Source organism: Rosa rugosa, chromosome 2, assembly GCF_958449725.1.
Source record: "Rosa rugosa chromosome 2, drRosRugo1.1, whole genome shotgun sequence".
NCBI lineage: Eukaryota > Viridiplantae > Streptophyta > Magnoliopsida > Rosales > Rosaceae > Rosa > Rosa rugosa.
The window spans coordinates 44,221,928-44,293,406 of NC_084821.1; the positions used below are offsets into that span (position 1 = coordinate 44,221,928).

Sequence of the window (71,479 nt, forward strand, 5' to 3'; positions counted from 1 at the left end):
ACCAACAGCTCCCACCCGGTGAGTAGGCGTAGATCGAGCAGGTTACCGTTCTGCCAACAGCCCTTTATCCTAGTTACGTGGCACTGCTCCTCGCGCGTCAAATTGAAACGCAGGCCCGCTACAAAGAGAAAGAAGCAATGATTAGAAAAAAAAACACGAGGGCATCACACAAAAAACAAAAAAAATCCGCCAGATTTTGTCAGCGGAGATTGGCAACAACCTCGGATTGGTTGAAACTCCGACTTAATCCTACATGTCGGCACCCCCTCATTCGCCCCCGCGTCATATTCCCACCCCAAGGTCGCAACACAGAAGGTCGCTCACCAAGGAGACATCGAATCCTTCAAATTCTCTATCAACTTGAATGCCCCCTAGCGGCGAGTGAGATTTACCTGTCCGCTACAGCCCTGTCGCTTCACGTATACCAATTCATAGAAGTGTAACACCTCCGCCACGGTTGGATCCTCGCAACCGGCCAAGCACCATAGCGAGTTGAGCGCCATCAGCAACTGCCACATATTAGGGCAAATTTTCCCAAAAGCGAGGTTAAATTCGCACACCAGGATCTGAAGATTGGGCAGTAGCGGAAAGGTGACCCCTTGGTGAAAGATGGCCTCGTGCACCGCATCATGCCCCACTGGCAGAATGGAAGCCTTTTCATCAGTGGTCGGCGGGCGCAACTTCACCACGCCAGGAAGGCGAAACACTCGCTTGATACGATTAACGGCGGCCGCTGTCACCGGCCCTCCCGCCTCATCAACTGCAGTACCGTCGTGGAGGACCCACGCTAACTCTATCTTTTCCCCGCCAGCCCCGTCAGCAGAACCACTAGTGGCGCTATTACTCGCTAGCCTTTCCTCACGACTATTACTGGCAGCAACATCCTCCTTGCCTTAGAACTCTCTGGACGTCCAACACGGCCCATCGCTACCTCTCAGGGTATGGTTTGCAGGGGTTCGACGTCTAGCGGTTCTGGCGGTGAGGTTCCTGCAGGGGTAGACGGACGCAACGAATCAATAAACACCCTATCTGAACCGCTGAGCGACACATCAGACCCGGAATCCTCACCGCTCGAGATCTCTACGACATTAGCGCCAAATGTTTCAGTGGTCTCAAGAGCTGTCTGGCCCAACTGAACACGGGTTGTATCGGTCTGCTACTATCGTTATCGATCTCTATTATCTGCAAAACAGACGAAGGTCAGAGGGAAGACCGGGTGTGTCGGCCTTCAACGCTCCGATGCCTAAGTCAGTATCGAGTAAGATAATGATAATGGAAAGCAATAATAAACAGTTACCTCTTTAGGTTGTTGGAGAGGTCCTTAATGTAGCAGGTTTGTGGAAGCTTGGTCCCATTTCTTTCGATGTGGGACACTTGGGATCCCGATATCACCGCAAGGGGTATCAGAACCCCCACGTTGGGAGTTGGTCTCGCTGGTGTATAGGCGATACGAGTCTTGTGCTTCCGACACTTGTGCCTAGGAGGTATGTGTATACCAACAAGTCCCCCAAGTCCCCGGTCAAGAGTTCTCTTGGGTGGAGAGTTTGTTGCTGGTAAAAGTATCGGAAGTTCAAGGCGAGTTTATGCCATGTGGCTTCCGTACAACCATTACCCCCCCCCCAGTCCCCCAAGTCCCCAATTAAGAGGAGTCTTGTTGGCGTTCGACGTGGTGTCGCTATCGCGAATCGGTGGTGGGGTTGCATGCGTCTTTTAGCGCATGGGCTATGCCCTGGTGACACGTGTGGTGAGCTTATTTGCTTTCGTGTGTGGGAAGACCGGTGTACAGGGATCCGTAACGTGTAATAATGGCAGAGTGGTGAGTAGCCGAGGCGACGACTCACGACCTCTGCAACACTCAGGGATGTCGGACACGTGGTGAGATCTGGGGTTGTTGTCCTTGCACGTCCAACGGTCCTGGTGTTCTCAAGGTCTTTATATAAGGACAGAGGAGAGAGATGGAGATGGTTACTGTTTCGGCGTTCGTATTGGAGCTTGAGAGAAGGACTGGGTGAGATTGGAGTCGTAGTTGTGTGGAGGGCTTTTATCTGGACGTGGAGTGGTCATCGCTGTTTTTTGTATTTCGACCGGAGGAGTGAACAGGTACGCCTTCTCTTGACCTTCTTGGTTTATCTGGGGGTATTGGTGTGCGTATATCTTGTGAAGGGTCGTGCTCCGGGAAAGTGATTTGCCGGCGGGTTTTAGGTTGCGTTAGGTTTGGTGAGATTTTGGGGGTTTTTAGCCTGGGGTCGAGCTGAGTCTCATTTGGTTGCTCCGGATAGGGCTCAGGGATTTGAATTTTGCGGGGAAGTTTTGAGGAAGGCGATATTGAGAGGAGACGACTGGTCAAGGATCTGAATCGCTCGGAGTATGGCGCGTGAGAATTGCGGACATGGTGGGCGAGAAGGTTCCTCTCGTGGAGGCGAAGGGACTTCCCGTGGTGGTGCCGGCCCTTCTCGTGGAGAGGGGGGGTGCCTCTCGTAGTCGCGGTGGAGGTGGCCCCCGAGGCGGGGGTGATTCTCCAGGAGGTGGTGGCGGGGCTTCTCACGGGTTCCTCTCGCGGGGCTCCGGCTAGGGTTGAGCAACCCGTGGAGCCTGATCTTCCCGATGCGGAAGAGGTCGAGATATTGGAGATCCCACATACGCCCCGTGGGCGATTGCTCCTTGGCGAGACACCCATTGATCAGCCGGGTCCGAGTATGACGGAGGAGCAGATCGCCGAATTGAGGGCCACTTGGGCGATTCCGGACAACATCTTGTTGCGCCCGCTGAGGGAAGGGGAAACCTTTAGTCACCCCCAGTTGGGGTGGGCGTGCTTTTACGAGTATCAACTCAGGTGTGGGTTAACGTTCCCGTTGGCCGAGGAATTACAGTATATGCTGTCCTCTCTGAATATAGCAGTAGGGCAGCTATCGCCCAATGCGTTGAGGCAAATAATGGGCATATTGCTGCTATGGAAGTTGAGCAAGCTGCTGTGTCCTAGTATCGGCGAGTTCAATTCCCTGTTCAAAATGTTGTACTCGACCAAAGGTGGCGATAGTGGGTGCGTGAATTTCAGGGCGCGCGGCCGCGCCGTAATTGAGGACTTGCCGTCGAACATTTATTCACTCTGGCGAGGAAGGCCGTTCTTAGTAGGCGGCCGGTGGCAGAATCCCGATATGGTGCACCGGGCTCCGAGCCAGTTCCACCCCATCTGTGAGTATCGCGATTGTCTTTTTGGTGGGTTTTCTTGCCTTTGGTGTGTACTAATATCGTTTTTGTGCATCGTAGTGAGGCAGGAGGTGAATTTGACCACGCTGGAGCGGAAGCGGGTGGCGAGGGTGATGGGTGCGTTTCCGAGGGGGTCGAGCGGGTTCTATCGTTTGTGTAGGCTTCCGATATATGAGAGATTTGAGTTGGAGACGTTTCCGGGTGAGGGGTTCTCGTTTTGCTTGTTGTGTTGTTCATGTTGTATGGTATCCCTACTGACATTGTTTGTTTATTCCTCAGCCGATATGCTGACCGAAGCTCCAAGCAAGAGCGACGCGCCATATGCCGATGTTGATCCTAACACCATTATTCAAGGGTTATTGAGAGAATCGCAGACGGCGAGGCGAATTGATGTGGACCTCCCCGATAAGGTGCGTGTGACCGATCATCGGGTAAGTATGTCGCTGCCCGATGAGATGTATCTGAGGTTTCCCGATGCCGTTCTGGAGTATCTCAATCAGCGGGCCGAGGAGGAGGCTGAAGCCGAGGGGCATGAGGTTCCTGCTGCTCGGGAGCCGGCTCGAGATGGTCAGGAGGAGCCTGTGCAGGTCGGCGAGGTGGGTGGGCTTCCCCAAGTGTGCGCTGGCGATCATCAGTCCCCCGAGACTCGGGAAGTAATAAGGCAGTCCCCCCGGGTCTCAGCAGGAGGGGAGGATCTTGGTGATGGGGTTCGAGCCTCGGAGCCCACGGTGGAGGTGGAGATCTCCGTGGAGGAGCTGCTGGAAGAGGTGGAGCGGCGTCAGAGCCACACTAGTGCTCGTGCTCGCCTGGTGCAGGATGCGGTTCTGGAGCAGCTGGAAACCGTTTTTGGTGATGAGGTGGGTGATCCTGTCTCGCGGGAAGTTATCACTGTGGATAGTGGAGAGGCGGAGGTGACCAGCCAAGTCGTTGGCGAGATAGGTCCGACAGTCGAGGTACCGGAGGTGCAACCTGACGCTGGAGAAGGTATAGTCGGGGTTGCTCGAGTTACCGAGGTGGGGACCCAAGATGGCGAAGGGGATGGGGCCCGAGTGTCGGACACCTGTGCTCGTACGGACGGGGTCTTATCGAGGAAAAGGACGGCTTCGCAACTTCGTCTCGGGAGTCCTCCGGTTGGTGTCGCTGTCTACGCTCGTGGCAGTAAGAGGTCTCAGGTTGATAATGTATCGCGCTCGAGATCTACAAGTGGGGGTTCGCGGGGTTCACGCGATGAGGTTGTCAGGGGTCTCGCGCGCACACTGGGCGAGATTAGAATTACCGATGGCGCCATCCTTCATATGGTTACTGACCTGCGGAACTGTTATCGCGACCGCAGTCGCGTGAGTGCCGAAGACCCGCGCCTTGGGTATCGGGAGGCTCAGGAGATGTTGATGAGGGTATGTATCATTGTGAGTTTATTTATTATTTTTTATTGCGTTCGTGCAGATATGTTGACAATGGTGTGATGTAGGCTGTGAACTTGAATTATCACGCCTCGGGCGAGTTGGTGGCTCATTTTGATCGGGAGATAGCTCGGCTGCAAGGGGAGCTGGAGGCCGAGAGGAATCGGGCGCGCGAGCTTCAGAATGTGGTGGACCAAGGGCGGGTGGAGCATGGGGATATGAGGCGAGTCATTGATGAAGGGATCGCGTGGTGGATTTGGAGGGGCAGGTTGGGAATCTGCAGAGGGGGGTGGACCGTTTAAGGGATGTGGAGCTGGAGGCAGGCGAAAGGGAGGCAGAGCTGGAGCGGCTCAGGAAGGAGTTAGCCGAACAACAGACTCGATCAAGTAGCTTTGCCGAGGAGTGTATTCGCCTGCGTGCTGCTGCCGAGAAGCATCGGGACAAGCTTTCCAAGGCTAGGCGAGATGGTGCGGATAAGGCGGTGGATCTCTATCTCCGGACGAATCACTTTCAAGAGAAAATGAACAAAGCCTTCTCGGATGGGGTCTTGCACTCGATTCGAGATGGTATCGCTGCTGGCTGGATTGATCAGGAGAAAATGGTGAGAGATATGCAGGCCAAGAAGGCCGCGAGATCACAAGCTAGCGCGGCAAGTGGCGGTCGAGGTCCAGGGGTTGTGATCCGGGGGCAGGTTGTGTCGGAGCCTGCATCGGGCCAAGCTGGCGATCGCGATGCGGGTGGTGCAACTGGCGAGCAAGGGGCCGATGGTCAGGAGGTCGAGGTGCGAGGCGAGAATGTTGAGGGGTGAGACGTGGCGGATGATCGAGATCGAGTAGAGCAGACACGTAGTGCCAAGGGCGAACCTTAACTTTGTATCATATCGCTTTGTGATAGTGATAGGTTTTCCCTCTTGTAAATGTTTTGGATTTTGTTGAGACAGTTGACCGAGTGGTCTGACTTTTGAGATGTCCACTTGGTATTGGGACATGTGAAGTTTATGGGGAATTGACATTGTTGGGCGATAGTCTCCCGTGCGTTGAATATATTTAGGATAAAATTTAGTTTAGTACCCTGTGGTTTGGGGGTAACATCATGTCAGTCCCTGCTCTTTCAATTTGATCAGCAACACCCCTGTGCTTTCAATTTCAATCAGCCGTACCCAAATTTTACTGGTCCGTCCAATTTGAACGTTAACTTTGATTGGATTGACAAAGTAAAATTTGGACGGAACAGTAAAATTTGGACACTGCTGATTGAAATTGAAAGCACAAGGGTGTTGCTGATCAAATTGAAAGAGTAGGGACTGACATGATGTTACCCCCAAACCACAGGGTACTATACTGAAATTAATCCATATATTTATTACTTTGTAGATTGGTCATTAAATGCAGGTCATTAAGGCGACGCGTCGATTGGTCGTCTGGAGTCGGTTGTTGGCGGTGGTATTTTCCTATAAATAGGCAGGGGTAAGGAGATGTGTTGATCATACTTTCAACATGGCGTTTTCTTTGTTTTTCATTGTGCTCTTGCTTCTGAAATCTTCTCTTCTCTTGAGGCAAAATGCGTATCCAGATTTCTGGGCTTTATAGCTTAATCTCACCTTGGGTTAGGGGCTTTATAGCCTAATCTCACAAGGACTCGGCTTCATCACCCGCTTGGGGATTGGGCAATCTGTGCCCCTGCGAAACTGAAAAGTCGTCCGAGTGAGAAACCCAAGGACCAAGATCATTGGAGGTGCGGCGGGCTACAATGATGGAGATTGGGTGGTGATACTGCGGAGAGTGGTGATACGATACTGCCCCCAGTCTTTCCCACCGTTGCGCGGCCAGCCTATCAATCCTCCAATTAAGTGATCTTCCGGAGCTCCTCATGTACTTACATAGGCATTTGCAAGCATAATTAGCTATAATGAGCCACGCTCATGCTACCGGCAACGGTATCAACTCCCGCCAAAGGAGTGGCCTACGGATACACAGCCAAGCAGGCTACCGCCTGAGCCCCGGCTCACCCCCAGATCACCGCTGACGCGCTGCACCAAAACAACATCAGAAGCTCCAGAAGCTGGGGACTGAAGCATGTCAGTCTCACATCGAAAACATGAAGAAGGTCAGCTCATTCTTCACCTATAAAAGGTTCTCTCTTCTCTCCTCATTAATTACGCATTCAATACTTACCTACTGTTACCTTGTCAACATAAATACATTGACTAACTTAGGCATCGGAGAAGAGAAGACCACCCAACGCGGTCTCCCTCTGACGCCCTTTGTATTTTACTTGACAGGTAGCGGAAGCTTTGAGAACACCACAAGTATCGGTCCGCCCCTCGGACCAGTGTTAGCAAAGGTTTAGCTACCGCTAAACTTTAAACGTTAACACCTCATATTCCAAAGAATCAGACTTGATCGGAGCCAGCCTGTATCGGACTCAGGAGGACAGGCGAGGAAAGTTATATGTCTCGCGTTTGTAGTAATCATGTAATGATGTTATTGTGTATCGCACTTGTGCGAAGTAGTAAAATTGATGTATCGCTATTAGCCGCAAAGCCCTTTGTAATGAATTCTCTTTTGGAGTATGTATCGCGATTCAGTGTGCTAGTGCTTTTATTTCTGTGAACTTTGCATTATATATCGCGTATGGTCGCGGTGGGGTGCGGATGTAGGCGCCAAATGGCGAGACAGTATGATGTCGGTGCTGGGGGCAAGGGCGAATGGCGAGGCGGTACAGAATGTAGTCTCGTTTGGCGTGGTGTCGCGCTGGCCTTGGCCACTGTTGCCTCCTATCGTGTGTCCTTGCCATGTTAAGGGGGCTTGTGAATCGCGATGTGTCATGTAGTAGTAACCGTTCGTGGCGATGTATCACCCCTTATTTAATCAATTGATTCATTGCGAAGTATAACGTGGCATTTATTCCTTCGTTCGTTGGCGTATCGTGTAGCATTCATTCATTCATTGGCGTATCACGCAACATTCGTTTTGTGGATCGCCACTGGCATCGAAAGGGTTCGCGAGAGGCAGCGTTTCGCTGTGTCAGCGAGACCGGTCGTAGGTGATGTCTCATTCAAGTTCATTCGTTGGCGTATGGCGTGACGTTCATTCATTTATTCGTTGGATAGCACCTGGTGACGCAAGGGTTCGCGAGGGACATCACTTTGGTGTGTCGGCGATATCGCATTAACATCCGTGCATTCGTTAGCGTATCGCGTATCGTTCGTTCATTGTATCGCGCTCGGCAACGCAAGGGTTCGCGAGGGACAGCATTATGCTATTTCAGCGCAACCGGCCGTGGGCGATATCGCGTTAAAATTCATTCGTTGGCGTATCGCGTGACGTTCATTCATTCATTCGTTGGATCGCACCTAGCGACGTAAGGGTTCACGAGGGACAGCACTTCGCTGTGTCGGCGAGACCGGTCGTTGGCGATATCGCATTAACATCCGTGCATTCGTTGGCGTGTCGTGTATCGTTTGTTCATTGTATCGCGCTCGGCAACGCAAGGGTTCGCGAGGGACATCATTATACTGTTTCAGCGTCACCGGCCGTGGGCGATATCGCGTTAAAATTCATTCATTCGTTCAGACGTTAGCGTATCGCGTAACATTGATATTCGTTCAGACGTTGGCGTATCGCATAACATTGATATTCATTCAGACGTTGGATCGCATCTGGCAACGCAAGGGTTCGCAAGGGACTGCATTTTGCTGTGTCAGCGAGACCGGCCGTGAGCAATATCGCATTAATATTCATTCATTCATTGGATCGCATCTGGCAACGCAAGGGTTCGTAAGGGACAACATTTTGCTGTGTCAGCGAGACCGGCCGTTAGCGATATCGCATTAACATTCATTCATTCATTGGTGGCGTATCGCGTAGGCAGTGAGTTGGGATTGCTGTACAGCGTGCCCTTGCCTGGTGTTATGGTGGCCAACGTAAGGTCTATGGCGATAATAGTGAGAGAAAGGACCAATCATAGGTCGAAAGGCGATAAGTGCTAACATTCGATTAATACGTCAAGTGGGTGTGGCGATGGGGAGCGTTGTGTTCATTGTGAGAGCATTCGAGATATATGAAATGTCATAGCATAGAATACTGCGCGGAGGCAGCTGCAAAATACATGACAAGGAAAGGTAAAAGGAGATAATATAGACGCTTACAAGCATGGGCCGGGGGGGGGGGGAGGGGGGTGGTGGTTTGCGATAGTGCTGCGGAGGCGAGCCTGGAACCCTGGCCCTACTTGGGATAGTATTGGAGATGCTGGGCGTTCCATAGGTGTGGGAGGATGATGTCATCTGCCCCCCGCAGGTAGAAGGTGGCGGGTCCGGCGGCCTCGACGATTTCATACGGTCCTTCCCTCCGCTCGGAGTGGTGGCAGCGAGAATTCTTCTCGCGGCGGTGGCGAGGGTTCGGAGGTCGTGAGTTCTTAGGTTCCAGGGGAGGAATTTGTTATTTTGTCTTTTGTTTTGCTGGCGATAGGCCTGCTGACGTGTATATGCCTTGGATTTTGTTGGAACATTGGTCGGTTGGCTTATTTCTGGAATTTTCTTTTGTTTTGGGAATATGAGAAATTTATTGGAAAGAGGCGTTTCTTTGGGCAATAGTCCCCCATGCGTTGAACGTATTTACTGTCTTTCGATAGTGCTGCGGAGGCGAGCCTGGAACCCTGGCCCTACTTGGGGTAGTATCAGAGATGCTGGGCGTTCCATAGGTGTGGGAGGATGATGTCATCTGCCCCCCGCAGGTAGAAGGTGGCGGGTTCTGTGGCCTCGAAGATTTCATACGGTCCTTCCCTCCGCTCGGAGTGGTGGCGGCGAGAATTCTTCTCGCGGCAGTGGCGAGGGTTCGGAGGTCGTGAGTTCCGAGGTTCCAGGGGAGGAATTTGTTATTTTGTCTTTTGTTTTGCTGGCGATAGGCCTGCTGACGTGTATATGCCTTGGATTTTGTTGGAACATTGATCGGTTGGCTTATTTCTGGAATTTTCTTTTGTTTTGGGAATATGAGAAATTTATTGGAAAGAGGCGTTTCTTTGGGCAATAGTCCCCCATGCGTTGAACGTATTTACTGTCTTTTCGATTTTCGATGTTGTCATTATTGCAGGTTGTTAAAGCGGTGTGACCGTTGGTCGCCTGGGGACAGTTTTGGCGGTGGTTTTCCCTATAAATAGGAAGGGTGAGTGCGGGGTGGAGCACATTCACAACATGGCATTTTCTCTGTTTTTCATTTGGCTTCTGCTCATGAAATCCTTTCTTCCCTTTGTCAGTTTTCCTTTCTAGACTTCTGGGCTTTATAGCTTAATATCATGCTTGAGTTATAGGCTTTATAGCCTAATCTCAGGCGAGCTCGGTCCCTTCACCACTTGAGGGGTTGAGCAATCGGTGTTCCTGCGGAACTGAGTCTCCGTTCAAGTGAAAAGCATAAAGGCACCGATTGCTGGCGGTGAGGCTGGGCTACAACGGTGGAGATCGGTTGGCGATGGGGCAGAGAGTGACTCCGCCCCCCAATCTTTCCCACCAGAATTTGACTGGCCGTCAGTACCAGTGGCAGTGATCTTCTTCTGGAGCTCCTCATATTCCAAAGAATCAGGCTTGGTGGGAGGGGTGATGAGGATAGATATATGTATCGCATTCGTGTGCTAAGGGTAGATATATGTATCACATTCGTGTGCTGAGGGTAGATGTATGTATCGCATTTGTATGATGAGTAAAATTTGTTGTATCGCTGTTGGCCGCAAAGCCTTTGTAATAAATTTCCCTTTTGTGTATCGTTCATTTGTTGTCGATGGATGTATCGTCTTTGAACATGTCGCTTGCTATCGTTGGGGTTTTTATCGTTGGGCGTTACTTTGGATTGTTGACCTTTGGGCCTTTATCGATGGCTATTCTATTCTATTGCAATAATGTGTCGTTAACATTAGGTATCATATCGTTTGACTCTTCATTTGAATTGTGGGTGAGAGCGTATCGCTGGCCTTTGGTATTCTATCGTTCGGCTTTACTGTTGAACGTAGTCATTACGTTATTACTGTTGGTATCGCGATTTGCTTTTAGTCGTTGTCTTCTGCGATGTATCGCATATCGTTGACCTTTACTTTATTATCGTTAGTGATCGCAATCAACAACGCAAGGGTTTGCGAATGATAGCATTTTGCTATGTCAGCAGAACCGGCTGTAAGCGATATTTCATTTGCATTAGTGGTAACGCGGAGGCAATAAGTTGGGATTGCTATACAGCGTGCCCGTGCCTTTTGCGTGTTGAAATGTTTAGTGGCCAGTTTGGGGCCTGATCGCGATAGGCGATATTGGGGATGCGATATTGACCACTTTGGGGCCTGATTGCGATAGTCGTTTAGAGTTCGTTAAATATGAAAAGAAATGTGATAGTGATAAAGGCATTTCATTAATTGCTGCGCTAGGGCAGTTGCAGGATACATTTGACAAAACAACAAAATGGAGCTTAGATGGTGAGGTTTACATTGCCATGAGGTTCGGCTATAACGGGGTGGCGTGCCCGGGGCCCTGGTGCCTTTGCCCTTACTTGGGGTAGGATCGGAGGTGTTGGGCGTTCCACGGTTGTGGGAGGATTGTACCATCTATTCCTCTTAGGTAGAAGGTAGCGGGTCCAACGGCCTCAACGATCTCGTATGGCCCTTCCCTCGTGGCCTTTAGCCCCGTTAGAGTTGGCATCTTCTCCTTCATTACCCAGTCGCCGAGAGACAGTAGGCAAGCCATTACCCTTGCGTTGTAGTATCGGGCGATACGTTGTTTGTTGTTGATGTTGCGAAGGTGTGCTCGCTCTCGGCGCTCTTCTAGGAGGTCAAAGTTGAGGTTCAGTCCTTTCGAGTTGGTGAGTGCATCAAAACATGCCACCCTATCGCTTTGGACCTCCTATTCAACAGGGATCATTACCTTAGTGCCAAACGACATGCAGAAGGGGGACTCGCCATTGGCCTCCGTTGGAGTTGTTCTGATCTCCCAGAGGACCTCGGGTAGCTTTTCTGCCCATAGGCCCTTGGCGTCGTCCAGCCGCTTCTTCAGGTTTTGCTTGATGATTTTGTTTACTACCTCGACCTGGCCGTTTTTCTATGGGTGGGCGGGGGAAGGGTATCGGATCTTTGTGTCGTACTAGCCGAGAAATTCCCTCAGTGTATCGTTATCGAACTGCGCTCCATTATCGGTGATGATCGTTTTAGGGATTCCGAACCGGCAGTAGATGTTTTTCCATAGGAAGTTGATGACCTTGGCGACTGTGATGGTGGCTAGAGCCTCGGCTTCTACCCATTTTGTGTTGTAATCTACGGCAACGATAGCCAAATTTAGCTGCCCTGGCACTGTGGGAAACTTACCGATGAAATCGAGTCCTTACTGACAATACGCCCAAGGGGAGATGATGATGGAGAGTCTGCGAGAGGGGAGTTGGCGAATTGATGGCACTTGAGGCAAGCGTCAGCGATACGTTTTGCATCTTCTTCGATCGTGGGCCAGTAATACCTTGTACGTTGTGCCTTGAATGCTAAGTTGCTGGCCCCTGCATGGTTGTCACAGACCCCAATGTGTAATGACAGTAGAACTCGATGTCCTTCCTCGAGGGAGATGCATTTTAATAGGGGGAATGACCTTCCTTTTCTGTATAATTTTCCCTCTCGGACGGTGTATAGTGTCGCCCTTCTGCCGAGTCTGGTGGTGATGGCCCTGTCTGTTGGCTCGATACCCTTTGAGAGGTAGTCGATGAATGGATCGATCCATGAGGGTGGCCGTTGGCTCTCTGTGGTGAATATCTCTGAGAACGGTCTGTCGATACTTTGTTTTTTCCAGGACTTCCATTTTGAGGCTCCCAATATCAGTGTCCGGTAAAGATGTCACTAACCTGGCGACGGCGTCCGCTTTTGTGTTATCTACCTGTGGGATCAGGGCGATGGTGTGGCTGGGAAGGCATTGCGGGAGTAGAGCTTTTGTGAGGGATTGCCACTATCACCACCGCAAAAAGCTACAATCATCACCATCAAAAGTTACTCTCACCAACAACAAAAGATACTATCATCAACATCAAAAACTCTTCTCACCAACAATAAAAACCAACTCCGAAAGCTACAAAAGAACGAGGAGCATGGTGTGGCCTTTAGGCACTCAAACACGTAGAAATACAAGTGTTATCCATGAAGGTGATCACTTATTTTCTAAAGATATTAATCAATACACTCAACTCATAATCAAATAAACGGAAAAAATACAAATTCAAACCAACAATGTAAGCATTAGTATTTAATCCAAACATTCCAATTATAGTTCATCAAAACAGATACAATGGCCGAAAGAAAGAAGAAGCACTACAACAACAGAAAAGCATCGGGAAGTGTGCAAAATATGTAACGTTTTGTAAGCAGCTCTGGTGAAAGGTGACCTTTGGCGAGGTACATGTATAATGAACTTGGCCATATATAATCGCTGCCAATTTGGACTGTAAATTTTGCAGATTCATGACTTTGATTTCACAGTAAAAACCAAACAATTGCAGTAAATTCAGAGAGTGAGTGATTAGGGATGAATTGCAGAACCTCGTTGTACCCGGAAGAAATCGCAGCGTCGTGCACCACGTCTTTGAAATCTTCCATCCTATCTCTGACTTTGGCGGCTTGGCCATTGTTCATAATTGAGATCACACAAAAATCCTAATTTCGACTATCCCCAATTTCAAAAAATTTGCAAATCTGGTTTTGTTTTGTGAGCACTGAGTGAAAGTGACAATGAGAATTCAAGTGAACTGTGATCTGATGACCCTACTCCCTAATAGATCTCTTCCGTTGAAGCTTCGTCTTCAGCCTCCTTGCTTCGCGTGGCAGGAGCGTGAGGTCACCGGAGTTGGAGATGCAGTGATGAGCTCATCGTCGAGATTCGAAGATCCGGGGCTAAACTACTCCCACTCATCTCCGTTCGGGTCGGCTCTAGCTGAGAATGGTAATGGAGAACGGAATCGGCGACGGCGTTGTTGCATCCGACGGTCCTATGCTGCCGGAACCGAACGAGATGGTGAGGAAGTGTGCTGCCAAAGCCGAGCAAGATGGCGTGGAAGGATTTTCTGGCCGGCGTGAGAGAGAGAAGAGAGAGAGAGAGAGAGAGAGAGAGAGAGAGAGAGAGAGAGAGAGAGAGAGAGAGAGAGAGAGAGAGAGAGAGAGAGAGAGAGAGAGAGAGAGAGAATTTCTTTTTGGCAATGCAGATAGAATGAATGGTACAGTTGGTTTTCTTCATGAAGGGTAAAATGGTCAGAGAAAAAATAATTTGAATATGTAGGTGGCCTTATGTATACAAGAAAAATTAGGTGGCCTTATGGCTAATTAAAGTTTCAAAATGACACTTATGAGTAATTTTCTATAAATATTAAAGAAGAAAAAAAATTAACGTACCAAAAACATCATAAGGACTTGTAAAATCTAAACAAATACTAGTAAATCAATCCATTAGAATCAATCAGAGTTCATATAGAATTTAAACAATTTGTAGATTATGTAAATCCGAGAATTATAAAAACTCAAACAAGATCTTTTAAAATCTAAATTGAATACACTCGTACATGTGTTGTCCTCCTGGATCATTTGGAAGAGTTAGATTGAATTCTCTTCAACTTTTCACGATTCAAAAGGTATGTACATGATTGTCTACTTTCTTTCATTTTACGGTCTGTATCGATGGGCATATAATCCTTCACTATTCTGAAAATTTCTTCCCAACTACATGGTAGTTGGAAGATAGGAAGTGCCAACTACAGGGTTATAAATAAAGAATAGTACTTGATTGATTATCTCCCCCAAATTGAATTTACAATTCCCTCTCCTAATCTATTCTTTATCTCTCTGTTCTATGTAGACTTCTATCTTTATTTACTGATTTGAGTTTCTTTTTTTTATTTTTTGATTTCGTAGTTACAATGGATAAAACCTGGGTAAAGCTGAGTAGGTGTAGCACTGAATATCTTGTTGGTGTGCATAATTTTATTCAACACTCATTGCGCGTTGCTGGACTAGATGGGCTGATCAAGTGTCCATGTCGAATTTGTTGCAACCGGGATTCATTTAGTCCTGCTACGGTGAAGGAGCACATGAAGGTGGATGGCATGGATCCTGTTTATGAGGACATGTTGTGGGTTGATCATGGTGAGGCTCTACCAGATCCTGTATTCATTTCTGAGATGGAATAAGAATATGAGATCCAAGATGAACCTTTAGACATGCTTCATATATATGTTGACTGATGTATTTGCCACTAACAGTCCTTGTCATTCACCCTATGTTGGTGAGGACGGTTCACACACTAATGTGAGACCATCAGATGTAGAGAGATTTTACAATTTGATTGAAGAGGCTAACATCAGTTTGTACCCAGGTTATACTAAAATGGGCAAACTGGAGTTCCTTGTCCGCTTGTACCAGATCAAGTGCATTACAGGGTCGTCCGATAAGTCTTTGTCCCTCAACTTAAAGTTGATTAAAAGCAAACTTCCAGATGGTGAGACATTACCTTGCAGTTTGTATCAAACAAAGAAGTTAATCACTGGTCTTGGTTTAACTTATCAGAAGATTGATGCGTGTCCAAATGACTGCATTCTCTACTGGAAAGATACAGCGAATCTTGAGTGTTGTCCCTCATGTGGAGAAAGTAGGTATCTAGTAGATACATGTATAAGCGATTGTGATTGATTTCATTCTACCCGACGCTTTGTGAGGTGCAGATTCATTCTGCCCAAAGCTTACAGGCTTTGCCGAAGGTTCCATGTCCATACCCGCACTTCGATAGAGGTTGGGCGTTTGAACCCAAACCATGGGCGACTGAAGGGTGCACATGAAGGCGGGAGAGCGACGTGGGTTTGTATGGCAGTCTGTACAACAACATCGATGGGTCTACGACAATTGCTTGGTGTCAGTGGGACACCGGTGACGACCTTGGCCTGCTGTTCTTGATCGTATGAGGATTGGTGGTGGCGTTGTTCTTGATAGAGCTTGTTTTTGGCCGCGATAGAGTGATAACAGTGGCAGTGCTATCAGAGAAGGCGGCATAGGTGCATGGGGACAATGGATTTGGGCATGGTTTGGTCTGGGTCTGGGCCTTCCTCATGCTAGGCGGGTTACGGTTTCATCTTGGATTCGAATTTGGGATTCAGGGCAATTTAAACATGATGGTGAGATGGGCTTGGGCCTGGAGTCTGAGCTTGAGTTGGTGTTTTTGTTTTTGTTTTTTTGTTTTTTTGTTTTTTTTTTTTTTTTTGTCACTTTAGGTTCCTGCTATTTAGTTATTTGGTTGCAAATGTGGAAGACTCTTTTTGACATATATCTTATGTAGAATATGTGTGGTTGGCCATATCACCGATTACATTGTGAAAATACAAGGACAGAATGTGTTTTCTGGAAAACGGGGATTGATAGACACGTTGCAATCCTTACTGGGCAGAAATTAAAAAATTCACACAGAAAGCACAATTTTGGTTACGTACTGAAAACCTCAGTTTAGAGATTAAAAACACTGCGGGGTTCTTACTCTTGAGAACCCAAATAAAATCAATCAACTTATTGATGAAGGATATGGTTCTTTACAAACACATATAGCTCTCTACGGGGCTACAATCTCTAGACTCACTAGAGAGGTGCTTGTGGTGACCCTAGAGGGGGGTCCCACAGCGCCGCAACCTCGAGCCAATGAGAAACCGACATGTCACGAATAACATCCCGATAACTCATCAACCCGAAATCGCAAGGCCTTTTGGGTTTAGATTGTTGGTTTACAAAACACTTTCTTGGATAAATCATTCTAGCAACCGAACAACATATTTTTCAAAAGCGGAATTTGAAATGGGCTATGAGTTTTGGGCTTACAATCGGAGCCCAATTTGGAAAACAAATCACTAAGTAACTACAAGTGCGAGAGACGCGCCCCAGGGTTACGGGCCTCTCGAAGTTTTGGTAAACGAGTAGGAAATAAATAAAAAGTAAATAAACAAGCTACTTCAAAATTCGATAAAGGACCAAAACCTTCTTTTGATAAAATTAAAGAAGAAAGCGCCAAGCCGGGCCATGTGCCTCCTCTCACTACTAGAATTTTGGCCTTAGACATCACGTCATTTAAATCGGTTCAGAAAACACGTGATGTGAAAAATATATTCTAACATCGATTTCTGAAAAACCGATTTCTATATATATAATTAACATCGTTTATTACTGTTGACCGATGTCTATATTTTGATTCCAAATTTTTCAAAAACGCGGAAAGACTAGGTGGCAAACAAAATTTTCCTACTTTACCTCACTCACTTTATCTCCAACATTCACACGCATACTCTCACTCTTCCCCGATACCCTATCCCTCTCGTCCTTCACCTCACCCCTCTCTCTCTCTCTATCTCTCTCTCCCCGTCCTAATCGAGCCAAAACCACAAAACCCTAGAACGAATTCGCAGAGATTTCGTTGTAGCTCCTCTTGGAGGTGGACTGGACGGAGATGTGTGGCCGTGCTTATAGTCATCGCAAGAGGACGTGCAACCTGGCCTTGACTCGTCGAAGGAAGGCGAAGACGATGGTGGCTGCGGTGAGTCCACACTGGTGGTCGGAGATCGGTGACGGGGGAGAGAGAGTCCTTTAGATCCATTTTCTCTCTCCTCCATCTCTCTCTTGTCTGTGCTTTTCTCTGGTCTAGTCCTATGGTCCTCTCCGGAAACCTAACTTTGATTGAGGTAAAAATTTCAGCTAATCTATCCAGTTAAATCTCTGGGCCTTTATCAATTTTCAGCTTTGTTGTTTGATTGGTTAGTTCGGAACTGGGAGGAAGCTCAATCAGTTCGCTCAACATCATAATTAAAGCCCTTGCAGAGTATCTTCACATATCCACCCTAAATTGGATTTCTTTGTTGTTTGAGTGTAAATGTTGGTTGGGTTTTGGTAATCTTGATATTGAACTGGTTGGTTGTGTGTGCAATATGCAATATGTAGTGAAGTGAGCCTGCGCAATCAAAGACTGCATTTGGTTTACAATGGAGTTGAGGTATATACTATCATTTGTTAGTTTCTTCTCCAGCAGTTTCAAGTTTAATGCATTTGGTAGTATACACACCTAGATAATAAAATTGATATGCTATGCTGTTTCCTATGGTACCATTAGATTGGTGGCGGAAGTCTGAGAATTTATAAACGTGAGGTGCAGCAAAAGGTTTTGGAAATTGTTGGCATCTCCAAATGAGAATTTATAAATGGAAGTTGTTGTCGAGTAAGCTAGTCAGGCAGAGTACTTGGCTTATTATTTAGTGTTTGTCCATGTCAATAAATTGTTTGCATTCACGATGTTAATGCTTGTATCCAACTTTGTTTGATTTCTCTTAGATAAACTAGACAGTTCATGTCTATGTATTTGGTAATTCGAATAAGTGGATTTTGATTCTTTCTTTTACAGCTTTAATGTCCCAAGCTGTACAGTACTTCTACTAGATTAAAGCTTCACATACTTTGGTGAGTTGTGCTTGGCAAGTTTGTGTCTTTATTGGTCTCTTGCTCAGTTATACTATATGGGTTTTGATTTCTAGGCTTAGTTTTGGCTGATTGCTCCCAGTTTGGAACTGGGTTTCTTTTATTCAAATTGCAAGTGTATGATATAGTTGCATATCTCTTTAGGTTTGATGAATGGGGTCTTTGGTTTTGTGGGGTTGACACGGAGAGTGGCTTTTGGGGCTTGTCTGTATATTATGGCTGTAGATACCTCCACTAGCAAGGCCAGTTCTCTACATCACCAAGCATAAGTAACACCCACTTTGGGACATCCACAAGACATGGCAAGGCCCAACCGAGACATGCATCGTGTAGCCTTATGTTCAGGCTACGCGGCGGTATCCGGAAGTCGCAAATCCGCCACCGGGAAGCCACCTTCCCGCCCTTGCCAAGTTGCCTCCACAATATGCATTTCTATACTAGAATAGTTGTTTGCTTGTCCCACATCGAAAACCATGTAAAGGAGATGGCTTCCTTCACTTATAAAAGGAACTCTCCTCCCACTTAAACACCATTCATTCCACAACACCCCATTACATCTCTTGTAATCTTGTTAGGCCGCAAGGCTCGGCACACTAGTATAAACATTCAAGTGGACGTAGTCTCCCGCTCATGCGGAGGCGAACCACTATACATCTCGTGTCAACTCTCTCTATCTCTCTTTACTTATCGTTAATTAGATCCCCACAGATCCAAACGTTAACATTTGGCATCGTCTGTGGGAAGCCGTCACACAAAGGCTTCGTCACACTTACCATTGAGTTAAGACATCTCAACATATCCTTAGCGGCCAAGTCAACGCCGACCATGGCTGGTCAGCGCCCGGCGGAGTCGGTCAACGCCCATCATGGCTTAATCAACTTTTGATCTCCGCTGACCATGGCGGGTCAACGCCCAACTCAAAAGTCAACGCCCAACAGGGTATGAAGATAACGATCTGCTCCGCTGCACAGGTCTGATCAACATCACCGCCGCTCCACAGCTCCTCTTCGGAGTCCTCCACCAACCTCCAGGTCACCGCCGAGCTCTTCCGCCGAGCATCTCCGCTGAACTCGAGCTCGGAGCCTCAGCTCTACTTTGCAGCTCCGCCGGACCTAACTGCTGCTCCCTCCGCTAGCCAGCTCTGCTCTACCAGGCACCACCGCTAGCTGGCGCTTCAACCGCCGAGCACCACGCTCCGCTCCGCTAGGCAAGCCTCGACCGGCAACGCTCCGGCAACCGCTAAGGCAACGCTCCGCCAGGAGCACCATTCTCCAACAAGCATCGCAGCCGCTCCGCTTAACCGCCGGCGAAGACCACTGCTGACTAAGAGCTCTGCTAACCAGCATCCTCCGCCGGCGAGTCTTCCGCCGGCCAACCAGTGGCCATCATCGCTGGTTTCTCCGCTGCCCTCTCCTCCGATGGCTACTCTACTGGCATCCTCCGCCAGACAGCTAGCTTCACCGCTAGGGGGCACCGCTAGCCAAAAGCTTCCGCTGAGCTCAAGGCTCCGCTAAACTCCAATTCCATCGACTCTCCGCTGAGCTCGATCTCCTCCAACTGCCAGGCTCCTCCGCTGAGCTCTCTCTCCACCTAGCTCCTTTACCGCCAGCGCGCCATCCGCTAGCAACCCTACCTCCAGCGACCCCTCCGCCAGCGAGAGCTACCGCCAGCGAGCCATCCGCCAAAGTGCCAATCACCAACAGACCTGCAAAACGCAGCAGCTAGCATCGACCGCCAGCACAAGCTCCGCCAGCCACCATGTTGCTAGGAGCAACCACCAGCGCTCGTCAAGCAATCAACTTCCGGCTAGCTCCCGGCCAAGCCAACACCGCTAGCAGCAAAACAACGCCAGATACCAACCATCAGCGGCAACCTAGCACCGCCGGATTCCCCCGCTAAACTCCTTAGCGGCAAGCACAAGGGCAGTCCGCCCAGCAGGCACCGCCAAACAGGCTTCCTCTCTCCCATCAAGCGCCTGCAACTTCACCACCATCGCCAGCGGATTGAGACACCGCCAGGTGGCAGCACCGCCAATCTCCAGCGGAAACTCATCCAGACCCCGCTAGCCAGCTCCGCTCCGCTGGACTGTTCACCGCCGAACTCCATCTCCGCTGAGCATCCCCCACCTGGTCTGGGCACCCATGGAGATCATCTGTTCACCATGGCCACCACCATTCCATCTTCGATCATCCTCTCCGCAGGTGCTCCGCTCCACCGAGCTTCAACGCTGGCCAAACCTCCGCTCCGCCAGACAAAGCTTCCGCCAGCCAATCCTTCCGACGGCGAGTCCTCCTCCAGAGGGATCACAACCGCCACCAGCCTCTTCTGGAACGTTACCGCTAGCACCAGCACCGGCCGTCACCTCAGCACCGCCAACTGTAGCCTCGCTGAGCTCTGAGACACTGCCGGCCAACTTCAACGGCAAGGCACAGTTCTGCCTACCCCAGGCCTCCGCCCACTGCAGGCCTCCGCCCAACTTCGACATCGAAACACCGCATCCGCCAGATAAGTGCCTTCCTCTTATCTCTTGCGCTCTTGCAATTTGAGCTACCGCTGATGCCATGACTATACATGTCTCTATAACCCTTAAGCATGCCTGCAACATGTTATTAGTTAGCAACTTTCCTACAAGTACATGCTACACACATACATGCTTAAATTCACTTTCATGTGACATTCATTGTGAACCTTGTGACACTTATAGCTCAATTAAACATGCTCGGATAAACGCTTGCGAAACGGTTACGACTCGCTTGGGTATCAAAGCATGGCCGCGACTCGCTTGGGCAACGCCCCGCACGCTCATACAGCGCCTACACCCAACTCGCTCGAACACCTAACTCGCTCCGCTTATCCAACATGCTTTAGTTACGCTCTCGGCTCACAATGCTTCATACATATGGTCTAGCCTCCGGGCACCACACTTTTTCACGTTTTCCTACATATGGTCTAGCCTCCGGGCTCCACGAGTCTATAGTCTACGACCTACCGCCGTGAGGCAGGGCGACGCCCCATTATCTCATGCACTTCATACATTAGTGCACCGCCGATGTAACTACATATACGAACTTTTTTGTCTTTTGTGATGCAGGACGGCGAGTCCCTTCTTGCTTGCGGAGCTCAGGGACTTGTAGGGGCCGTGCGCCTCTCGGATGTTACTTATGCTTGATGACTTCATGATTTGAACTCCCCAACCAAGAAGCTACTCTTACTCGGGGACTTCGGGGACTTGTAGATACCTCCACTAGCAAGGCTAGTTCTCTACATCACCAAGCATAAGTAACACCCACTTTGGGACATCCACAAGACATGGCAAGGCCCAACCGAGACATGCATCGTGTAGCCCTATGTTCAGGCTACGCGGCGGTATCCGGAAGTCGCAAATCCGCCACCGGGAAGCCACATTCCCGCCCTTGCCAAGTTGCCTCCACAATATGCATTTCTATACTAGAATAGTTGTTTGCTTGTCCCACATCGAAAACCGTGTAAAGGAGATGGCTTCCTTCACTTATAAAAGGAACTCTCCTCCCACTTAAACACCATTCATTCCACAACACCCCATTACATCTCTTGTAATCTTGTTAGGCCGCAAGGCTCGGCACACTAGTATAAACATTCAAGTGGACGTAGTCTCCCGCTCATGCGGAGGCGAACCACTATACATCTCGTGTCAACTCTCTCTATCTCTCTTTACTTATCGTTAATTAGATCCCCACGGATCCAAACGTTAACACGGGCATATTTTCTTCATGTGGGGTCTTAGAAATTTTCATTTATGCAGCACAACATGTGTGATTCTCTTAAGGGGAATAGCACAATATGATCTTTGCTTCAGTATTTTATTAGATTTTCTGCAATATATTCTGGTAGATTCCTCAGATTTCAGTTCAATTTTGTAATAATTTTTTTGTTGGTAGTTGATGTTTGGTTGTCCATAACTATAATAAACTTAAATTTGGGATCTTTCTCTCATTTATTCCCATACTTTGCCCAAATAAAAAGAGATGCTTGTTGTCTACCGTTTTGGTGGTTTCTTCAACTGATACCGAGATGCTGTTTTTAGTTGCAGGTTTTCAAACTTCAACAGTATAAAAGAAGTCTATACAATAAATTTGGTTGATGTGTACATGTTGGGTTTGGAACTTGAAGCTTTATAGATGTTAAGAGGGTCTTTGAAGTCTATATCATACACATATTGTTAGGCTAATGCTGTGAAAATTATCTTTGCCTAGAGAGAAGGATGTCTGCCCATGATAGTAGCTTTGGGTTAAAAGAGTAAATAGCTCATGAGAGTTATTATTGGTTATCCCAAATGAGTTATTAGGAATTCATGCTGTTTATCAGTTCATTATTCTTGAATATATATATATATATATATATATATATATATATATATATATATATATATATATATATATATATATATATATATAAAAAAAATTAATACTTCTCTGCTTTCCTTTTCAGGTAGAAGCTTTAAAAATGGCCCAGAGTCTTCACTTTACAGAAGAGGCTCGATCTACAAAATGTCATCTAGGTGATTTTAAGGTTAAGATAGAGTTTGACGACCTAAAGAATAAGGCCCTTCATACGTACAGTTGCTTGAGTTCCCTTGTTAGTCAAATTGAGAGGTAAAGCATCTGTTCCTCCTCAATATGATGCAATGTGACAAAAAGCACCATGATATGTACTGCCTTGTGTTATATGAATAGCTTAAGTTTCCTTCTCAAGCTATTCTATATGGATGTTGGGTTGTTAAGAGGTAGAGAAACAGCAAGTGCAGTATAACGACTTGTTGTAGAATAATCATAAGGAGTTATCTAGGAAAATGATAATCCAATTAGTTTTTCACTTTGTTATTTCTTAGGCTGATATTGCTGATAAGGTGTATCATCGGGGTTGCATTTTGTTTGTAGGATCAACTTGCAAAAGAACAGAGCAAAGCAGAGGCATTATTAGCTGTTGTATATGGAGAAGTTTAGAAGACTTCAATCTTGTTCTTTTCTTTTGTTGTTGTATATGGAGAAGTTTAGGCCATACGTCCCTTCTCCCTACTCTTTGTACTCTTTTTATCAATAGTATTAATGAGAATTTTCTTTTGCTTACCACTGGTATTCTCATTGTGAAACTTATTCTCTAGCAAAGAAACTGATTTAGTAATCACTTCTAAAATAGAAATTGAAGCAAAAAGAACGAAAACATACAACAATTTGAAATAACAAACTGATGTTATAAATGACAAAGGACATCAGTTCTATCTATAAAACATATGTCTAATACTGATAAATAAATCAATTTCTTATGTAAAACGATGTCATAGTAGGAAACAAAATCAGTTTTGTATAAATCAAATGATGTCTAGAGTCATTTTATACATCGGGAGCTTATAAGAAACTGATGTCTACAGTCATTTTTAACATCGGCTACATACCGATGTCTAGGATTTCCTGATCTTTAACATCACCCACTAAGACATCGGATGGTTTTTTTTTTAACATCGGTTTCTGGCCGATGTCTAAGGCAAAAATCCTAGTAGTGGATCTGTACGCTCCCCGACCACATGCTCGAAACCTGCACACTGTTGTAGGGGTGAGCTTTCGTCCTCGTATGCCCAGTATGGGCCGACCCAACCATGCTAGGTTTGAAAAATAATATACTTGAAAATATTTACTACATAATATTGTGCACGTTTATCGAAAATACTTTAAAAAGAGGCAACCACAAACATTTATTTCTTTTATAAAGCATATACAGTATGCTTCACACAATTTGGAGCTCCGAGATACTTACCTGCCGGCAAAACACAAACAAATCGGTGATCGACCCGGTTCGTCATCCTTCGAGAACCGGCCAACTACTCTGTAGTCCTTGTAACTACAAGTAGCGAAAGTGTCCATTTCCTGGCCCTGGGTCTCCTATGACTGGTTCACTATCTGTACTCACCCTTCCTCGACAAACATAGGAGCACGGCCCCCTCCGGAGGTTCACGGTTATCGACACCGTGGGATCCCTAGGAATCTACGCGTCTATGTCCCATTCACTTTCAGGTCACAAGTACAAACATACAATGGGGTACAGTAGCTCAACATACAAGTCTAGCCTTGGTTTTCGTAATCAGTAAATATCAGTTATGGAAACACAGATATCACGAGGCATCGACTAATGAACAACCAAAAACGTATTTACAGGCAACATACTATTTTACTAGTGCATTCCACACACAGAAAAGCCTCTAACAAGGAAGGGACAGCTCACCCTACCAGGATATGGAGTGCTCGTCCACATTCGGGTTCGTTCCCGACTTTCGATCATTTGTCCAAATCTAAGTGCATAAGCTCGAGTCCTTTAACAAAAACTAAATCCGATAAGTACTCAATTCATAACTCATTTGCTTAATTTCTATATGAGTTACCAATTTAACTTGAATCGATATTTAATGGTAACCATTCCCGAACAATTCACTTAACGTAGTAAACTTATTCGGGAGATGGTGATCACACTTCTTTCCAGGTTAAAATTTCGGTCAACCAGTTTGACCTCAATTTATTTAGCTTCTAAACCTTAAGCAATTAAATAATAATTACCATTCCCGAATGATTTCGCCTTTCAAACTCCTTTCGGGATATGGTGATTATACTTATTTTCTTAATGTATTCCAAGTCAACCGGTTTGACCCTTTTTACTCGATCGTTGAATAATAGCAAATAAATAGTAATTACCATTCCCGAATGATCACATTCTTACGATAACTTCGGGATATGGCGACACTAGAGTACTCCGATTTTTAACCTTATTTCATGAACATTAATCCAATATCCTAATCTAGCTCAATCAAATAAAATCCACCATTTCCATTATCAACACCCTTCCAACATCGATAATTGCTCACTTCCTTTCACATCACACACAATTTTAGTTAACTTGTCAAAAACCAAAAAATTGGTCTCTCTTTGTCCATTCTTGCAGAACAACATTTTTCCCAAAATTAATAACAGACAAACCAATTTTATTGACAACCCAATTCTCTCCATACATTCAAGCATTCAACCATTTTCATCTTTGTTCACTACCATGGCAAGTTTCCAACACATATCAATATCTTTTCCAATTATCCCGAATTTTGAACGATCTGGAAATATCGCTCCACTTGCACCACCAATCTTCTCTACTGATCTCGAGAGAATCAATGCATGTATATGAATGAACAATGAAACACTTAGACACGAAACAAGTGTTTCATGGACTCCTATGGAACTCTTTCTAAGCAAGCAAGACACACAATAATTCTTGCATCAAAATCCCTACACAATCAACGCTACTTTTCTGAATATATTGAGGAGAAAATAAATTCTCAACAATTAAGACTTAACCCTAATTGGACTCCTACTAGGAAAGATCTTTTAATAAAAGATATCCAATTAAAATAAACAAATCCTAAATCACCTAGGACTTCAAAAGCACGATTTTATCAGTTGAAAAATATCTTTGTAAAATAAAATCTAAAAACCAAAAGATACTTTCCAAAATTGGACTCCCAAAAATGTAGGGTTGACTAGGACTGACTCGGGGATTGCAACACATGGTGCAATCCCGTGCTTATGCATGAGATGTAATTACCTGAAATTCTCCGAGATCAGTTTTGATGAACTTTGTAGGCTTCTTCAGTGCTTTGTATAGGGATGCCAACACATCAAGTATAAACCTTATACCTACAATCTCCCCATTTGGCATTCCTATACAAAACATCCTATTTTAGGCACACTCCCCCTCAACAAGTACTTGAAGATCATCACATTCCATCAGCAATGTGCCTTTCCTAAAACACTTATCAACACACCTTGTAGAAAGCAAGTTAAAGATAAGGCATAGGAGTGTCAGCACAATTTCAAGATCAATATCAAAATATTTAAACAATCAAAACACAAGTTGATCAAATTCACCAATATCTCCCCCTTTTTGTCTAGAATGACAAAGGCAACTTATGTAGCGGAAGCTATGTATAATCAATTAGTTGGAAATAGTCCAAGTATCAATACTCCCCCTAAGTGTGATCATGCTATGAAAGATGCAAGAATGAAATGCAAACACACAATGAGTGGGTTTGTATCCTTGTACAAATGACAGAGACAAAAGCATAGCTTTTAGACAAGAGTGTTAGCACCAATCCTCAAACATGAAAGTAATAAGTTAAGGTCACATGAGTGAAGAGATTTTGACAACAACAAAATAAGCAAGAAGATGATCGAGTATTCTGTACCTTTGTTGTGTAAGTGAACATAGCTCAAAGTGGGGTTTGTAAGAATCTCATAATCAGAGAAAGTAGAACACACATAAGAAGTGAAAAAAGATAATCACAATCAACTCAAATCTCCCCTTATGACACCGTGTGGGCATAATATTTTTTCTTTTTGCCTTTCACACACTATGAAACTTTTTTACATTTTTTTTTTTTTCAAGAAAACTAAGACTCATGTAACAAGTTTTATGCCAGCAACTCCCAAGTCAGTTGACTTTAGGGTACTAGATGTAACAAGGACATCCCAAAGGACATATCAACTCGAGTCAATAGTTTCACAATCCACCGGGGTGACGAAACCATTCCCTTTTCTTCCTAAACCTCATATCGTTCACCACGACCAAGACCTGTTTACTTTGGGAATAGCCTGACCTTACTCCAAATATTTGTACATTTTTAACAGGGAGCAACAACAATATTCACTCACTTAGTATGTGTGAACTAAAATCAAATCAACCAAGAGGATACGTACCACCACAAAAGAGTATGTGTGCATGTGAGAATACAAAGTGATAAAGAATATGTTGTTCATGCTCAAGATTACAAAGTGATCCAATACCCCATTCAAAACATGTTATTCGACTCATCACAATCATATTTAAGGAAAGTATCAGAACACTTGTCAATCTAAGTTCAATTCGATTGCTGTAAGACACGTAGGGATACAAACCACACATGCAATCCTGATTTTCCAGAAAACTGAAAACAAAATGCAGAAATAAAAAGCGTAATGCACTTATACTAGTATGATATCATACACTATGAATTCATGCAAAATGGACCAAACAAAGTGTGAGTATCAATACTTAGAGCATCCACCAATGGTGCTTCTAAGTGATTCAAATCGAGCTGTGTTTAAGGGCTTAGTAAACGAATAAACCAATTTATGTTTAGTAGGAACAACGCAAGCTCAAGCATATTATCAAGATTATCCATATGAGCAGAGTAACAATTATTAGAACCTTTTTTAATCCAGATTTGCTTCTACTTCAAATTCTGCTCTTTGGGGATTGCAATACGTTCTGCAATCCTGTTAATCAACTTCAGATGCTCTTTCAGCTAAGCTTGCAGCGATGCAGTTGGGCTAATTTTTGATGCTTTCCTCTGATTTTGAGTGACCCTGCGAAGTATATTACACATAGGATGTATGTGTCCCAATTTTCCGCAAAAATGACAAGCGGGAGTAAAATTTTTAGAGTTATGAACATACATGGGCTGACGCACAGAGGTGTGACTGTCAGAACTTACCTGAGCAACTTTCTGATAGGTTTTAAGGGTCATTTTAGGTTCTGATCTTTTGGGCAACTTGGGACTAGAATCATTGTCATTTGAAGCTTGTGGTTGTCCCAAGGAATTTCCACATTCAACACCTTTTACAAAGGTCAAGGGCTTGCAAGACTCACCTTCATACCCTAACCCTTCTTTGTTGCACCCTAAACCTTCTTTGTTGCAATGAGATTTACCAAATCCAATCATCTTAGAGACCTTTTTAGACCCTATAGAAAACTTGTTGAAGCTTTCCTTGACTTTCAATAGCTCATCCTGCAATTTCTCATTTTCAAGGGTTAGTGAAACATTTAGAGTGGACTAAGCCTTGACTTCAACCTGCAAAATTTTGATTTTGTTAATAAGCTCATCATGCTCCTTGTCTCAATCTTGAGATTTGACCTCACCTTGCAAAACTTTAATCTTATCAACAAGATCAGTACGTTCTTTTTCCCATTCTTTTAAAGAAGTATCAAATTTTTGCTCAATTTTCATCTTTTCCACTCTTAAAGATTCAACTTCTTCTTCAAGTTTGTTATTTTTTCGAAGAACAATTTTTGAAGCATTATACAATTGCTTACACTTTTCATTTGTTTCTTCATCAAGAGTATCATCTTCCAAGTCAGAGTCATCAGAAAAATCAATATTAAGAGAGGAAGTAAGAGCAAGATTTACCTCTTTATTCTCAGATTGAGAGCCTTCATCGCTATCACTCCAAGTTGACTTAAGAGCCCTGTTATTTTGTGAGCTATATTTTCTGTTTCCACAATCAGAAGAGATATGACCAATACCACCACATTCATAACATTTAGGTTTTTCAACAACACTTTTCTTTTGATCAAAATTATTGACTTTGGTGTTTTTGTCAAAACGTTTTTCAGATATACTTTCTGAAGTACTCCTAAAGGAGTTTTTATTTTTAAGAAATTTATTAAATTCTTTGGTTAGTAAAGCTAAATCCACAGAACCACTATCATCTACTTCTTTCATTTTAACAGAAGAGAAACCAACATTTTGTACATTTTTCTTGGGCTTGAACCTCATCATGATCTTCCATTGCGAGTAATCTCCACCATCAAAACATGGGGGACAATTTATCGAACCAGCAGCTCTGTCAAATTCACGTTCCATCCTGTCCTCGGATCTACTAAAAAGCTTTAGAACCCGCTCTAATGCCAAGTGAAAATACAAGGACATAATGTGTTTTCTGGAAAACGGGGATTGATAGACACGTTGCAATCCTTACTGGGCAGAAATCAAAAAATTCACACAGAAAGCACAATTTTGGTTACGCAGTGAAAACCTCAATTTTGAAATTAAAAACACTGAGGGGCTCTTACTCTTGAGAACCCAAATAAAATAAATCAACTTATTGATGAAGGATATGGTTCTTTACAAACACATATAGCTCTCTACGCGGCTACAATCTCTAGACTCACTAGAGAGGTGCTTGTCTTGAATCTTGACCTTCTTCTTCACTTGAACGATCTACAAATATCGCTCCACTTGCACCACCAATCTTCTCTACTGATCTCGAGAGAATCAATGCATGTATATGAATGAACAACGAAACACTTAGACACGAAACAAGTGTTTCATGGACTCCTATGGAACTCTTTCTAAGCAAGCAAGACACACAATAATTCTTGCATCAAAATCCCTACACAATCAACGCTACTTTTCTGAATATATTGAGGAGAAAATAAATTCTCAACAATTAAGACTTAACCCTAATTGGACTCCTACTAGGAAAGATTTTTAATAAAAGATATCCAATTAAAATAAACAAATCCTAAATCACCTAGGACTTCAAAAGCACGATTTTATCAGTTGAAAAATATCTTTGTAAAATAAAATCTAAAAACCAAAAGATACTTTCCAAAATTGGACTCCCAAAAATGTAGGGTTGACTAGGACTGACTCGGGGATTGCAACACATGGTGCAATCCCGTGCTTATGCATGAGATGCAATTACCTGAAATTCTCCGAGATCAGTTTTGATGAACTTTGTAGGCTTCTTCAGTGCTTTGTATAGGGATGCCAACACATCAAGTGTAAACCTTATACCTACACATTGATGGAAAATTTCCCTATTATGGTCGATTATACCATTAGTAACATTGGTGGAAAATTGTCCTCTACTCAATAGAGGATCTATGTGGAAAATAGTTGGTCGGTCATAACGCCGGTTACATTGTTGGAAGATTACCTTGATTTAGTCAGTCACACCATGTATGCCTGTTTCTAGCTCGTGCTTCATTAGATGCGTGGACCTTCACCTTACAAACAACAAAAGAAAATGACAAAAAGAATACAGCAAAAGAAAGGCAAACAACCAGTCTAACCCTCCTAACCAACAAAAACGATAGTTCGCATGCTCGACCAATCATTCTTACAAAAAGAAGAAATAATAGAGGAAATGAGTCCCACTAGACATACCTCTAAGCAAACATTCAGTGATTTGCTAGCAGATTTTCCACTGGATTACTCTCACATAATGTATATAGGCTCTAAAATACATTTGAGATATACGATGTAAGCAATTATTCCATACAATCTTCACCTGCCAAGCCACTAGAGTTGGAGAGGAAAGATAATTGAGAACCAACTTGCAATCCACCTCCAAATATTCTTCCAGTCTCAAACACAAGTAAGTTCAATTCAATTGCTTTCCTAACAATCATAACATCATCAGACGCAAAGGAACTTGGAAGGTGAAGATTGGAAATAAAAGCTCCTAAAAATTTTACCTTCCTAGGCAGGGAAGTTTTTCTTTTTGATCTTTCTCTTCTGTGTTCCAAATGGCCAGGAAAATCGAGATATTATCACAATTTCATTTTACTGCTGAAGCCATACATATGGGTAGTGCCATAGTGGCCTAGAGTCCCTAGCCTGATCATATTGGAGGTGGTGGAGAATCCAATAATGCATATATCAAAGGAAATTTCTTGGAAGAGATATACATTAATATCAATTCTAATACGAACTTCCCAACGCTTTCCGATCATGTTTCTTACATATATATTATTATTTTTTGGCCGGCAATAAGAAGCAGAAACTGACAAATATTTATGTACACACACGCATATATATAATATGTAACAGCTATAGAGATGAAAAGCACTTGGCTGAGGGCTGTTTCGATCTGTTTAGTTAGCTCTTGCATCCAAGAAGTTTGCAATATGGCTGGTAGAACTGATCAAGTACCCTCTTCTTCTGGTGCTGGTTGTTCTCCTCCTTCTTCAGTCCCCATTTCATACAAACACGATGTGTTTCTGAGTTTTAGAGGTGACGATACACGCTCGAATTTTACAGGGCATTTACACACAGCTTTGCGCAACAAAGGAATCAAGACCTTCATAGACGATGGGCTCAAAAGAGGAGAAGACATATCTCGAGCACTTTTCCGAGCAATCAATGACTCAAGGATGTCTGTCATCGTGTTCTCTGAAAACTATGCAGAATCACCATGGTGTTTGGACGAGCTTGTTGAGATCCTTGGATGTAGAGAATCAAAAGGACAGATGGTTAGGCCAATTTTTTACAAAGTGAAACCCTCTGATGTACGACACCTGAGAGGTACTTTTGGTAAGGCACTTGCCCAACATGAACTCAATTTTGAGCATGATATTATGATTGTGCGTAGATGGGGTGCAGCTCTTTCTGAAGCGGCGAATTTATCCGGCTGGCCCGTGAAGGATCAGTATGTTCAACTCTTTTGATGTTTTGCTGCCGATAATAGCTAGGATTTTTTTTATTTTTTTTTATTTGTTATTCTTTTGGTTCATTATCTTTTTTTTTTATTATTATTGAAAAATAAACTTTATTGACTCAAAACATAAGAGCATCTTTTGATCAAAAAAAATAAAAAACATAAGAGCATCTCTAGCAGACTCTCGATCTTGCTTCCTTAGCTATTTTGGAGACCATATTTAGTTTTTCTTTTTTTATATAAATTTTAGCAGTTGCACCAAACTTCTAAAGTAACTCTCCATTTTAACTTTTAGCTATCTCGCTCTTAAATATAGAGAGCGAGATAAGGCTCTCTATTATATTTGTAAATTTAAAACATTCCTTTTGTTTCATGGAATTGAGTAGGGGTGTAAATGAGCCGAACCGGAGCGAATACCAGGGTGATCTTGTTCGGCTCATTTGTTTTTTATCGAGCTCGAGCCGGGCTAAATTAAAGCTTGAATTTTTTTTTTTTTCCATGCTTAAGCTCGGCTCGGCTTGAATATTTTTCTTAAGCCCGAGCTAGGCTCGGCTCTGCTCGGCTCGATTTATTGGACAAGATCGAGCTTAAATAGGCTCAGCTGGGTTCATTTGACTTTAAATTTAAAAATTAAAAAAGAAAGAAAGAAAATTTAAAATAATAATCCAAAATTTGATGTCTAATCATCACACAAATCCCTTTTGACTTTATTGTAATATATTTTACTTAAAATCTCAGATTCTCTTCTAATTGAAAAGGAATATAATAAAAAGAATTAAAGATTTGAGATTAGAAAAATTATATTTTTATTTATACTATAAATTTTCATGAGTCGAGTTTTAACAAACGTCTAGCTTTAACAAACTCGAGCTACTCATGAGCTAGACTAGCCGAATATATCTTTCGGCTCATTTATCTTACGAACACTAGCCGAACGAGCTAAAATCGAGCCGAATACGAGTCGAACACGAGCTGTATCGAGCCTATTTACAGCCTTAGAATTGAGGGCTTGGGAAATGAAATGTATTCCTTTCCTATGTTTGGTGTACACAAGAAAAGGAACAACTTTCCTTTGAGAAGGGAAAATATGGGAGAAAGTGAATCCTCATCCTCCAAATGATTCATTTTCCCTCCCACTATCCCAGCATTAAATGTGCATTAATTATATGATAAAAATACGTTTATATCCTTGTTAAAAATTGTTATTGACAATTTTATTTTGAAAGTTTATGATTCGTGTTTTTATATTTGAGGATATAAATGGAATATTAGTATAATTTAGTCTCATTTTCTTATACAAACCAAACACTAAAATGGAAACAACATATCTTTTCCCCTTGCTTTCCCAATATTTCCAAACAGCGGAGGGGAAAGCTAGTGGGAAATTTATTTTCCTTTCCCATGAAGTTTCTTAAGGAATTGATTTCCTTTCCGCTAACCAAACAAAGCTTTAAGTTATCCTGTGTCATTTAGAAATGTCTTCAAACAATTTTTCCTTCATTCAATAACTTATATAAATACAAGCTAAAATATAGAGAACTGATGCAGACGTATTTTAAAGTGGCTAGCCAAAAAGATTTTTAGCTATTTTGGCTAAAATTAAACTATAAAATTGCTAAAAGTGCTCTAATACATCTATCTGGGAAACACCTAATCACCAAGTCACTCAATTACATCAATAACCTCATTATCTTTATATGTTATATCAAAATCCTAACTCAATTTTTATCCTTCTCTGACCATTTAGACCAATCAAAAAGCTCAACTCTTTCCATATATATTATGTACATAAACAAGATTATATTGGGGAAAAAAAATTAATCTCTTTCTTTTAAATCAATATTTGAAAATCATATTTGCAAAAAATTAATATAAAAATAAATAATTTATTCATGGAATTGCATCAAATAAATGGATGATAAGTCGTGAATCGGTTAACTTTCATCAAAGACGTTCATTTATCTGGTATAGCTGGATGAGTTAACGATCTTTAATTTGGATAACTTTTTTTAGACATGAACTTTAAAGATTAATTCAAAAAACAAATGGTTCAGGTCATGAAACTACACTACCAAATGTATGCAAATAAGAGTGTTCAGACACACATGCAAGTCATTACTGGTTAAGACCTGTACTACTATACTAGGTAGTGTGATATAGATTTATTCATATCTTGAAGAACACTACATATATTTGATTAATAGAACATGAAGGACAACAAGCATTTGACACTACACTTGTATTGGAAGGTGTAATAATGTGTATGGATCTACTAACTATTTTGTATATATGCTTTAAATGATAGGAATGAATCTCGACTTATCAAACGTATCGTTAAAGAGATCGCAGATCAAGTATCTAACCCCAAGTTGTCCGTGGATGAAATCAGGGATCCACTTGTGGTAACAGCTATAGATATTATTCCAAGACCACCACCACCTAGTGTGCTGCAAGTCAATTGGTCCCGTCCAGCTGAGGGTTATCTTAAGATAAATTATGATGGTGCCTATACTGTGAGGAAGGGAGGATTAGGTGTGGTTGCTCGGGATGCGAAGGGACGTTTTGTGGCAGCAAAGTGCAGGTTGGTTAATGTTGAATCAGAGGGCGATGTGGTGGCTATGGCAGCACTTGAGGCTCTGTGTCTAGCTAAGGAACTGGGTTGGCCACGTGTTTGTTTTGAGGGTGACTCCGTACGTGTTGTGAATGCTCTGCAAACTTCTACTGCTTCTGATGAGTCCGACACTTCCTCCTTCTCCTCTTTCTCCTCCTCTTCCTCCTCCTCCTCATTTGGTCAGATCATTAGTGAGATTCTATATATGTCACGCAGCTTTCAGCAGTCTCTATTTTCTCTTGTTCACCAGAAGGCTAATGTTATTGCTGAGAAACTTGCCACACATGCTTTATCAAACCCCGAAGAAAAACATTGGCTTGTTAAGCCCCCTACTCTTCTCAACTACTATTTGGGTCAGGAATACCAATCTTCTGGATAGGCAAATAGCCATCAACAAAATTGTTTCCTTTATAACGAAATATAAAAAATGAAAATGAATAGCATTCTCTTCCTTTATGTACTGGCAATTATCCCCATCGGTTAACCAATTAGTATTATCTTGTGGATTAAAAGGTGATTTCTTTAGTTATTTAAAAATTCCTTCTCTTCTTGTGCTTATAAATTCTATTGTCCTCGAGTCGTCGTATAGCGAGAAGGACAATGCGAAATCGGACAAGAGTGTTCTTGAACTAACCGGTTTCGTAATGCGAGATTGAATGCTCTTTGAAAGTACCTTCCCAGAGGAGTCTTGATGGAAGGAAGTACCTGACGACAGTTCAAGGACTGAAGAGAGACTTCAGTTTGAGAATTAAGAGTTCTGCTGCAATAGCAAAAAGGGTTCAGGACAAAGAGCTTGGCAAAATAATTGAGCTCCAAGGCGATCAGCGTGAGAACGGGCTTAAATTAGCACTATAATAGAACTCAATTATGTGATGCAAAATGATGGTTCGCCAATGTCCTTCAAATCTAGCATTATTTCTCTTCGATTGGAAGTATCAGAGATTCAGAGAGCAATGTGGCTCAAATTAAACAAAGGAATTATAAGCAAGCATTTTCCTAGAAAAGCTAGGTTTAGGAAAACACATCAAAGAAATGAAAGCATGAAATTGAACCAGAGACGAACTTACAAGCTAAAAATAAGCTTTCTTTTCAATTATTCCTCAAAATATCAACGGACCAAGATGAAGTCAAAAATAAAGAAAATACAAACATAAAAGCTGATAACTTTGTAATGCACAACCGTACCACTTGTAACTCGAAAGCAGTGCAAACTAAAAGCTTTGTCTTCATGGCAACTATCTATAATTGCTGGAGAGTAATGAAAGCAAGCATTGCCTACTTGTAAGGCTCAAAGTGCCATTCAATCTAAGCATATAGTTCCTCAATTTACACATATATGCCTGGCAGTGGAACTAAATGGTTGCTTGCAGCAGTAAGAGAAAATCACATTACAAAGAGTTAGAATAGCTTGCCCTGCTGTTGGGTTCCACTTCTCATCATCGTGCAGAACTCCTCATAGTTGATCCTACCATCCTGTATACCCAACAGAATTGACTACTAATGAGTATATGATAATACAGACAAATGGATTACGGAAATGATCAGTCTGGAGAAAGATTGATCAACTTACATTATCTGTATCTACTTCAGATATTATATCCCTAATTGTGTCTTCGTCACCCATACCATACTCTTTCATAGCTTTTTCTAGCTCATCTCTAGTAATGAACCTGTCAAAAGGATGAAAGCATTAGCTAGTTAACGAATAGTTGGATACCAATGTCTCTTGAGCCATATGTCATCAATTTTCAATGGAACTCTCACTCTGTTTACTAATGCAGTTAAAACCAATTCAACTTGCCTCTGTGCACCAAAATAAGTAGAGATGCATGTTTGCAAGCATCAAATAGCATGCAATCTTGTATAAGAATATGAAATACTGTTTTAGAGATTTTAAAGAGTATAGATTGAAAAATGGACTCAGAAAACCCAGAACCAGAAGAGAGTTGAGGTCAATTGCCACAAAAATTGTTATCACGTGCGACAGTAGAGACCTTCCAGTCCTCTGGATATAAAGGTTGAAGAAATGTGGACCAATTCTTGGATAATAGAAAGAGCTTACCCGCTGTTGTCTGTGTCAAAATATTGAAAAGCTTTGTAAAGATGTTCGTCCCTCTCTAGCTTGTGTCTGTGCATTGTAGCAGTAATGAATTCAATGTAGTCAATTGCTCCATTCCCATCCACATCAGCCTGAGTGCAAATAACAGAATATGAGTTGCGTAGGATGCGGAATGTAACAAAAAGTTGGTATATTTGCAGTTCAATAATAGCTTACAGCTTCCATTAGCTGCTTGACTTCAGCTTCAGTCAGCTTAGAGCCAAGTCGAGCCAATCCTGACTTCAATTCATCATAAGTGATGGTTCCACTCTTGTCAGTATCCATGTTTGCAAACATTGCCTTAAGCCCATGGATTTCTTCTTCAGAAAGATTTTCAGCAATAACCTATAGTATAATCAAATACGTAATTTGTTATCAGATCACCAAATGGACTTCTTTAGTCATTCAGATGCCTATAAACTAGATCACAGATACAAAATTGAAAGTACTCTGTGCACGCAGCCGCTGGATAGACCTACCTTCAATGCAAGTTTTTTCAGTTTGTTCATTGCTCTAAACTGCTTCATTCTAGAAAGCACTGCGCTGTCTATGGGTTTGTCTGATGCTTCTTCTTTGATCCATGGGTGCTCTATGATGAACAAACAAATCCAAAAATTTCAGTTAGAAGAGAAGCGTACCCAACATAAGTAAAATGTTAATGCAAAGGGAAAGGGAACGGCATATGCAGAAATGACAAAATCTACCATGATTAGTAATTACAGGAACAAGGTGAATATGTTTGAAAAGATAGAAATGAGCCGATACCAAAATAATACTTTTACTAGACTTTCACTTCTTGAAAATCCAGGTTTATAGTGGACTTGAAGCAGAGTGAAACTGAACTTTTTCACAAAGAGTTGCACAAGATATACAATATTAATTACTTAATGATATGCCATGAAACTTCAATGCAAAGTACTAGTGTGTGTTAAATACATGTGTTCATATGTTGTGATATACTCCTTTTAGGGTAACTAATTTTTTCTTCAGTCAGAACTGAAAACATTTTTGATTAAAATACTGGGACCTTCTCTTGTGAATTTGGTGGATATAAAACCTATGTAATTTCATATATTTGATCATGAAACCTCACAGAAAGAACCAATCCATAGTTATCTGCTAGTCATGCACAAGGGTTCTTCTACATAAATAGTAATGTGATTGCACGAAATTCAAACTAAAATAGTTAAAACCATTGTGGAAGAATGAGCTTTTTCGGTACTTAATCACAAATACAACTGTTGCTCAAGAGAAATATACCTAAGACCTGAGCTGAAGTAATTCGCTTTTTAGGGTCTTGTGTCAGCATCCTCCGGACCAGGTCCTTAGCACTGTGTGATATTGATGGCCATGGTGCACTATCAAAGTCAATCACTCCCTCCAATATGGCATCAAATATTCCCTTCTCCGATTCTGAACCAGTCATTAAAAACTCTTAATCCACTAAGTAAAAATACAGAACCTAAAAATAGGAAAAAGTCATATCATGTTTATCAAAACAAAATAGAACTGTGTTTTTACCAGCCCAAAATGGAGGTACTCCACTTAGTAAAATATACAGGATAACTCCTGCACTCCAGATATCTATTTCCTTGCCATATCTGCGCCGCAGCACTTCTGGAGCAACATAATAAGCACTCCCAACTATATCACGATACACCTTTCCTGGCAGTGGAACATATGTAAAAGCAAAAATCACGTACTGAAAGGCCAATAGTTGTCACTTGTCATACATACCACTTATATAGGCAGCAAATTACTATCAATTACAGAATCTATTCCCTGGTAGTTGGGGACAAAAGTTGCAAAATACTAGTTGAATCCAGTTCGTCAGTTAAAAAGACAATTCATTGATCTTAAGACATAGATCTTTCCATGATGTTGTCTCAAGGGATAACCATGAACTCAATGTAACTACAGAGGATCTTAGAAAGAGCAAACCAAATTGAATATTTAGAAAGTTTCAAGGAATAAACTCGGCTCTACAAACAGTACAAATATAAGCCACGCTGTAAATAGTCAGTGGTCAATACACAGAGATATTCCAGTCTAGGCTGCAACATTCATCGGCTCAGTTTAGTGTTCAAGCATCAAGCTCATTAGTTAAATACTCTTCGCTATCCTGCAATCTAATGATGCTGTAACTAATATGACATCTATATTGCAGATTCTGACTCTTCTTTTCACCAATTTTGTTCAGTGACATTAGTGCTCTTCAATTGCCAAAAATGATCCAGGCCAAGATGGAAATATGACAATAGAAACCGCTTGGTGCATCGTGTATCAAGCATGGCAATGCAAATATAGAAGCAGTGATCTCTAAAGTTGATGGAATTCAATTCCACTTTACCTCCCTGAAAAGAAAAACTCAATATCTGCCACTAATTAAAAGTAATAAATTCCATATTTACCAGAAGATTTTCATAAAGTGACTATCTACCATCTGAATAGCCAGTTAAACAATCCCCACTCATCACAAAGATTTTTAAATCCAAATTGGCTAGTCTCCTGTCAAACTTAATAATATTTAATGAAATCCAGCTAACTTGTGAATAGACTTGGCCATAGGTCTAGCATTAAACTATTAAAACATACGTTTATCAAGCAACCTAGTTTTAGATGAATAGAAAATGCACAATTCACCTAAATACCTTTCCTATGATATAAACCAATTAGTCTTCCTAGTGAAAATGATTGAATTTCAAGCAAATGCTGCAACTATACAATGCTCCTTCGAAAAATTCACAAATGGCCAACTAAACAAAAGATTAGGCAAATTACCTTCTTCAATGAACACTGACAACCCGAAATCGGTAGCCTTGAGAAGGGCATTCTCATCCTTGCTAGACAGCAAGAAATTCTCAGGCTTGAGGTCTCTATGCATCACACCCATGAAATGACAGATATGCACAACACTCACAATAGACCTGCATATTGCAGAAGCTGCTCTCTCACTGTAATGACCCTTTGCAATAATCCTATCAAAAAGCTCACCACCTGCACAAAGCTCCATACAAACATGCACAGACTGCTTATCCTCATAAGATCCCTTGAACTCCACAATGTTTGGCTGCCCACTCAAATGCTGCATAATCTGAATCTCCCTCTTTATATCCTCCTTGTCATTTTTGGTCACCAGCTTCCTCTTTGAGATTGACTTGCAAGCATATTTCCTCCCACTTGAATTCTCAGTACAAAGATATGTGACCCCAAATTGCCCTCTACCCAACTCTTTTCCCAAGGTGTAGTGCAACTTAACATCCTCATATGGCTTCCCCAGAATTGTGTCTGGCCTGAGAACTGGTTTGGGGTTTCTGGCTGGAACAGATGGCTTCCAAGCTGGTTGGGGTTCTTGATGGGCTGCCATGCCACGCTTCTCTGGTAATTGATGATGTTGCTGAACAGAGGCCTTGGATTGGTGAACAACTGGCTCATGGGGTTTTTGGTAATGTTGTCCAGCTCCTCCTCCTGATCTGTACCCATTATGCTGTGGCTCTGGGTCTCTGCTTTTGCTTAGACACTTGCCCATTTGGCCTTATTCCCAAAGGACCACTGTACTGAATTTGCAGATATGGATTTGTATGAGAGCAAAGATTGAATCTTTTCAAGGAATAGAGAAGACCCAAATGGGGAAACTGCTGAATTGGGAAGGGATGAGCTGAAATAGACTGAATTTGAGAGAAAAAAGTGAGAGACTTTTGGATCAGAAATGATAAAAGGCTGAGTGGAAGAGTGATAATTCAAGGAAAAGGTTGAGAACCCAGATGAGGATCAGGGAGAATATGCAGAGGATTTGATAAAGATGGCAACTTGGGATTAAAATTTGGAAAGGGTTGAATGGGAATGGATCAGTGTTTGGGTTTTTGAAGAAAAAGTACAAAGTAGGAGGAACACTTGGTCAACTGATCCTATTTCAATCAAGAGGAACTGGTGAACCTTTCAGTCAGGGATTGCACAGAGGACTTGTCAATTATTCAATTCCAATAGAGAGACAGAGACAGCAAGCCAAGGCTGGGGGGTAAGGACTAAGGAATGAAGGTTGACTGGTTATTTAATCATATCTTATTTCTTCATATTCAAGTAATTAAATGAGGCAGTCTTAGAGAGGTGATGGCTAATATTTTGACAGCGATGCATATCCCTGTTATATCTAACACGTTTTTGGGTTTGATTTGCATGAATCACAAACAAATAGGCATAACTTCTGCAATTAACATATTCACAGCTGACTCACAAATTTCTGCTTTAAATGGATAGATTTTAAAAGCATTAATTAAGAATAATATAGTATGATTGAATTTAGGCATCTATCATGTTCTTGTTGCATGGCTAATATATAGAGTTTTTGACAGTGATGATGCCTGTTATCTAATTCTAACCGACTTTGTGGTTAATATATCATGATCTTATATATATATATATATATATATATGACCAATCAAATGCTAAATTTGTTGTGCTAAATTTAATTTTGAAGGTTAGATAATTCAAACTAATAAGTAAAGAGATTGAAATTTTATTTGAGATGATTTAACGATTGAATCTAATAATGATCAATCCCGAAATATCATTATTGTGTCAATCACGTAACAACCATAAATTAGAAAAACTATAATACAATACATATGATCACAAATTCACAAAAAAAAAAAAAAAAAAGACCTATTTTTTTCATAAAGTCACAAACAAGTTAGATATTTGGAAGTTTCATATCCCAAAAAGAAGTTGGATAGGCTTCCTGTCGTAGTTCCTAGACATAGCGGGAAACATGTAAGTGTCCATGATGGGCCACCATTAAAATTAATTAGCTTTGCCTTACCGACTCCTCCTACCAACCTAAGAAGAAGACTCGTATTGATCTGATCAGATCAGACCAATTAAACAAGACTCATAATCACAATCGCGACCTTAATCGATTCTTTTTCTATATGGAAAACACACTAGCAGTTTACAACCACGCGGTTTTGATTGGGGCGATTTCCACAAGCCTTGAAGCAGTCCCCATATGATTGTTATACATACCAGGTAGTGAGGAAAATTTGACCGTCGCGGGTTTTGATTTCTTTGATATATGTCTAATCAAATATTTATCAAAAAAAAAACTTTAAATAATTCGCAACATTACATAATTTTATAATAACACATGAAGAGTGTTTAAAAATGAAATTATTGGGGTTTGAGATTCTGGTTGTAATTTGTTACTGGGAAGCAACAAAAACCAAAGATTGTTGTAGTGCTTGCAATATAAACGTGTGTGGCTGCTTTTGTTCTTACTTTATTCATTATCATTACGTTGTCTTATTATATATAGAGCATAATATGGTATGAATCGCATGTTATTTTGTGTCTTATATATTTGGATCTTTTTTGGTGAAAGTACTTTTCTGATGCTGGAATCTGTTATTCACTATTGAGTACAACTGCAAATTGTACCAATTTATTATTATGAATGTACCAATTTAATTTGATTTTGTTAGATGTTTGCAATTGTGTTCATCGTGTCTTAAGGCCTTCTCCAGCTGATGGTTTCAAAAAAAAAGTTCTATTCAGGAAAGTGTAATCCTATTTGACACTATCCATTTAAATAGTAGCTAGGTTCTATAACCAATCCATCTCCAATTTACAAATTGCAGCTAATTTAAATTGTGAAAATATTGAACGGGTGTGATTGTGAAATAGAACAGTTGAGTTTCATGTTCTATATATGAAACTTTATTTAGTAATTTGCAACCCAAAAATGGATCCTTGAGGTTCTATTACACCAATTGGAGATGGTATTTAGCAAAAAAGTTCTGTAACTTAATATAGAACCCTCAGTTAGAGAACAACTCAAAGGGAGGTTCTAGTTGGACCTCTAAATTTGCTATTTGGACCTCACCTACTTAGTACACCTCTAATCTACTTTTTAGAATACTAGAAAAGCTAAGTGGACCTCTTTATTTTTACCAAAATATCCTTGAACATTAGATAGTAACTTCACCTTTAGCAAAGGATTTCCAGGGTTTGGGTTGGGAGATGGAGGACGGCAAGGCGGCCTTGAGGAGAGACCTTGTGGTGAAGACGGCGGCGCTAGGATTTCGGGGTAGCGAGTTGTTGCGGTGCTTGATTTCATTCTCGGTTATGACTGCTAATAAAACTCAGGGTTGGATTGGCGACTCCTTTGATCGCTACTAGGAATACAGGTTTCCATCTATCTCTCAATTTTGAATTTCGAATTGGAATTTCGAATCTTGGCAAACAATTTCAATTAAATTTGGATTCTTTTGAATACATGTTCTGGGTACCTTGAGTATGCAATGAGCATGGAACCTGATCAAAAGGGTGTTCTTTTAGAAGATGGGCAACAAGTAATGCTTCTATGATTTCATGAAAGAGACATTAATCGGAAAGAATAACAATTTGAAAATTTCTACAAAGGTATCATCTCGAATCCAAGCATGAGAGATTGAAGGGAGAATGTACATTGAAAGTGAAAAGAAAAACTGAAGAGATTTGTCATGGAAGTAAGATATTTTTTTTTTCTTTTTCTTTTTTCTCTATCTCTTTGTCCTTATCTGTCTTTTCATATGAGTTTTAAAAAAAGATGAAGGTCCAAATAGCAGATTTGGAGGTCCAACTAGAATCTCCCCAACTCAAATGCTATTAGACCAAATGGTACTGGGCCTAAGCTATTTGGTTTGGCCAATTTGTTATAGCATGTCCTGCTATAATTTTGCTTGCGGCTGCGATCTTTCTGGGACATCTTTCTTTTCTAGGTTATTGTTTGGGTGTTTTGATTGGCATTACCTGGTTGAAGTCCTCACTGCCTGCAATATTTGTATTTTTTTTTTTTAAATAAGTTCATTGAATCAGTTAACAATTATAATTTGGGCTCTTGACCATTTACCCAATTTGGGCCTAACAAATGCTCACTTACTCCACTAAAAGATTTGTGTGTCCACTTACCCAATTTAAATGTAAAAAGATAAGTTTGCTTTTCAAATAATTAAAAAGTCATTTGAGACTTCGCGGGACTCCAGTCACTGGTCGCCGGAATATGATCACTCGCCAGAGGTTGCTGGAAGTTCCCAAAGAAGTCGCCGAAAACTTTTATTACCCCCCAATAAATTTTTATTGGGGGGCAATAAAGTTTATTGGGTATTGGGGGACAATAAAAAGTTTATTGGAAGGACAGTAAAAAGTTTATTGGGAGGCAGTAAAACAAGACGCGGGACTCTGGTCACCTGTCCGGAGGTTTCCAGAAGTTCGCAAAGAGGTCGTCGGAGACTTTTATTACCCCCCCCCCCAATAAAACCCAATAAATTTTTATTGGGGGGCAACAAAACCGGACTCCGGTCACCGGTTGCTGAATTCCAGTAGCCGGTCACCAGATACGGGCGAAGTCTCTCTCTCTAAGTGACTATGGGAGAGAGGGAAAAATTGTCCCAAAAATAAACAAAAAATAATAAAAATAACTTAATTGGGTATTAAGGCAAAAATATGTAATTTTTTGGGTAAGTAGGCAATCTTATAAAATGTTTGGGTAAATGGGGTTAGTATAGCTCAAATTTAGGTAAATAGACATTTTCCCTAATTGTTTTGAATGACATCCATTATCATTTTGAGAGTCGTGACAAACCCTATAGCAAAGATAGAACATACCAAAAGGTGTAGTACACCAACAAGTTGTTCTTATACAATAGAGCACTGCTCTGAAACACTTATAGAGAAGCTACCAAAAACTGAAGGGAAATTCTTCAGCCTCCTCAAAATATCACGACCTTGAGATTTGTAGATCAAACTATCAGAATTTGCAATTCAAGCATGGCAAGAAATCAGCAGACCAATCAACTCTAGAGTCGTCCCAGGCTACAACACACTGCTTGCCAAGACACGCAATTGTGGTACTCACAATGTAATTACATTGAGACTCTTTATAGAATGTAGAAATGATCGATCTACCCGAAAGTAAAAACAGCAAGTCCAAAAGAGTAACAGCCGTAAGATTAAGCAAAGTAACATGCAAAACACCTCCAGGGTCCCAAATCTAAATTTTTAGAGAAATCAAGCCCGTCTGGCTCTACTTTGAGCCCAAAAATAACCCAGCCAACACAGCTTACCACCTAGGGGTCGTCAACGGGCCGGGCCCGGCCCGGCCCATTCATAGCGGGCTTGGGCCGGGCCGGGCCGGACCTTGCTATATTTTTAAATAATAGCGGGCCGGGCTTTATTAAAAATAGACGGATCCAAGCCCGTCCATATAAAGCGGGCTTTGCGGGCTTTTTCGGGCCGGGCCGGGCTTGGCCTTGCGGGCTTTTTTGGGCCGGGCCTTGTGTAACACCCCAACCCGGATTAAAGAACTAATCCGAAATTAAGGTGTACTGGATAACCTAACCACACCGCCTCATAGATCTCCCCATACAGAGGACAAGGATCCCCCTTTTTGATACCTTCGATTCCCCTGTAATATGAGAGAGAGACAGAGAGAGATATGGTTTCTGCGACGCATCGGTGAGAGGAGAGAAACGAGATTAAGATTTTTCCCAGCCTCTCCAGCGAGAGGAAGCTCCTCTCCCCTCTAGAACTCTCTCCCCTCTCTTCAATACCCCTCTCGACTCCTCTTTCTCTAATCTTCCCCTATCCTCTAGATGCTTTGTTCTGATCCCCTTCTTTTAACTCATTTCTTATTTAGTTATTTTCTTTTCTTTTGTCGGCAAACATAATAATACCACGTGTAGGCTTAGAGACCTACATCATACAACAATAGCAGCCAATTTCTTTGGCTTAGGTACAATTCATTTAAATTTCTTTAGATACACATTGAGTGCTCAATTTCCTGATTTACTACCAGTAACTAATGTATATCTCATTTATATTTTTATTTAACTTCTCCATAGGTATTACAAACTCCCCCAGTTTAAAAATTTCGTCCTCGAAATTAAAAAAAAAAAAATTATCATTGCAAACAATTTATTTATTTATTTATTTTTTTTTGAAGGGGAACCCAAAGGCTTCCTAGGCCCAAGATAAACCCCTTCGGCGCATGTGAAACAATTAATTTGTCAAGTTCAGGACTTAGCCTTGCTATAAAAAAATTATCCTAAATTTTCAGCATTGTGCACTTGCACATCAACCATCAATTGCGTATTCAATACTCAGTTTCTCCCCCATTTCCCCAATACAAATTTTAAACTCTCTGGAATGTGTGAACCCGATGTGAAATTTTGCATATCACTCTGTGAGCTTTGGCAAGGCGGGGGGAGAAAAGGGAAAAGGTCATTAAAACGTGACATTCTCTTTTATAATAGCTCATAGATTAATTCGGAACTCATACCAGGCAAGTATCTTCTTGTTGGTATCAGTAATGGTGTTCCCAGGAAACTCCAGGATGCTATTATCAAGAACAGGTAACCTCATATTCATGAAATCGTTAGCTCATGCAAAATAGTGTAGATTCAGTTCTACTTCATTTTGTTTTGCTTATGCCCTTCCAACCATCGTCCCAAACTATAAGTGGCCCCAAAAATATGCAATGAGTTTGCATTTACGATTATCTTCTCGTATCAAAATTTCACTCTTTCTTGGACAATTTCATTGTCCTAAATCACAAACAATTCGATCATCCACATTCCAAAAATGCTTAAATCAGATAAGCAACATTCCACAACTTGGCATTTGTAACTCACCAAGTTACTTTCAAATTTATCAGATAATGTTCTCTTTTCTATTACTCTTTTCCCGGTTAGAGCCCATTGCTCGTATTAAGGCCACCGAGCACACCCCGTACTAAGCGGATTCCCGATTGGGTTTGGGGTCTTTCACCCTAGGGAGGCACAATCCCTACTTAATTATCCGCTCGAATCCACGAGCCCCAATCGGATTTTGGGTCTTTCACCCTAGGGAGGCACAACCCCTACTTAATTTTATCCCGGGCCTAACCGGATTAAATTCCTTAAAGCTCCAATCATTCTTTACATTCATTTAAATTCTGCCATTGTTTTCAACTCATTCGATAGCAAGGTATAAATGAATAAAAGCACATACCTACAACTGTACAAGTGGTATAGGAACATAGAAGAGGAATTTACCTGAATATGTCTGCTTCCCGGAGATTGCTGCATCCTTCTTAGGCTTCCACTTCCACATACTCATTACATATAATTTACATATACAAATTCTTAAACAGACGTTACATTGGTATGGCTACATGTACAAGAGGCAGCGTCGTAAACTTCCAGAAACTAACACATGAAGACTGCCCTATATACAACAGTGAGGAGAACAAGCACTTTGCAAGAACAGTCCACCCCAACTAATTGATAAACTTTCCTCAATGATTAACATAGTTACTTCAACCTATCCTTTGCATTACCTGCAATCATTAACTACCATGTAGTTCCACAAAAACTAAATGATTCAGTTCATGTCATAACAATACTTAAATAAGAAACACACACCTTTCATTCTAATCTTGTATTGATTCATCACTTATAGCATGCTAGAAGATTAATCTTCCAAAAGAGAATAACTTTGAGTAATTAACCAGAATAGTTGGACAGAAGCAGACCATAACAAAAAAGTATGACGATTGCAAAATATTCTGTTAAGTCTGACTTGAACAAGAAGTTTCATCTCCATAACCATGTTAGCCAAATTGCAAAGCAAAAATAAGAACTCCAGTAACCATTCAACAAGTATAATCAAATTAGGAGCTTACAACATGTGAACTCACCTTCCGCTGACCAGAAAAAGCAATTTACCCGAAATAACAAGCAAGGCATAACACCCAAGTGGTGTTTATACATGTCTTCATCCAACTTGTGAAAGTATAAGACACTGAAGAAATTCCAATCTGAGTTTCTCCAACTATGAATGTATGATCGGTTTAAAATGGTATCAACTAATTCTAATACATAATTCAACAGAAATGTTCAAATGCAAGTTTTAAGTACATTTCAGGGAATCAAAATCCCAGACTTGATAGCAACTAATAACTGCACCCATTTAAGGTTCTCAACATCTATACACGACCCAAACAAATAGTAGATAAGTTTGACCATGGACAACAAGTATACAACCAACAAAACTAGCAAATAAAGACAATTTACAGATCAAAGTATCTAGCAAAATACCTCTTCACAAACAAAGGTCAGAAGACCATTAACAACTAGTAATATTACTAAAGTTTGCTAACCCCAAATTGAAATTGAAGTAATATTTTCAAGAAAGATATACCATACAAAAGGCTTTTGCTAAAGCTGCATATTCGTCAAGTTTAGCAGCATATACTGTTGGAGATATTGTTATAGTCCAGAGGATTGCTTGAAAAGTAATTAAAGCCAACCTTTTGATCCTCAAGCGGCAATCAAGAAAATGAACACGTGCAATATGACAATATCTCATTATCTCATGATGATTCCAAAACCACTCGAAAGAACTTAGCAAGCATACCTCAGAACCCACACTCAATTGCACAGGTTCATAAAACCACACACGAAAGCTTGCCATCCATTAGTATATATCAATAAAATTACAGGTAAAGAGGGCTTTCCATTACATGCAACATCAGTAGGCACTAGGCACAAAACTGAGCAGAACCTTTAATGGAAACAGGGACAGACAATGCAAGACTAAATAGGCAATGAATCAACCAACGAGAGATGTGAGAATTTGAGACTAAATCCAATCACATCCACAAAAGAGCTAAACCCTTTTCTTTCTTATTTTTCAGCTACAACAAGTTATTCATCCCCCATAACTCACTCAATCCCACAAAGCAAAGCATGGTCCTCAACACCCATAAATACAAACAGAGCACCTAGATCACAAAAACAAAAAAATCGGAAACGAATAATAGCTACACAATTTTACCAAAACCAAAAGAAATCATCATTATCATCTCAAACTCCATACGCAATCAAAACATCAAACAGATTCAAACCCACATGAAGTCTAGACCTTGACCGAAACTAATTCACAACAATCAATATCAAGCTCTTAAAATTATAAAAAAATCCAAACCACAATTCCGTTTCTCCTCCACAGTTTATACCCTAGCAATCATATCCCTGCTCTGATACCATTTGTAACACCCCAACCCGGATTAAAGAACTAATCCGAATTTAAGGTGTACTGGATAACCTAACCACACCGCCTCATAGATCTCCCCATACAGAGGACAAGGATCCCCCTTTTTGATACCTTCGATTCCCCTGTAATATGAGAGAGAGACAGAGAGAGATATGGTTTCTGCGACGCATCGGTGAGAGGAGAGAAACGAGATTAAGATTTTTCCCAGCCTCTCCAGCGAGAGGAAGCTCTTCTCCCCTCTAGAACTCTCTCCCCTCTATTCAATACCCCTCTCGACTCCTCTTTCTCTAATCTTCCCCTATCCTCTAGATGCTTTGTTCTGATCCCCTTCTTTTAACTCATTTCTTATTTAGTTATTTTCTTTTCTTTTGTCGGCAAACATAATAATACCACGTGTAGGCTTAGAGACCTACATCATACAACAATAGCAGCCAATTTCTTTGGCTTAGATACAATTCATTTAAATTTCTTTAGATACACATTGAGTGCTCAATTTCCTGATTTACTACCAGTAACTAATGTATATCTCATTTATATTTTTATTTAACTTCTCCATAGGTATTACACCTTGCGGGCTTTATGTATAAATAAATATTTAAAGACACAAATATTTTTTTTTTAATCAAGCTTTGGAAATTCATTTGATAATGATCAAATACAATCAAAGATAACATATCTATAATTCTATATTGTACCAAAAAAAAATCTTTATTTATATATAGATACTAATTTATTGATAAATAAATTTTTAAAGGCACTAATTTTTTATAAATCTATATTTATACATCATACACTCCAAAGAGCAACATATAGCAATTCAAAGAAAATGAGAAAACTGACCGTTGGATGTGATTATTACAATAAAATAAGAGTGTGGTTAAAAATTTAGTCAATTTCACCATAGTTTCAAACCCGATCGGATTGGTCAACTGTAGTCACTTGCATGTTTTCTTGGTTGACCGATGGCGTGATGAACACAAAACTTGCTTATTTTTTTACATCACGTTTGTAAATATTTCATCGATGGATGTGTGTGGACATAAGATAAAAATTTCAATTTTTAATTACAAATACGTTGACCTATACTAATTTGTCTCCTAAAGTTGTATGACTTATACATTGCATTTAAATTGTTGAGGTCCATTCTAAAACAACCGTGAAGTGGAAGATGAATTTGGAGAAACCAACCGCTCGATTGAGAGATTGTAATATTTTATGGTGGTTGTAAAAAATCTAGCCAATTTGGTTATCGTTTCGAATTCGATCAACTAGGTCAAACGTAGTTACTCTTATAAACCTATATTTATATATCATACACTCCAAAGAGCAACCCCTATCAATTCAAAGAAAATGAAAAAACCGACCGTTGGATGAGTTTATTACAATAAATTATGAGTGTGATAAAAAATTTAGCCAATTTCACCATATTTTCGAATTCGATCGGATTGGTCAACCGTAGTCACTTATATGTTTTCTTGGTTGACCGATGGCGTGACAACCGCGAAACGTGCTTATTTTTTCACATCACTTTTATATATATTCCATCGATGGATGCGCATGGACATAAGATAAAAAAAAATTAATTTTAATTACAAACACATTGGCCTATACCAATTTTCTTCCTAAAGTTGTATGACTTATACATTGCATTTAAATTGTTGAGGTCCATTCTAAAACAACCATGAAGTGGAAGATGAATTTGGAGAAACCAACCGCTCGATTGAGAGATTGTAATATTTTATGGTGGTTGTAAAAAATCTAGCAAATTTGGTTATCGTTTCGAATTCGATCAACTAGGTCAAACGTAGTTACTCTTATAAACCTATATTTATATATCATACACTCCTAAGAGCAACCCCTATCAATTCAAATCAAATGGAAAAACCGACCGTTGGATGAGTTTATTACAATAAATTATGAGTGTGGTAAAAAATTTAGCCAATTTCACCATATTTTCGAATCCGATCGAATTGGTCAACCGATATTTAGAATATATATATATATATATATATGTGCACATATTTTATATAGAAGTATAAGAACTTCCACACACACACACACATATATATATATATAAACACACACACACATACATGATATATTGATATATATATATATATATATATATATATATATATATATATAAACACACACAAATATATATCTATATATTTGGAGGGGCCAACGGCTATGGCTGGCGTTTCATGGTAGCATAGAGGGCCGCTTCTTATGAACCATATCCTTATTTGTTCTTGATTTGGATTTTTATAAAGTCCAACAAAAAAAAATCCAACAATGTATTTTGATGTGATTTATCGTCTCAATCAACTCTAAAACTCACAAACTAAAAGAATTAAATAAATTTTTTTTGTTTTATGACTTTATCAAATTTCTATTTGGAGATAGTCTACAGGATGGCCGCGGTTTCATGTGTGGTATGTAGCATATCAATAAGTACATATATACAGGGATAGTGAGAGGTGTTTTGAGTATTTCGCTTTAATAAAATAGGGGTAGTTTTATGATATAATTAACGTTTTGATTGATCAGCCATACTACATACGTGACAAGATAGTTGTACTCGAAACTTTCTCCCAATTTGTGGTAGGTTTGTGATCGTAGTAATGTTTGATATATTGATATATATATATATATATATATATATATATATATATATATATATATATATATATATATATATTTATAAACACACACATATATAGATATATCTATATATAACACACACACACACACACATATATATATATAAACACACACAAATATATATCTATATGTGTGTATATATATATTTATAAACACACACACACATATCTACATATATATATATATAAACACACACACACACACAGATATATATATATATATAATATTTGGGTTTTTGTCCATTTACCCCATTTCTAGGGATTTTTTTCCCACTAACCCCATTGAGTTTTTTTAATTCCCTCTTACCCAATACACTCTAAGTGAGTCTTCCCTAATACCCCATTAAGATTTTTTTTTTTGTTTTTAATTTTTTTTTAATACCATTTTACCCCTCACCCCTTATTTACTTAGAGAGAGAGAGAAAATAGAAGAGAGAGAAACCATAGGAGACTTCGCCGGAGCCCGTCACCGGTCGCCGGATTCCGGTCACCGGCCGCCGGATTCCGGTCACCGGAATTTGTTGAAAATCTCACCGGAAAGGTTTTTTGGCCCCCAATAGACATCTATTGCCCCCCAATAGACCTCTATTGCCTCCTATTGCCCCCCAATAGACGTCTATTGCCCCGATAGTCTATTGCCCTCTAATAGACGTCTATTGCCCCCCAATAGACGACTATCAGCCATGTATTGCCCCCCAATAGACGTCTATTGCCCCCCAATAGAACTTTTGGTAGCCGAAATAGGAACTAATCTTCCTAAAATTTGACAGATAAAACTTTGATTAAAGAAAAAAACGAAGAAATTATATCAATTTTAAAACGTCTATTGCCTCCCAATAGACGTCTATTGCCCCCCAATAGACGTTTCGATTACCGAAATGAGAACTAATTTTTCTAAAATTACACAAATATAACTTTAATTAAAGAAAAAAAAGAGGAGATTACATTAATTTAAAATATCTATTGCCCCGCAATAGACGTCTATTGCCCCCCAATAGACGTCTATTGTCCCTCAATAAAACTTGTTTTTTCCTTTTTTTTTCTTTCCTTTTCGACCTTCTGCCCCCTATTTTACCAAAAAAGTAAAAAAATAAAAAAAGCAAGAGGGTTGCAGCTCAATCATAAAAAAACAAGTCAAGGTATGGACTATATGCAGGATGAGTAGGCTCCAATCTTCAAAGATTCTCTAATACTAGTTGTTGCAAGTCCATACAATAGATAATTAAGGAAAAATAAAAAGAAAAGGAGAAAAAAAGATGGCTGCTCAGAAATCAAAAGATTCAAAATACCTACTATTCCCCTCATCTCATCTACCGGCCTTTCTCAGCCCCTCACTCTCTCCACTCCTTATCTTCCTCCTTCGCTCCTCTTCTTCTCCTCCGTTGAGTACATCCAGTGCGACGTTTCCAACGCCGAGGACTCCAAGGCCAAGCTCTCGTCGTTGACCGACGTCACTCACTCACTCACCTCTTCTACGTCACCTGGACCAGGCGATCCACCGAGGTCAGTCACCGCTTTGGAGTGGGATGAGATCGAGTTTCCGGATGCTACTGGTGGACCTGTAGCTCGAGGTGTTCGACGAATCGCCACGGCAGAGGAGGACTTGGGAGTGGAACCGCCGTCGTCGTCGACGGAGAAATTGTCGACTTTGAATTCGGCGTTGTGGTCGTTACTATGATCGACGGTGAAGTGGTGCTGGACTAGGACCAGCCAGTCGTCGAGGTCGACTCCAATCTGGACAGAGTCGTCGAGGTCGATTCCTCCGGTGACGAAGCCGTGGTGGGCGGCCCGAGTCTGGAGGAAAGGGAGACGGCCTGGGTCCAGCGCCGGAGGGGAGAGAGAGCCTGGGTCGTGCGCCGGAGCCGGAGGTCAGTAGGGAGAGAGGGAGGGGCATAGAGAGAGGAGAGAGAGATCGGGATGTGTGAGAGATTGGTGTTGAGTGGCAATGGTTGTAATTGTTTAATTGGGCTGAGGGCAAAATGGTCATTTTCTATTAAATTGTGTATGTGAGAATAAAAATCTGTTGCTGGGGTAAGTGGGATAACTTTGGCTCATTTTAGGGCTTTTGGTCAAGATCCCATAATATTTTACGGGCTTTTACGGGCCGGGCTTTTGCGGGCCGGCCCACTACCCACCCAAGGTGGGCTTTGCGGGCTTTTTAACGGGCCGGGCCGGGCTTTTAGCCCCCCAGCTTGATCCGCGGGCTTTTTGATGAGGCTTATTACCACCCCCCCCCCCCCCCCCTTATGATCTGAATACTCATCAGTTGGGCAACCAGGCACAGCTTACCACCACCAGCCCTGGCCACAATTGCCCCTCCGGCATCAACCAAGCTGCGCCAACAGAAATGTCGCCACCACCATAAACTTCATCGGCAACTGCTCGCGCCTGACCCACCACTACAACCTCTAACCTATGCCGCCCAGATACCAGCGTAACCCGTGCACCACCATGATCCACGCCCGCCTCCCTAAACCACCGATCAAATTGGGCTTCTCATACACCATAGCAACCTCGACTCCCACGCCCCTGGTTATCTTAATGAAATTTTATTTCTCTTTGTCAAATAAAAAAATTGTACCGAAGTTTAACTTTCGAGACAATTCGAAATAAGTCACCCATTCCCTATAATGGTTGACAACATTTGCACGTTCGCCAACCTTAAACTTTTGTATTATAAAATCAGCGCAGCCATCCTAACTTTGTGGTCTATGTTTTTTCTATTTTATTACAAAAATTAAGAAGCAAAGCTTCGTTTTCTTCCTTATTGTACAACTTTAGCAACTGATCCACTAAACAACAATCACATATTAAGTATTCAAGGCCAAGTACACTGAGGTGTACCAGTTCAATTTACCATAATGTGTTTACTAATTTTAATCAATGGAGAGGGAATTCAAACTGGAATTCTTGTTGGATTCTTTCAATAAGGATGTACCTTGCAACTGACGGAGTTTTCTCTGTAATTTGGATCGTTATTCAGTTCGGCACATTGCCTAAAAACAAAGAGAGGGGAAAACTACTGGACTCATTTGACAAGGGGTAATTCTAAAAATGCATCAGAAAGCAAGGAGGATCTGAATCTTTGAAATCACTCAGTCCCTACAAAGAAGATGGTTCATTCAGCCATTGGATCGATATCGAAATAAACCAAGAGAACGAAGAAAGGAAAAACTTTTCTAGATTATACTTGTCTACTTTATATGCGCTATAGGTGATTACTGTGATTCTGGTGGACAGTATCAACTTCAGTAAATTACAAAATTAACCAACCGAAAAAGGTTCCAATATGTAGCTATGGTAAGGTTGCGAATGCATGGTTCGTCAACTTTTCGATTTTTCCACGAGAATAATCCGACCATTCCACTCAGTCTCATCTAGAGCCCTGATTGCCGCATCAGCGTCTTCATCACTTTCCAAGGTCAAAAACCCAAATCCACGTGAATCTCCGGACCTTACAAGAAAAAGGAATGCAAACCTTCAAACTCAGAGAAGAATATAACTTTGAAATAGCATCAAGTCTCCGCCAGGGATAAGGCATGCAAAAGGTAGGTGTTTCACCATAAATAAAAATGCATTAACAAATGACAAACAGCCCATTGAATGCACTTAAAAACAGCAGAATTACCTCTTGTCTCTAACAATACGAACATCTTGTACTCGGCCAAACCTAGAGAACTTCCTTTCCAAATCTCTCTCTGTAGTTAAGAAGCTGAAACCTGCAACAAATAAATTTCTACCAGGTCTCCCTAATCCAGTTTTCCTATTAGGAGGTGGTGACCAAGGTGTCCTTCTAGGAGACCGGCGATGATAATTATGATATTCAGGAAAAGGGGACCTGCGCCTTGGAGATTGCCTTCGCCTATTGTAAATTAAAGGATGAGATATCAGGACAGCAGAATGCATTAGATGTCACAGATAATGCAATCGGAATTAGAGGTCAGTACTTGTTTTTAAATAATGATCCATCAGAATAATGAAGTCTGGGATTACTATCCCATTTTTAGAAATTCTAGCACATAAATTTTGTATCAGAAAATGCAATTGTCTCAATTTTGAGGTCATCAGATAGACTAATCAAGTGAAAGAGACTAACAGATAAACCAAATCTAACACTATCAAATAACTTTGTTGCCAGACCACATTGATGATAAACAAATTTATCATAAGAAAAGGGAGAGGGTATAGAAGTTAACCTTGTCGATCTATGATGGTCTCTTGAATAAGGGGATCTTGATCTATAATGGGCTCTTGAATAAGGGGACCTTGATCTATGATGGGATTTTGAATATGGGGACCTTGATCGAAATCTATCACGATAATCTCTCTGGTAGGCATAAGAATCTCTATGCCGAGTGGTTGAATCTCTATGCCGTATTCGTGAATCTCTATGACCAGTAGGAGAACCTCTGTGCCGAGACGGTGAACCTCTCTGCCTAGTGGGTGAATCTCTACGCCGAGTGGGTGAATCTCTATGCTGAGTGGGTGATCGTGACTCTGATCTGTCCCTTTTCCGATACTTTGGATGCGAGTGATGGGACTTTAGGGATGCAGATATGTGCTTCACTGCAAAACTGTCTTGCAGGGGCTCTTGCCGAATGTCATGTCTAGAAACAGAGGTTTGCCGAATGTCATGTCTAGAAACAGAGGTTTGCCTCACAGGAGATAAATGACCAGGGAAAACTCCTGTATGCATGTCAGACCTTTGAGGTGAAGAAATTCTCTGTCTATGAGATTGAGGTTCATATGATGGGTCTGGAGAACCTTGCTGAGAAGATATATGCTTACGGTCATGGAGAGAGTGAAGTGGCAAAGGAGACCCTTCAGTTGAAATTGACATTTGTCTCCTAGTCACAGGAGAAATTGATCCTCCGGCTGATCTTCCAAGAAATTGAAGGTCAGACTGGGGTACTCCTCGTATTCTGTTCTCACCCGAGGAGTCATCTTCGTTAGGTTCATTATTTAACCAGTGGGATTTAGGAGAAGATAATGACTGCCATGTTTGTATATCAGTAGCTTCCTTTTCTATTTCATGAATGGAAGACGTAATTGAATCATCTTGTAACTTCTCTGAGCTGATATTCCTTGCTCTTCCAGTACGAGGTGACCTAACCAAGTCAGAATCTCCGGCTCCCTGGTCCCTATTTTCTGTCAGAGGAGACTCCTGTGAATTAGGAGAATCTTCAGTTCCCATTTCATTATCGAAAGTTTGCGACTTAGATTGAGAGGAGGTTTTAAAAAAATTACTGCCATGCAACTCATCCATCTCACCTTGGTAATGATTACTATCATTGTATGTGGACTGAGTCCTCTCTTGAAGGTCAGATTTTGTTTCTATGGCATTGTCATGATCAGATTCAATGGGCACGTGATAAGATTTTTCTGGAGATTCTGAAATTTGATCTCTGAAGTCTGCATCTAGTGAGTGAGAAATCTGTTGCTCATGCTGGTTGAGATCCTCATTGGAATCATCCCTTCTATCAAAGCCTTTTTCATCCACGTAACCATGAACGACTTCAACGTTATCAACTGCATATTTAATGTCTGGTTCTCTGGTCAACATGGAATCATCATTTTCAAGACAATCATCCATATTTTCTATTGAGCTCTCTTGTGAGACCTATATCCCTGCAATTAATTCAACCAAAATAAGTAATAAACACAACATAGAACCATACAGACAACCAAAAGAAATCATAATGAAGTTCCAAATCAGAATGTTCCACAGTATTATGCTATCTCAGCCATAACTCACATAAAGAGATGGTTTTAATTTCTATCCCCGCAAATATAACTTCTCGGAATAGAGCAATGCTTACAAATTGGTGTGACCTATTTTCCCCTCTCAAGTCCACAATTTCACTTCAAAAGAAAGTGAAAACTTATTGTCATTGTTCATTACTTTCATGCATATGTTTTCACAAGGAACATATATCTATATAATCTGGTTCAATTTCCATTTAGACTAAACATGTATATGTATCCAGAAAGATTAGCTGCTCCATAAGAATGAAAAGACTAATCATGCTAATGACATTGATATGTGACACTTAACAAATTCAAGCCAAAAGTTCAAATTCTACAGATGAGCATCAGAGCATTTTCTTCAAATCTGACCTTTAAAACAGTTAAAACATATTCCAAGAGCACTGAAATTAGACAAGAAAATTCAACCACAAAACTGATGTCAGCCTTGATCTAACAAATCAATAATTCCGGGTTATGCTCCCGGAAAACAGGGTGAACACGATAGCTTCATTTGCCAATCCAATTGCTGAAGTTCCCTTATTGTGTCTATAAACCTACCCAATTACAGGCAACACTTGCCAATCCAGCATATAGAGGGGGAATGATGCTCCTCCTAGCAATCTCCATTGGCTCACAAAACTTATATAGTAGCTCGACCACTGAGGTCTCACAAAAAGGACATTAAATCAAACACACATAACGCTTCTGACCTACAACGATTCAGTAACTGCACTTTGGGACAATATTTAACATAACTTCACAGTGAGATAATTATCTCTGATATTGCTGACCTCAAGCCCTGATATTGTCCCACTTTATATTCCACACACCGTCCATAAGCATAAGAATCCAGAAACAAATACATTTCATAGATTTCCCGGCAGACGAATCCTTCTGAATTACGACTAGACTTCTAATACACCTAAACACAACCACATTTATCAAAGTCTTCAAAATTCTTCGAGAGGGTAAAAGGAATCCAGCCCTACATTGTGTACCAACCTAGGAGTCTAGTAAACACCACTTTCTTTGGATACCACTCCACACCCAGATAACACTCTCACCATATAACTAGCTCTAGTTTTTGACACCCATCAACCGAAAAAAAAAAAAAAAAAAACTTGACCTCAAAAAAAATAAATAAATAAAATAAAATAAAAAAATTAAAGCAATACATACCCCTAAGAGACTATCTCCAGCATTTTTGTGATCAAAAGCTATGGCCACCTAAATGTAACTGAACTGAAAGCCTAAAGCTTTTTTTTTTTTTTTTCCTTCAATTTCACAATTGCTAACATGGGTGCTAATAAGAAAATCGATCCTAAAACTCAAAAGTCTGAATCTTTACACAAGTAAACAAACCACCCCTCAAATTTCAAAATCATATCAAGATAGAACAAAAGGGCATGCCAAAAATAAACAAGAACATCTCCCATTTCAAAAAAATAAAAATAAAAAGATCTTTTTTCCTCTTCTTAAAAACAGAGGAAAATTGATTTTGTTTAATTTTTTTTAATTATGAGAAAGAAACACTGAGAGAAATTATACAAGTGATAGGAGGGAGGGGAGTACCTGGAATATTTGAGTGCATGTGAAATTTGCTTCTGAAAAAATAAAATAAAATAAAAAATAACAGAGAGAGAGTCTGAGAGAGTCTGAGAATCTCGAGGTTTCGGTGATCGTAAATTGCTGACGAGATAGAGGGGAGGAAGAAAGGAACTTTAAAAGGGAATTTCTGTTTTACGTTTTGACGGATCTATGGGGTCAGAATCAAGTATAATGAAATATTGGTTTCACGTCCGTCTTTGGTTCAGTGTATGCCAAAACAAAAGCTCTGCCAACATACTATTGGCCCAACAAAACTATCACACTATTTCCCACACGTTTAGGGTAGGGCAATTATTGAACCAGTAAAATTATGCAAACTATCTAGTACCTGGAAAAGTATTTTTTGTGCAGCTGAAACTCTTCAAAAGTATTTTTTGCGTGCTCTTATTGGTTTATATGAAAATGGCGATGTAGTGCAATCTTTGCTCCTTGCTTTAGATCTTCCTCTTATCCAAGGTTAGTAATCAACGTTTTTTTTCAAAGATTTGCTTAATGCTAATAAAGTCCCCAATACTCCATCTTTACGAGATTAAGGCCCCGTTTGGGACTGCTTCGCTTTTTCAGATTTTGTTCAAAATTTTAGATTTTATTGTGTTTGGTAAATAAATAAAAAGCAGCTTTAATTGAAAGTTATAGGTCACTGACAGCAGATTTTAGAAGCAACCCAGATGTTACTTTTAGAAGCTGTTGTGGATCAAAATACGCTCTGGAGTTGTTTTATGTACTGACAGCAATTTTAAAAATATTATTTACCAAACACAAAACTGTTTTAATTCACAACTGATTATTCTCACAACACAGTAGCAGCAGTTTTTTTTTTTAAAGTCACAGCAATCCCAAACAAGTTCTCTTAAAATGGTCCCCTCCCGGGCCTTGTAATGTTTTAAAGCTTAATATTAATGGATCTAAATTATCTTCAAATGGTTGCACTGCATCTGGGGGCTAATTCAAAATTTGTGGTTGTTCTGCCAATCTTAATGTAGGAGAAATATTTTTAGCTGATTTGTGGTCATTGTGTATTGATTTAAAAACTCAATTAAGTGCATACAATAGCATATCTTTGAAAACAAAACACATCCACATTTTGCCAAACAGGTAATTTATTTCTCTTATCTCAAACTTAAACTGATGAATACTAAACAACATGGAGATATCAGATGATGGGATCGAGTTTTGCTGTGGTTGATGAAGAAGCAGGCCTGGAGGGGTTGGCTCGGGGTTGAGCACGACCAGTTCTGGCAGCAATCAGTGTACGAGATCTGGACAAAACAGCTTGGACAGGCGACGACCATGGTGGGCGGTGCATCAATGGTGGTGCCAATGGGTTGGACTGACGTGTCACGCCCCTGATTTTTAACATAGATAAAAATTGATATATAATCTCATAATTATACATGCGTGATGGTTCAGCCATCAATACAAAATACCAGAAAAACTTTTTCTTTTTAAACCAAGTACATACTGATGCTCTGAACTCACAAATCAATACAGACTCGCTCCGCAGAGTCACATATTACAAAAGTTTACAAATTAAATTGCCGTAACAAAATAATAAGTAAATGCTCCTCAGAGCTTACTACAAGCGGAAATCTTAACAACGGTAAAGTCACAAAATTGGTTTCCTACCGTAATGCTGCCAGCACGCTATCTCAGCTTCAGCCACGATTACCCTGACCTGTAGGAATAACCCCTACACCATTGAATAGTGTACCGGGTTGCCACACAACAAACCCGGTAACACTACAACAAAAGTCCTCATTTCCGACGAAAATTTCCGACAGCACAGAATTGCCCTCGCAAAAACACTCCTTTTCGACCACAAAAAATGGTCGTCGGAAATGTTCTGTCAAAATATATTTTATTTCCGAGGGACAATATGTTGTAGGAAAAGCGTTCCAATTTCGTCGGAAAAACAAAAAAATTGGCGGGACCTTTTGGCGCCAGTATTATTTTCGACAAGATTTTGTGTCGTCGGTAATGATAGACCTATTTCCGAGAGGCAGTTGACTTTGTCGGAAATGATTTCTTAATTTCGAGGGCAACAAAGTACCCTCGGTAATGAACAAAGTATTTCCGACGGCTAGTGACCCTTGAAAATAGTTCTCTAAATTGTATTATTTTTATAAAAATATAATGTCGAAGAGGAGAATTGAGCATAGGATCTCTAACTTTTTAAAATTAATTTTACCATTTTTCCACAGGTCACTTGATGACATATTATTAGTTTAATATTGTAATTGATGCATTATATGTTAAAGACAAAACAATTTTATTATATATTGGTTATAAGGTAAGATCGGATAAATCTCATAATATATATATATATATATATATATATATATATATATAATATTATCAGTCTCATAGTTATATATACATAATACATATGTGTTTTGGATTTATATAAGACTTGATCGATCAATCATGCTAATTGGGAGGTTCCGCCCTAACCCAATATATTATTAGTTGCGGAAGTAGGTAAGAGATCATCTATGGTAAATCACGATTATGCTAATTGGGAGATTCCGCGCTAACTGGAATGCTTACTAGGAGATTCCGCTCTATTTAAATAAGAGATCATGCTAACTGGGACATTTCGCCCTAAAACCCTAAACCTTAATAGTAAATCATGATTATGACTACATGAACAATCATCAATTGTGCTGGAAACTTGTATAAGTGATCTACTCATGAAGACCTAAAATTGAATAGTGGAGATGTCGATATATGTAATCAAAAATTGGGTCTCACAAGAGATCTCTTAAAATGACCAAAACAAATATCCGTTAGTGAAAGACTCATACACACACACACACAATTCATTGTCGATTGATCATGTGTGCTTGTCCAGTACTATTCATTATCGATCACATACATACTACATATATAGTACGACTGTCCGTCCACACATATATGCATTCTATACAGTAGACATTGATTGATCGTATACAATTATATAGAATACACTACTCGAGAAAACCCTAAATTTTTTGTTCCACAAACACATGATTAGAGACAAAAAAAAGGCTTAGTTTGACGATCACTGCTCTTTGATTTCCCTATACGAACCTCCAAACACCAATACCTGCCAACAGTAGTGTCTTTGTCATGCAACGCTTCTCATCGACGTCGCCTCTCTTAGTTTTTCTTCTCCTCATTTAGTACCCTAAATCTGAAATTAGGGTTTTTAATCTTTTTTTAGTTTTCGTAATGCTAATCTTTGTTTGTTGATGTCGTAGTAAGGTTAGAGGCTCGGCTAGAAGGCAATTGCATTGCTGACTACTACTAAGAATTTAAGAGAACTTTTTTTAAAAATTGGGATTCTAGAACATCTTTTATATGAAAAGAGTTTAGTGTATTTAGGGTATTATGATTCTTTTATTTTAATTATTTTATCTATTAAAACTAAAGTGCTTGTTAGCCAAAACATAAATTTTTACGTAAATACCCCTTATACATGTACTTTAAAAACCACGTTAATGACAAAGGATAAACACGTAAAATTACAAATAATAAAAAATATAAAAATAAAGATATATTTTGACCTTTTTATTAGAGGTAATTTCTTTTTGATAAATTTTATTAAATTAACTGAGGATAGAAGGATAGAAATCTCACTCGGCGTTCTAGAAGAGGATCTGCGAGGCCGCTAGACGGCGACTAAGCGCTAGCCCCCCCCCCCCCCAAATTTTGCTCTAGGCGATGGAGGAAATCGTTCTGGGTTTCGGCGGTCTGGGCGTCGATCTATAATATTTTTAACCCAGACATATCTCTTCTCTCCTCCAATTTGTCCCTCTCTCTCTCTCCCCTTCGATCGGTGAAAACTCGGAAGTAAGTCTCTCTTTCTTTCTCTCAAACCTCTGGTGTCTGCCAGAGTTTCTATTCATTTAATCATTTATAACTATATGTTGATTATCTTGAATATTTTGGCCATTATATTCTGGGTCTTTTCAAATTGAATGAATATATGTTGAACTGTTTTCCAAGAGGAAGCAAGATTGGGGAACAAAGAAAAAATCAAACTCTGTAATTAGGGTTTTAGAGAGACACAGTAATATGGACCATGGCCTTCGTCCCAGACAGAGGGAGTTCTTCATTGGCTTCACAAAGGGCCAGGTTTGTATAAAGTTCTCTCCTTTTTTTTCTTGTATTGCGTTAAATTTGATTCCTTTATCTTTATAGCTATCTGGGTTTTATTGGGATTGTTTGATATTTGCATTCATTGAAAATTTGGGCATTGTTGGCTATCTGGGTGTGGTTCTTTGTATGGTGTATGATCATTCAATTGAAATTTTTATATGAGAGTTTGAAATGTTCTCTATTTAAGAGAACATTCATAAATTGACAATTTTCAAACAGTTGCAGCTCTGCTGATCTCCAAAAGCCAGCTGAACTGGATGGGAAGGCATGTGCAGCTGTTGGACAGCCTGATCTGATGGCTCTCTTTAAGTCCGTGTTTAGTGAGGTGAGTGCATGCAATGATCTTCTCTTAAGTAGTTCTTAGGACAAAACTAATTTGTTGTATTCTAAAAGGCTCAGGTTTTTGCTTCTTTGTTATATTTCCTTGCAGAATGTGACACAAGCTTAGTGTCTTGTCACAGAAAGTGACTTTAGGGGTAAAGATTTTCAAAGGCAGCTGAAAGAAATGGTCGATCACTTGCTGTCTTTAAGGACTATACCTATATTCAATGAAAATGATGCAGTTAGTACCAGAACAGATTTATGTGAGGTATATACCACTCTTCTATACATGAATCAGAAATTGATTATGAAGCTTTGGCTAGTCTGGTGATTCCGACATAACAGACGAATTATATGTTCGCTACACTTTGCCAACCCTTGATTCCATTCTAAAAACTCGGAAATGTATATGTTTCCGCTTAATAGGTAGTGTGCACTAATTCCACAGTCATGACCACCTTTGCAGGATTCTTCTGGTATATTTTGGGACAATGACAGTTTGGCAGCTATACTAGCTAAGGAGCTAAAGGCTGATCTTCTTATCCTTATGAGTGATGTGGAGGGTCTCTACAGTGGGCCTCCCAAGTGACACAAATTCAGAGCTCATTCATTCATACATACATAAAGGAGAGGCATCAAGGCGGAGTCACTTGTGGAGTAAAATCAAGAATGGGACGAGGGGAATGGCTGCGAAAGTAAAGGCTGCTGTTGATGCAGCTTCGCATCCCTGTTGTCATCACCAGGTGTTCTTCAAGACTTGGTTGGTGTCATCATTTTATGAAATTTTGTTAGAAAACATATGTATGAATGATTAACTATGTTTCTTCTAATGCAATTTTTTTTATGAAGATTTAATTGTCTCCTTGTATGTTTAATAAAAAAATTATCTTTATTCATCTACCTCTTCCAATTAGGTTAGTTGACAATTAAATTGAGTGGGAGGAAAAAAAAAATTGCTCACAAATTTCAACGAATAAATCTAGTGGAAAAACATTTCCGACCACAATATCATTCTCGGAAATGTTAGATTATATTTTTCCGACAGGAAATATCAATTTCCGAGAAAAATATGACCCTCGAAACTTATTCATTTTCGATGCCAAATAGTCGTCGGAATTACATAATCTTATCGGAAATAGTTTTTTCCGACCACTACTATTCGTCAGAAATAAGTCATTGGAAAAAAATGGATTGGCTAGCAACCAATTTTTTCCTACAAGCAACGAATTATTTCCAACAAACATCTTTTGTCGGAAATACTATTTGTCGTCGATGAGGAGTAACAATTTCCGACCACAGAAAAATTATTTATGACCACATCTGGCTGTCGGAAATATATCTTTTTCTGAGGGTTGGTCGGAAAAAGACTATTTCCGATGGTATTTTTTCCGAGGACCACCGAGGGCACCTTGCGGTCGGAAATAGCTTTTTCCGACGGGGAAAGTGGTTTTTCCGACCAAATCGCACCCTTGGAAATGACTATAATTGTTGTAGTGTAAGCTTATAAAAGCTCGTATGAGTAAACTCAAAACCACAAAGCAGAAGTACATTCTTAAGTCACCTCAACCTAAACATGATATGCACATATCTCACACCTACAACCATCAATTCCATATCCTTCCATATCGTGCTTACATAAGTCAACTCGTGACTAAAGCCTCATGCTCAGATTCTTAACCTAGCATCCAATTACACACATTTCAGTCAAACAAGACTTCCTCAAGCAATGTTTGACGTCATTCTAACGCCCTATGGCGAATTCCAAAATCACACTCATTCCCTCTCCACTAGAAGCCTTTGTCATGAACATGACATCAAAGGTGAAAATCTATGAATCACCTTCCTATCCTCACCACAGAGTACAATTTGTCACCACTATGGCTCTTAAGATAAATCAACCCATCAATCAATAAAATCAAGAAGAAAACAAGACAATCACAATTCAAAACAAGCAAAACAATTCATGGTAACCCCTGCATATAGTTTAGTTCATAAGGTCACATTAAGTCAAGCAATTCAAGTCAAAGTAGTCATCGTAACCCCACACTCTGACGTCCGTAGGTAACCCTGACCATAACAACAGTCTTCTCGATCATTGTTAACTTAATAACAATTCAGCTCCGCTACCGAGCAGTCATCGCACAGATTCCACCGGTCATCACACATATAGTCATCATCCTACTGATCATCACACAGATTCCGAGGGTCATCACATAGATAGCAATTGTCCAGCTGATCATCACACAGATTTTGCCGGTCATCACACAGATATCAATCGTCACAAAGATTCATCACACTGATGTCAGCGATTCATTACACAGATATTCCTACACAAGCTTCACATGACAATCATCACAAAGATTCATCACACTGATTTCAACGATTCATTACACAGATATTCCTACACAAGCTTCACATGGCAATCATCACAAAGATTCATCACACTGATTTCAACGATTCATTACACAGATATTCCTACACAAGCTTCACATGGCAATCATCACAAAGATTCATCACACTGATTTCAACGATTCATTACACAGATATTCCTACACAAGCTTCACATGGAAATCATCACAAAGATTCATCACACTGATTTCAACGATTCATTACACAAATATTCCTACACAAGCTTTACATGACAATCATCACAAAGATTCATCACACTGATTTCAACGATACTGAACTCAGTACGTCCTATGCTGCCCATATCACAACAATTCCACCAATACATATATATTCCACGTAAATATATATATACGTAGTCATTCACTCAGGAATGCCACTAATACCAACTATAGTCATAGTTAACCTAATAACTCCAAGACAATAGGGTAATCTTGCTCATAACGAATATCGTGAGATTTACTCACCTTTGAATCCCGCTGCGTCTTCACACGCTAACCAAAACAAGCACAATCGCCGCAATCCGTTCAACAAGTCCAACAAGCACCTCACAAACCGTGAATCACTGTTCAATACGAGTCGAACCAATTTCCAAATAAATCGATCCAAACAACCACCACATATCGATCAGGCAGGCTCCTACGAACTCATAACAGGAAGCATGAAGCCACGACGTCGCCTAAACTGCGTTTTCCAACGGGGTCCGAATACACCAAATTTCACCGCCTTGCTGCGCCGTCGCCGCTGAGAATCGAGGCTAGAGGATGCCACAGGGAGAAGCGCATAGAGGAGACGAGCTGATCTGGAAAGTTTCACCGCCAGAGACCGCCGGAACTCGCCGGAAAAGTCAGGTCGGAACACCGGGTTCAGGTCGGGTCAGTCGCGGGTGAGGAGAGAGAACGAAGAGTTTTTCTGATTTCTGGAAATGGAAAGTGAAAAATGAAAATAGTAAGTTTTCGAAAATGGAAACTCCTATTTATAGAACTTTCCCAAAACTTCCGCAGACCATAAATTTCTCATACGAACTCCGATTGACGCGTATCGCATGTTCACGAACTCGTATCGACGCGCTCTACAACTTTCGTGAAGGAAGTTTTCAAAGAAACCCAACGTATAAAAATTCAACCATTTACAACCCCCTTAAAACCATATTCTTTGACTAATAATTCGTTCGAAATACTTCCGCTCCGTCCACGAGCCACGAAACAGTCCAATAACCACAATTTAGATTCCGGAAAATAATAACGAATTTCTGGGGTACTACATGACGCTGGTGGAGTGTCGACGATGCCGGCGATGCAGCGATGGTGGGGTGGGGGTGGTGGTGATGGCTAGGGTACTCAGACAAGTCTTGTTGTGGCTAGCTCGGGCCTTGTTCCATTCTCCCCTACAATTGAAGAGGTGGGGTGCAGAGATGGGGTTGATGCAGTTGGTGGGTTTGCAAACGCAAACCGCAATTTGTTTAGAGTAGTTGCATGAGCTTGTTGTGATCGGTGGATCAGCAAGTGTTGTTCGCGATCGAAGTGATGCGGTTCAGATTAGTTGTGCTAAGGGTTGGAGGTGGCAGTTAATCGCCGACGTTTTCCGACTAAGCGTGATATTGTACAAATGGGTAGATGGTGGTTGGTCAGCTATGGAGATCCTATCTTCATTATTAGTTGTTTTTGGTTTGAGGCTTTTAGTTATTTGTAGTGTTTAGGTCTATGTTCAGATCTCAAATAAGTTCTTTCTCTTTCGAGTTAGGGTTGTTGTCATAGATTCCGATGAGTGGTTAGAGTTGGGTAGCTGGTTCGTTGTTAATAGAACTCAGTCTTTTGCCAGCTTAAGGCCGTGCATCTCATTATCAGCCTGTGTTGAGGTTTCCGGGAGATCCTGGGATGGCCCACCCAATAGTTATCTATTGTGGTTAGATCCTATCCCAGTTATTGCTATCTATTTAGGCCAATTTAGCTTGATTAGCTGTCTAATTCAGCCTTCGTCGTTGGATCCATTGACATGTCAGTTTCTTCTCTTTAGAGTGAGTATGCGTAGTGTTAGTCATTTGCTGCTTTCCTTGGTTGTAATCCCTTTTTAAGTGTTGTGATTGCAGTCAATTTGTAATTGCAGTTTATTGAAATGAAATTTCGCTTAAATAAATAAAAAAAAGTTAAAAAAATAAAAAACAGCATGGAGATATATCTTGGTGGGCTTGATTCTTGTTGGGGATAGCATTGCAAGTTGTAAATGGGAAACGGAAACCCCAAGTCACTGCATTTATTTTGGTGAAATATCAAAGAAAGCTAATTATCATATATAGTACTATATCTACCATTCAAATTAATATCATACTATATCTACCATAAGCAATTATAGCACCTCTGGACCTCAGCTTTTCCAATTCAAATTTCAGCCCACAGAAGCTTTTACCAGACCTCTATCCTAGCACCTGGTTTTGCTTACTTTCCTGCTTCTATCAGTTTAGCCTTCATTCATATTGAGTCACTGCCATAAATATTTCCCTATTTGCAGCGGCTGCGGTCCGGTCTTATTCTTACAATAATTCACGCATTGAATGAAGCAAGTTCGAATTTGCATCAAATCAATGTAGAACTAGCTGGAAGGACGGAGATAATGACTCCTGTCCGGTATGTTATGTTCACAAACTATGAATCTAATTCTAAGGCCTCGTTTGGTTGCCCGAAAGGAAATTGGTTTCTTGGTCTTTTCTATGAGCATGGGAAAGTAAATTTCTCACTAGTTTCCCTACCAATGTTTGAAAATACCGGGAAAATAATCGCAAAATGTATTTTATTTTCATTTTCGATGTTTGGTTTGTGCATAAATAGGAAAGTAGGTAACATCAATTTTCCAATAATATCCTTATTATCAAAACATAAACAATTCAAGATTCAAAAGTTTATTGGATAATTTGGTAATAACAACTATTAAAATAATATTTAGATTAGGTAATTAATGTGCAATTAATGCAGGGAAAGTATGAGGGAAAATGAATCCCATGAGGTGTGGGAGGATCAATTTTCCCTTCATGCAGGAAAGTTGTTCATTTCCTTGGGTGTGCCAAACACAGGAAATGATCAACTTTCCTTTCCCAACATTTCCCTTCCACGAACCAAACGAGGCCTAAACTTAGATAAGAGTTATCCGATTCAATTGACTATCCCACCACATCATATCAAATAGGTTTTCGTTTCTTAAAACTAATCTCGACATGACTCCGCAAATTTTTTTCATAATTAAATAACGTCGTTAATTTTGTTTATTTTTCCTACTTATCATCTCCTATATCCCCCCACCCCGTCCGTCTTGAAACGTAGGTGAATCCCAAATTAAAAGGTACCTATGATATTCCACTAGCTAGGTAGCTAGCTAACCTCCCTCGTTCTTCTAGGTGCTACGTACTTTATGCTTTACCATGACACATGCTAGTAGCAATGCTGTTGATTAAGCCCGCTGTTTTTTTTTGTTTCAGATTAAGCCCGCTGATTGAAGTTTTGATTAGAATAAGTGGGAGGTTTGGTAAGCAATTGTTTTATTTGTACCAAAAAAGGGTAAAAGGAAAATGAAAAGAAAACATATCGTGTTGTCTCGTTCCTGCATCCTAGACACTACACTGCTTCTTCTGTAAAATAATATAAAACATGTGATTGGTGGCACTTAATTGTTCCAACTCCTTTTAAATGCCTAGATATTCTGCCCTCCTCACTCTTTATATTCAAGCTCATCTTCTGGTTCCTTCACTAAGTCTACCTCTTACTCTGTTCCTACTCAACAGTTGATCATGTCTAGTTTGTGCAAGGAATTGTTTTCAGGCTTATTGGAGGGTGCATTGAGGTCTAAAGAGGTTGTTTCTTTGTGGGTTTTGGCTACACTAGAAGGTTTGGGAATTGGAGCTTTGGTTGGAGTCACTAAGAGAGTTCTTCTTTCTGCATTTACCTGCATTCTTGCAATAGGTATGTATATATCAATATATGTGTTCTTAGTAAAAGTCTTTCTCTGTCTAAAATTGGGAGCTTGTTCGTGGTGATCACAATGTAATATCTAACAAATCAATTTTGGTGTATTCCTCTGTTTTAAAAGATTGTGGGTTCTGTAGGAGGAGCTATAGTGGGAGCAATTCATGGAGCCATCAAAGGCCAGACGACAGAAACTGGGTTTTCTAGTGGAGCCGGAATAGGTGGTTTGGCAGGGGCTATTGCTGCCATTCAATTGATGGATTTGATAGTTGATGGGCAGCCATTGTCTAAGGTAATACCTTATCAACACGAATCCATTACATGTAAAAACGTGTTTGAGAACATTTTGACAGCATTTGGTGGAAACTGAGAAGCAATTTTGAATTACAGAAGCACTTTAAAGTTCTGCCTAGTGCTTCTAGTTGAAAGTATTGGAAGAAGTTCTCTTGAAGTTTGATATGATCAATTTTTAAGCAATCTTGAATTTTAAGCAATCTTTGCAGTTGCTTCGAAAAAACAGTTTTTGGCACTTTCAACCAAACCCTACTCTACTGTAATCTAATCACTATTGTTGGTTTATGCATGCAAAGAATGCGGTAAGTAGTTGTCATAGTCATTCTAAATTTCCAATATATTGAGGAGGTTCATCTTGACGTTGATATATAATCGTAATTTATATGTTATAGGTTGCTCTCTTAGGTGGGATGGTGAATGGGAAGGTGTTTACGGAGTGGATGAGCTCTGCATTGCTAAAAGCCTATCATTGGCAAGTAAGTGTCTCTCCTAGTAAACCAGAAACAAGTAGTGGTTGTTATATATCAATTTGAACTGACAATCTGAAACTTACTGAGCAGGTTAGCACGCTGGAGACTTACATAGAGATTTCTGAACTCTATGACATCACTGGAGTCAGGGGATTATCCCAAGAATGCATTCAAAATCTCCCTCAAAGTACGTTTTGTTCTAGCAATATCATTGAGTCTTCCGATGAGTTTTGCTGCTCCATTTGCTTACAGGTAGGCAATGTATCTTACAACCTGAACTTGTATGCAAGGGATTCGAGAACCAAAAACAAAAGTAAGTCGTAGTTTTTACCAAGTAAAGCAACTAAAACTAATGATGAGGCAAATTTTTTATGTTTGCAGGAATTAGAGGATGGAGAGTATACAAGAGAACTTCCCATCTGTAGGCACTTGTTTCACTTGGCCTGCATAGACCTATGGCTAAGGCGACAAGGCTCTTGTCCTATTTGTAGAGTCCATGTAAGTGACGACGCAAGATTATGAAAGGAAGTAAATATTTCTAGCAGTTCTGCACAACACGAAGAGCTCTGTACATGTACCTAAGTAAGACTTCTGGTTATCCAACCAGGAGTCATAATAAGTCATCACCCTACGACAGAATGTAATCCGACAATCAAAGCATTCTTATGAAAGAACAGTCAACTCAGAAATCATTAAATCATCTCAGCGTGAACAAACAGTTGATGAAACCAACATTTTCATTTAAACTCTGATTATAATCAAATGATCACGAAAAGATATGTTAATGAACTATCATTACATGCTTCAAAAACCCAGTTCTGTGTTACACCAGCCCCTGTTCTTTCAAGACAAGAATGGTAAATTGCACAAAAGGGGCTCTAATAACAAATTGCACAATATTCTCCACTCGATTTAGGATCCAAGTGTTCCGAGCTACTCTGCACATACTATAGATCACGTTCCAGTTACCTGTACTTCCAACATATAAATCCCAAGTTAGATGAAGACTTCAGCTGTACTGCAATCATGCAAGATACTTGAAGATGGTAGGGTTTTCCTCGTCCCTCTCCAGGTATTCACGTGTGATAAGATCTTCAATACGCTTCTTAATCGCTGTAATGTCCGGCTTGAACATGCGCTGCAACTGCTCAACAGACTGCATGACTAATTCTTGATGGCCCAAAATTTTCCTACTCTTCATAATCCTTACAATTGCAGCATCAATGGCATATCGCCTGTCTTTGTCAACTTCCTCAATCACCTTCGTCCCTTCATCAACTGGTAGGAGAGGAATCTCAATTCTTTTCATCTTATCAGTGAACTTATAGTTGAACATAAAGTCGTCATTTGGTGAGATAGTCTTGGTATTTGGTTCCTTAATGAGGATCTTGTACTTGGCACATGACAACGAATGAAGCAATCTAACCAAGTCCTCATTGGTGAGGTTCAACTGATTCAATATTTCTGAATAGCTTAATCTATCAGCATAATTGAAGAGCAGAAGGAGAGCAGCCTGAGATGTTGACGCAACCAATTCCATGGTTTTTGGTTCAAACTTGGCAATGACATTGCAAGTACCCAAGGAGTAAATCCATGAAAGCTTTCTCAATCTCTTTTGTGTGTCAAAGAATTCATTGAAAACTTCAACACACTTGACCATCTCTTCAGGAAGGTTAAGATCAGATGATTTGTAACTTGGCCAGTAACCAGTTGTCAAAATAGTGAC

The 71,479-nt window shown here is 40.7% G+C and overlaps 5 protein-coding genes and 1 long non-coding RNA gene across 10 annotated transcripts in view; 3 read left to right on the top strand and 3 right to left on the bottom strand.

Annotated features, from left to right (window-relative positions):
* The first annotated feature begins 30,097 nt into the window (after positions 1–30,097).
* Positions 30,098–34,803, top strand: LOC133734337 (probable disease resistance protein RPP1). 3 transcript variants are annotated; one of them, XM_062161968.1, is made up of 3 exons: positions 30,098–30,885; positions 30,976–31,363; positions 33,678–34,803. In XM_062161968.1, exons 1-3 carry the CDS (start codon positions 30,774–30,776, stop codon positions 34,360–34,362), a joined length of 1,185 nt encoding a protein of 394 aa, XP_062017952.1. In that variant the 5' UTR covers positions 30,098–30,773; the 3' UTR covers positions 34,363–34,803. The 3 variants fall into 3 exon arrangements, with proteins under 3 accessions (XP_062017952.1, XP_062017951.1, XP_062017950.1); XM_062161967.1 differs by having other exon boundaries at positions 30,100–31,363; positions 33,762–34,801; XM_062161966.1 differs by having other exon boundaries at positions 30,398–31,363; positions 33,678–34,799.
* A 243-nt stretch (positions 34,804–35,046) lies between these two features.
* LOC133734336 (calcium-dependent protein kinase 2-like) lies at positions 35,047–40,099 on the bottom strand. Its single transcript, XM_062161965.1, has 8 exons — positions 38,863–40,099; positions 37,603–37,746; positions 37,342–37,494; positions 36,561–36,670; positions 36,259–36,426; positions 36,046–36,173; positions 35,554–35,653; positions 35,047–35,456 (listed from the first exon to the last, which is right to left on the bottom strand). Exons 1-8 carry the CDS (start codon positions 39,608–39,610, stop codon positions 35,382–35,384), a joined length of 1,626 nt encoding a protein of 541 aa, XP_062017949.1. The 5' UTR covers positions 39,611–40,099; the 3' UTR covers positions 35,047–35,381.
* Positions 40,100–53,977: 13,878 nt separating this feature from the next.
* Positions 53,978–58,305, bottom strand: LOC133734343 (uncharacterized). 3 transcript variants are annotated; one of them, XM_062161972.1, is made up of 4 exons: positions 58,134–58,305; positions 55,010–56,441; positions 54,442–54,675; positions 53,978–54,267 (listed from the first exon to the last, which is right to left on the bottom strand). In XM_062161972.1, the coding sequence occupies exons 2-4, from the start codon at positions 56,404–56,406 to the stop codon at positions 54,138–54,140; spliced, it is 1,761 nt and encodes a 586-aa protein (XP_062017956.1). In that variant the 5' UTR covers positions 56,407–56,441; positions 58,134–58,305; the 3' UTR covers positions 53,978–54,137. The 3 variants fall into 3 exon arrangements, with proteins under 3 accessions (XP_062017956.1, XP_062017957.1, XP_062017958.1); XM_062161973.1 differs by lacking the exon at positions 58,134–58,305 and adding an exon at positions 56,569–56,675; XM_062161974.1 differs by lacking the exon at positions 58,134–58,305 and having other exon boundaries at positions 55,010–55,977; positions 56,085–56,224.
* A 3,701-nt stretch (positions 58,306–62,006) lies between these two features.
* LOC133734098 (uncharacterized) lies at positions 62,007–63,449 on the top strand. The gene is made up of 4 exons (XR_009858062.1): positions 62,007–62,285; positions 62,529–62,634; positions 62,740–62,898; positions 63,097–63,449. It is a non-coding gene; the product is annotated as an uncharacterized LOC133734098 (long non-coding RNA).
* A 5,225-nt stretch (positions 63,450–68,674) lies between these two features.
* Positions 68,675–70,453, top strand: LOC133734345 (NEP1-interacting protein-like 2). Its single transcript, XM_062161976.1, has 5 exons — positions 68,675–68,986; positions 69,130–69,281; positions 69,676–69,759; positions 69,844–70,005; positions 70,135–70,453. The coding sequence occupies exons 1-5, from the start codon at positions 68,815–68,817 to the stop codon at positions 70,273–70,275; spliced, it is 711 nt and encodes a 236-aa protein (XP_062017960.1). The 5' UTR covers positions 68,675–68,814; the 3' UTR covers positions 70,276–70,453.
* A 77-nt stretch (positions 70,454–70,530) lies between these two features.
* Positions 70,531–71,479, bottom strand: part of LOC133734344 (cullin-1-like) — a 2,912-nt gene continuing 1,963 nt past the window's right edge. The window contains exon 2 of the mRNA XM_062161975.1: positions 70,531–71,479. This exon is cut by the window's right edge and continues 93 nt beyond it. Within this exon, the coding sequence (XP_062017959.1) occupies positions 70,778–71,479 (702 nt within the window). The 3' untranslated portion in view covers positions 70,531–70,777.

Coding starts and splice junctions, on each gene's coding strand:
- LOC133734345 (XM_062161976.1), top strand. CDS start 68,815: ATGTCTAGTTTGTGCAAGGAATTGTTTTCAGGCTTATTGGAGGGTGCA. Junction 69,282..69,675: donor ATGGGCAGCCATTGTCTAAG/GTAATACCTTAT, acceptor TATATGTTATAG/GTTGCTCTCTTAGGTGGGAT. Junction 69,760..69,843: donor TAAAAGCCTATCATTGGCAA/GTAAGTGTCTCT, acceptor CTTACTGAGCAG/GTTAGCACGCTGGAGACTTA.
- LOC133734336 (XM_062161965.1), bottom strand. CDS start 39,610: ATGGGCAAGTGTCTAAGCAAAAGCAGAGACCCAGAGCCACAGCATAAT. Junction 36,427..36,560: donor TGAAAAAACTTGCATTGAAG/GTAGGTCTATCC, acceptor ATTATACTATAG/GTTATTGCTGAAAATCTTTC. Junction 35,654..36,045: donor TTTGACACAGACAACAGCGG/GTAAGCTCTTTC, acceptor TCCTTTTGACAG/GTTCATTACTAGAGATGAGC.
- LOC133734343 (XM_062161972.1), bottom strand. CDS start 56,406: ATGGATGATTGTCTTGAAAATGATGATTCCATGTTGACCAGAGAACCA. Junction 54,676..55,009: donor GACCATCATAGATCGACAAG/GTTAACTTCTAT, acceptor AATTTACAATAG/GCGAAGGCAATCTCCAAGGC. Junction 54,268..54,441: donor CGTATTGTTAGAGACAAGAG/GTAATTCTGCTG, acceptor TTTTCTTGTAAG/GTCCGGAGATTCACGTGGAT.
- LOC133734337 (XM_062161966.1), top strand. CDS start 30,774: ATGAAAAGCACTTGGCTGAGGGCTGTTTCGATCTGTTTAGTTAGCTCT. Junction 31,364..33,677: donor GGCTGGCCCGTGAAGGATCA/GTATGTTCAACT, acceptor TTTAAATGATAG/GAATGAATCTCGACTTATCA.